Source organism: Impatiens glandulifera, chromosome 1, assembly GCF_907164915.1.
Source record: "Impatiens glandulifera chromosome 1, dImpGla2.1, whole genome shotgun sequence".
NCBI classification, from domain to species: Eukaryota; Viridiplantae; Streptophyta; class Magnoliopsida; order Ericales; family Balsaminaceae; genus Impatiens; species Impatiens glandulifera.
In genome coordinates, this window is record NC_061862.1 from 73,781,478 (window position 1) to 73,853,566 (window position 72,089).

The 72,089-nt window shown below is 34.0% G+C and overlaps 3 protein-coding genes across 3 annotated transcripts in view; all 3 read right to left on the reverse strand.

Moving 5' to 3' along the window:
- The window catches only part of LOC124932447 ((+)-neomenthol dehydrogenase-like), a 4,082-nt gene extending 1,169 nt beyond the window's left edge, over positions 1-2,913 (reverse strand). The window contains exons 1-2 of the mRNA XM_047473079.1: positions 2,712-2,913; positions 1,202-1,254 (exon numbers count right to left, since the gene is read on the reverse strand). Coding sequence (XP_047329035.1) covers positions 1,202-1,254; positions 2,712-2,913 — 255 coding nt within the window. The remainder of the gene's footprint in view (positions 1-1,201; positions 1,255-2,711) is intronic.
- Positions 2,914-19,352: 16,439 nt separating this feature from the next.
- On the reverse strand, positions 19,353-21,115 carry LOC124932458 ((+)-neomenthol dehydrogenase-like). The gene is made up of 5 exons (XM_047473091.1): positions 21,096-21,115; positions 20,757-21,009; positions 20,135-20,200; positions 19,918-20,067; positions 19,353-19,748 (listed from the first exon to the last, which is right to left on the reverse strand). The coding sequence occupies exons 1-5, from the start codon at positions 21,113-21,115 to the stop codon at positions 19,353-19,355; spliced, it is 885 nt and encodes a 294-aa protein (XP_047329047.1).
- Positions 21,116-34,297: 13,182 nt separating this feature from the next.
- Positions 34,298-40,069, reverse strand: LOC124932467 ((+)-neomenthol dehydrogenase-like). The gene is made up of 5 exons (XM_047473103.1): positions 39,976-40,069; positions 39,649-39,901; positions 39,522-39,551; positions 34,923-35,093; positions 34,298-34,827 (listed from the first exon to the last, which is right to left on the reverse strand). The coding sequence occupies exons 1-5, from the start codon at positions 39,993-39,995 to the stop codon at positions 34,474-34,476; spliced, it is 828 nt and encodes a 275-aa protein (XP_047329059.1). The 5' UTR covers positions 39,996-40,069; the 3' UTR covers positions 34,298-34,473.
- Positions 40,070-72,089: the final 32,020 nt, after the last annotated feature.

Below are 72,089 nucleotides of genomic sequence, written 5' to 3' on the forward strand. Positions count from 1 at the left end.
GGTCCCTTGTTCATCTTGTACTCATTAATAATGATGCCTTAGGAAGGATTTTTTTTATCTATTATTATTATAGATTGAAGTGATGTTTTAATGGGGGCACACATGATGCAAATGGATAGAGTTTCTTCATGTTTAGCTTAGAGGGACAAAATGGTAATTTATATTTATTTTTTATTTTTTAAACATGATCATTTTGGCCCTTCCAGGTAGGGAACATAGGAACTCCTAACAGGATCCCTTCTGCACATGATGAGGCACAGGGAGAGGAAACAACTTATTCTCCCTCATTTTGTAATGCCTACTTTTTTTTTCCTTAAATTCTAACTAAACCTATATGTTTTTACTTAAACTTTCTCTATAGTTATTCAACCATCTCAAAATGTGTTTTCAGCAATTTTTCTTCAAAATAGAACATCATTTTCAAACCCAAAATGAGTTTTGGACCATTTTCTCTCTCTTACAAATATAAATATGCGTTTGCACGGTTCACAATTGCAATTTTTTTTAATTCAACCCCTAAACTTAGTTTAAGTATATTTTATACATTAAACTTATTTATTTAGTTTATTTATATAATTTATTATTTTATTTTATTTATATAATTTATTTATATAACATAAATTTATAATAATGTTCCAAATTTATAATAATATTAATATATATATATATATATATATATATATAATAATGTTTAAAAAAAATTATAATAAACTTAAAAAAAATATAATAATGTTAAAAATTTATAATAATGAAGAATATTTAATGATATTTTTTAATAATGTTTGTTTTATCAAACAATATATTTTGTACAATATTTTTTTATAATATTTATTTTTGTGTACTATTGAATTTTTATAATTAATTTACAATTAAATTTAAAATAAGAGGTAATATTAAAATATTATAGTATAATTTATAATATTAAAAAAATATATGGGTGATATTAAAAAGTTATAAAAGTTGATATAAGAAAGAATATTATAAGAATATTTTTTTTTGCTTTGAATATGAATTTTTTGGTTGAAAAAGAATTACTATTTGATGTGATATTTACACCAAAATGAGTTTGAAAATGGTTTTTTCGGTTGGAGATGGTCATCTAATTACCATTCTCACCCGATCCAGGTCAATATTATTCGAATTTCCCCAATTCATTTCGATCTCAGTTTAAATGGTAATAAATTCTGAATAACCTCTTTACCTTAACTCCTTCTGTAGACCACGGCGGAGCGACGTGGCGGGCTGCGGCGGGCTCTAGCCCATGGTAGAATTTTAAAACAAAACAGATGTATATGTACATGAATAACAAATATGATGGGTAGACTATTTGGCATTGGATTGAAACTATAATTTTAAATTTTTGTTCACAATTAGTGAAAATATCAATTAGTTTATCGTAATTTCACTCTTGATGATGGTCAAACCAACTAACTATTCAATTTTTATATTTTAAAATTATTATTTGATTAGTTAACTATTTCAATAAAAAAAATATTAATATTTTTAACTTAAAATATTAATATATCAACTAACAAAAATAAAAATCAATACTTTTAAAACTCATTCATAATTTCAATCTCATTCAATTATTTTTTCACATACTAATAAAAAATTTTCATTAATTTTTTTTCCACAATTGAAAACTTATTAATTACTTATTTAAAATTCTCCAATATACTATTTTAAAATTCTATTCATAAGATTTTATATTTAATATTATTTATAACTTTATTAAAAAATCACTAATAAACTCTATGTTCAAATATTTCATTATATTCTAAATAAATTCATCATAAAAAATGAATGAGTTATATGAAGTCATACACTTTTATATAAAACTAGCATTTATCCTGTGCATTTTGTCACGGGCTCAGTCTATCCACTGACGATCCGTGCGGCACTAGTTATGATCTTCGCAAGAACGAGTAACTAGTCGCCTTTCTCGACGCAACACTCGACGTTTAATATGATTGACACAAGAATTTTAGAGAGAGAGTAAACTCTTACAAAGAATATTAATATTATCTCACTTGAATACTTGGTACTTTACAAAGGAATACTTCAAAGGTATTTATAGGGTTATCCCCACCTACTGCATTAATTACATAACATTCAACTACCCCATTAATTGTGTACTGTCCAACTACTACATTGATGACTTACTACCCAACTACCACCTTAATAGTTTACCAACCAACCACTACATTAAATGACCCATTAATGAAGAGCATGACATTCTTTCTTACAAGGCTTCTAGAAGGTTCCTTGTGTTGGGCCTTCATGAAAGATTAAGCCTCTTGGGTTAGGAAGACAAGTGGGCCGTGACATTCTCCCCCACTCATTCTGGCGACGTCCTCGTCGCATCCTCTTTGTAGGTCTAAATGATGTCTCCAAATGTGACAAAAGTTTTGAGCGATATGTTAGCTTTCTAACCTGTTTCTTCTTTAAGAAAGGGCCTTCGTATCGCCTCACAGACCCCTTGTGAACTTTGGAAAATCGTCTCTCTTGATGGAGGAGAAGTTTTACTACCACTCGGTTTCCTCCGAACTCCAAGTGTCTTCTCTTCTTGTCCTCCCATTTCTTCATTCTCTTGGCGGTCTTGTCAATTTCGCACTTCCTTTTCTTGAAGAGCAACTCCTCCGGTTGTCTCTTCAATCCCTCCAATTTGGGAGATTCAATGCGATAAAAGATTGTCGCCGATAGTTTAGTACCATTGACTAACTCTTCTCCATGGTCCACCTCTCTCTCATGGTGGAGTTTCTTTGGAAATTCGGCGGGCATTACATCCTGAACTTTCTCTAGGACAGTTGTAACTTCCGACGGTGTCTTCTCTTGGACCACAGTTTTCTCATCTTCTTTCAAAGTAACAAAAGATGATGAATAGTCCTCCTTTACACCTTTTGAGAGTTGCATGGCAGAGAGGTGCCTAGTTTCTCTCTTGCCTTCTCGTGTTAAATGTATTGTGCAAGTATTGCCTTGCTCTAGAATGTACATAGCATTAGCAGAAGGGAGTATAAATGCATTTACCTTGTCTAGGAACTCTATTCCAAGAACCATTTTGTAGTCGTCCATGTCAATAATGGAGAAATCTAGAAGGCCAGTCCACTCCCCCAAGTTGACTTTTACATTACGAGCAACTCCATAAGTTGCACTTGGTGCCGAGTTGACTGCTTTAAGCCACCCCTTTTCTTTGGTGTACCTAATCCCTAGTCTTTCCGCCTCTTTTACCTCTAGAAAGTTGTTGTTGGCTCCCGTATCCAACAAAGCTTTAACCATATGGCTTTTTACTTTTGTTTCCACGAATAATCGTCCTTTCTTCGCGGTCTTTGGCCCTTCAAACTTTGCTTTAACGACACTAAGGAAATTTAACGACCCCAATCGAGCTTCATCGTGAAGGCCTTCTTGCTCCTCCATTAAAGCGGATAGTTTGTTCTTCATAGGGCACTCTCTTGCTTTATGCGGCCCTTCACAAAAGAAACATTTTATCCGGGGTCTCTCTCCACGTTTCTCGTCCCGATCTCCTCTACCATTGGGCTTCGTCCTCTTAGTTGGGTCTTCATTGCTGTAAAAATGGTCTCCACCATTTTCCCCCTCGTCATTCCTCTCATAAGTCGACTTTGGTTTCTCTTGTCTTCTCATTTCGACAAGAGATTCAGCAACAGCGATCGCGGTGTTTAGATCTTGGACACCACGCCGTTCCAACTCAAGCTTTGCCCACATTTGTAGACCATCTGTGAAAGCAAACAAGGCTTCATCGTCTGAGTAGTTAGGGATCTCAAGGAGAGTAGCGATGAACTCCTTGACATACTCCCCCTTTGTGAGAGTCGCCGCAACTTGGCTCTTGCCTCTCGAATAGCATTTTCAGGATAAAACTACCTCTTGAGTTCTTCCTTGAATTCGGTCCAAGTGTTAATAGAACACGTACCTCTTTCTATGTCGCTACTCCTTCGCCTCCACCACAACATTGCGGTGTCTTCTAAGTATGTCGTGGCAGTATCTATCTTCCTCGCCTCTTCTACCAGGCCGAGAGCTTTGAAGTACTAATCTAGACCCCATAAGAAGTTATCAATCTCCTTCGCATTCCTCTCGCCTAAATACGCTTTAGGCCTTGGAACATCTATCCTTGATGGATTTGGGATTCCTACAGGCGCACATCCGCACTCTTGCGCAACCGCCTTCTTGAGTAATGCCACATTCTCTTCAGTGGCTTGTAATTTAGATGACATTACCTCGAGTTTCTCGGTCAAGGTACTGATTTCGCCAAGTAGGGTCTGCTCCATGATCTGAGTTTGCTCTTGACATTTGGACAAGACCTCGTTCAAGGCACCTTGCATTCCTTCTCGGAGCTCGTCTCTCTCTTTCTCGAGCTCGGCAATGCGTTCCTCTAGGTCCCCGACATTATCTTGTCCGTACGCCATAGTGAGTTTTACCTTCTCCAGCCTGGCGATAATGTCAACAATAGCATCCCTTGATCTCTCTCTTTCTTTAGTAGCTTTGGATCCTCCCGTTTGAACTTTGCGGGAGATCCTACCATCTTCTCCGGTCCTGTGGAGAAGATTCTCTACTTCATCCACGACCTTTGAACTTTCATCTGATCTCTTCGTCATTTCAGCTCTGATACCAATTGTCACGGGCTCAGTCTATCCACTGACGATCCGTGCGGCACTAGTTATGATCTTCGCAAGAACGAGTAACTAGTCAGCCTTTCTCGACGCAACACTCGACGTTTAATAGGATTGACACAAGAATTCTAGAGAGAGAGTAAACTCTTACAAAGAATATTAATATTATCTCACTTGAATACTTGGTACTTTACAAAGGAATACCTCAAAGGTATTTATAGGGTTATCCCCACCTACTGCATTAATTACATAACATTCAACTACCCCATTAATTGTGTACTGTCCAACTACTACATTGATGACTTACTACCCAACTACCACCTTAATAGTTTACCAACCAACCACTACATTAAATGACCCATTAATGTAGAGCATGACATTCTTTCTTACAAGTCTTCTAGAAGGTTCCTTGTGTTGGGCCTTCATGAAAGATTAGGCCTCTTGGGTTAGGAAGACAAGTGGGCCGTGACAATTTGCACGAGTAATAATATAAAAATCGTAAAAAAAATTACGGATAACATTTTTAATTTTAATTTTTAATCGTTTTAAGTTTATGGGTGGGTCAACCCACAATCCGACCCAAATATCCATTTACTCAACATCATTATATATATATATATTAGTTAGTTAAAAAATTGAATTTATATTAATGTTAAAACGTCCCGCGTTCGTCAAATTTGATGTTGAATTTAAAATATAAAGTCTTAGTAGCCTAATTGGTAAAAGGTTGTACTTGTTTTTGTTATGTTGAAAGTTCGAAACATACCTCTAGCATTTTTAATTTTATTTTTAACCGTTTTAAATTTAAAGGCGGGTCAACCCACAATCCGACCCAAGTATCCAAATTAACCACAGCTCTCGACCCGGCAATCCGGACACTTTAAAAATTAAGCATTATTATATATATATATATTAGTTAAAAAATTGAACTTATATTAATATTAAAACGTCCCGCGTTTATCAAATTTGGTGTTGAATTTAAAATATAAAGTATTTGTAGCCTAGTTGGATAAAGAATTGTATTTGTTTTGTTATGTTGCATGTTCGAAACATACCTCTAGCATTTTTAATTTTATTTTTAACCGTTTTAAATTTAAAGGGGGGTCAACCTACAATCCGACCCAAGTATCCAAATTAACCACAGCTCTCGACCCGACAATCCGGACACTTTAAAAATTAAGCATAATTATATATATAGATTAGTTAGTTAAAATTTTGAACTTATATTAATATTAAAACGTCCAGCGTTTATCAAATTTGGTGTTGAATTTAAAATATAAAATCTTTGTAGCCTGGTTGGTTAAAGAGTTGTACTTGTTTTGTTAGGTTGCAAGTTTGAAACATATCTCTAGCATTTTTAATTTTATTTTTAACCGTTTTAAATTTAAAGGCGGATCAACTCACAATCCGACCCAAGTATCTAAAATAACCATAGCTCTCGACCCGACAATCCGGACACTTTAAAAATTAAGCATCATTATATATATATATATATATATATATATATATATATATATATATATATATATATATATATATATATATATATATATATATATATATATATATATATATATAGATTAGTTAGTTAAAAAGTTAAACTTATATTAATATTAAAAAGTCTCGCGTTTATCAAATTTGGTGTTGAATTTAAAATATAAAGTTTTTGTTGCCTAGTTGGTTAAAGAGTTGTACTTATTTTGTTAGGTTGCAAATTCGAAACATACTTCTAGCATTTTTAATTTTATTTTTAACCATTTTAAATTTAAAGGCGGGTCAACCTACAATCCGAGCCAAGTATCCAAATTAATCACAGCTCTCGACCCGGCAATCAGAAAACTTTAAAAATTAAGCATTATATATATATATATAGATTTCCTAATATTTTATTTAATTTTTTAAATATTAGATGAAATATACAGACTTTACGAACTTTTCAAATTCTATCGTATTGATAATGGTACGACGAGAGCTTTTTGGTATCCTTAAATTAGAAGATATATATTTCATTTATTTAGATATTAAAGAAGTTCAGTTCTTGTGAAAGCTACAAACATTCTCATAAAATTTTGTTCTTCCATACAACTTATTATACTAAAAATAGGCTTAATTTGTTTTTGGGCTTTTCAAATAATTAAAAAAATCAACCATTAATTCATTTAACATTTTATTCATTAAATTAATTAATTTATTAATTAAATTATTTTCTTTTTAAAATGATTAATTTTCTCAAATTTTTTTATTAAAAAATATTTCTATCTATTCAAAATTATCACAGATAATTATTTTTTTAACTAACCCAACCTGATGTCTTTAATTAAGTTTACGTAGGTTTTGGGATTTTGTTTGAATCTTCCTCATTTCTCTCTATATTTTTATTTTATAATTATTTTACATTATAAAAAGAATTTGATATTTATTAATAAATAAAGAGAATTAAAATTTTGATAAAAAGAAAACATTAATCAGCTCCTCAAGTCCTGGCATTAACCTGTATTTGTGATTAGAGCATCTCTAGCACGCATAACCTGTGCCCGGACAGCGTGGAAAAGGAGGTCATTGCTTTTTTTTCATTTTTTGCATTGAAATTAAAAGCAAAAAGAGGGCAAGTGCTCTCTATGCGGTCATGCCCTCCTCTGACATTTTCATAATTATATAATATAATAATATTTGTTATATATTTAATTATAATATTTTTTATTTTTAAGTAACATTATAATAACATTAAATAAATATATATTCTAAAATTTCACTATAGAATATTAATTATATATTAAATTAAAATAATATTATAATATATTTTAAATTATAAAAATATTTTATATTTTATTATAATATAAAAATATTAATTATATATTATCAAATTTTCCTATAATATAGTCATATTAGTTATATATTCTCAAATTTATTATAATATTTTTTAAATTATAAAAATATTTTATATTTCAATTTATTTAATATTAGTTATATATATTTATATTTAATTAATTAATATATATTTCAAATAAATTAATGTATTTTCTATTAATTATATTAACATGTTTTAAATTTTCCTATAATATATATAATATAGGAATATTACTTATATATTTAATTAATAAATATATATTTTAAATAAATTAATATATTTTTTTTATTAATTATATTAACACGTTTTAAGGTTTAAATTCTTAAATTTTACTATATAAGAATATTAGTTATAATAGTATAAATTAGTTATTTATTTAAAATAGTATAAATAAAATTCATTTTTAAATTATTTAGATAAGAGGGCGGACGGCATTGGAGTGTTTTTCCCAAGTATAATGTGTGCCCGCTTTCTGATGAGTTGGAATATAGATTTGACAAAATAAGAGGGATTTGACAAAATAAGAGGGAAGAGGTCTCGTGCACTGCTGATGCTCTTATTACTTATTCTATATAGCGTCGCTGCATTAAGTCTGACAAACCATGGGACCGGTCTTGTTTATTATTATTTACTTTTCTACTGAATTCATGTTTGATATGAGATTATAATTTATAACTACGGTTGCTGAGACTGGATGAAGAAACGTCCTGTATGATAATTAGTTTTTATTTGGTTATTTTAATAAAATTTTGAGTTTTAGGTTATTTTTATGAAAAGATTTAAGAGTATTAATATTTAATAAAAATTAAAATTTTATATTTATGTATTAAATGACTGTAAAAATTTTATTGATTCAAATTATATATTTTTTAAGTTTTGAAATAGATTTAATATATAAATATTTTTTTTATATATTTTGAATATTAAATATCTTTAATTTTGAATTTTTGAATTTTATGATTTGATAGTATGTCTTAATATTAACTCAGTTAATTTTTTTATTGAGTTTCATAAAATTCAATATTATAGTTTTTAATTATTTCTTTTGTACCTTAAAAGAGCCGAGATCAAACAAGCTTTTAGGCTTGCTGTTGTATACGGACAAGATTTAAATTAAAGCATAGACTGAACGAGATTGATAAGATAGTTTGAAAAATAAGTCATTTCTTCTGTTTTGATGTTTTAACCATCCTCTCTCTCCTTTTAATCTCTTCCTTCCGTCCAATCCCATTTCTCTCTTCTTTCTTTTCCTTCGTTTCTTATTTAATCATTCCGGTACTTAGGCCTTGTTCTCTTTGAGTTAATTAAAAAACCTAAACCAAATCATTTTTTAAATCAATCACTTCTTAACAATCATATCACTTATTTCATTAACTAAAATACTAAAATACTCTCTAATTTAAATTATTATTTTATATTTTATTTATATATATCAATACCCTTTAAGACCATCTCCAACGGACACCCATAATGCGTTTGGGGTGCCCTTTTTTCTCCAACCGTACTGCAAAAAAAAACTCATTTTGAGTTTTTGTACTCTCTCTCCTCCAACCAAACGCATATATGCGTTTGGACTGTTCATACTGCATTTTGGCCATTTTTAAAAAATGGCCCTTAGGTTATATATATATATTTTAAACTTTTAATTTTTTTACATTTAAATTAAACCTTCAACTTATATTTTTTATTTATTTTTAAGATAAAAAGTTAAATTGTTTTCTAAATATATAATTAAATCATTAAATTTATTATATTTGAAATTTAATCTAATTTATTTTATATTTTATAATTTACTTTATATTTTATAATTTTAATTTTATAAATTATCTTATAATATGTTAACAAGGTTTGTTTTAATATAATATGTTTGTTTATTTAAATGTACTAGAATTATTTTGTTGTTTATGAATTATTGATATATAATTAATTTTATTTTAATTTTATTAAATGAAAGAGAAAAGATTGGGGTTAAATATGTAAAGTTGATAAATATATAGATAATATTAATAAGGTTAAAAAGTTAGTGTAAGAAAAAATATTCTAAGAATATTCTTTTGGTTTTGAGAATGAGTTTTTGGGTTGGAGATGAATTACTGTTTGATGGGATGTTTACTGCATTTTGGGTTTGAGAATGAGTTTATGGGTTGGAGATGGTCTAAGTCATTTTACCAAAAATAATCATTATCTCCTCAAAATCATCACCCATCAATCAATTTTTCTCTTAGTTTTTTTAAAATCATCACCCATCAATTAAGTTAAATCATCTTTCTAACTATTTCACATTCGAATTTGAAATTTGACTTTAAAATTCATGAACAGACAGAGACAAGCGGTACTTTTGAAGATCGAATATTAGATTTCGAAAGAATAACTAACAGAAGTATCGCTCTCCAAGTAAGTTTCTTTCGTTTTTCTTTTGTTGATTGTTATTATTCGTCTCATAATTTCTTATCAATTTTATTTATTTAAATCTTGTATCTCTTTTAATATCAATTCATTTACATTAGAATGCCAAGGTACACTAATTTTAATTCGGGAGTTCCCATTACTCCGGTGGATTGAGAATCTAATAAGGAAATGACGGAAATGTTTACTCCGGTGGATTGGGAATCTAATAAGGAAAGGACGGAAATGTTTCTACGGCTATGTGATCTGGAGAAATTAAGAAAAATTTTAATATGTGATCTGGAGAAATTAAAGAAAAATTTTAATGGTAAGAGTCCTACGTCCATTGCTTATAAAAACGTAAGTGAGGGTTTGTGGACTCATTTGCGTGTCTATCACGACGTTAAAATCTTGAGAAATAAGTGACAATCAGAAAAGAATTTGTGGAAAGATGGGATATTTCTGAAAAATAGTAGTAAACTTAGCAGGCATGGGTTGGGATAGTCAAAGAAATACAATCATAGCTCCAAAATTTTGGTGGAAAGAAAAGAACAAGGTAAATACTGTTTTTTTTTTAATTTTCATAATTATAATAATAATAATATTAAACTTTGTTTATTATTTTGCTTTTGTATATGATCACGTTAAACTTAATAAATTTAAGTTGAGTGGTATTGAAAATGAATATATTTATGAAAGATTATTCGGTGAAACCTCAGCTATCGGTTCGACTGTTCGATTGTGTATACTGTTGGAGTTGATACAAATGCTGAAGGTTCGGGTGATTCTGAGAGGAAGCTGATCCACCGACGTGTTCAGGAAAGTCTAGTGGTAGTAAGCGTAATTGTACTCACACTGATAATTTAAGTCCGAAGATCTTACTTCAATTCAAAATCTTGTTGCAAAGATTAAACATATGGGATATCCACCTGGTTCAAATGAATCGTTGCATGCCTTGTTTGCTACGAGTACCCCACAAGTTAGAGAAGTATTGGCGATACACGAGGGCGATACTTTTGTTTAATTAATTCACCTATGTAAATTTATGTTATTTTATTTATGTTTAAATTTTTATTTCAATTTTTTTTATTTGTTTTCAAACTGGTTCATTCTATTTGAAATCACACTCCCTCCGTCCCACTCAAAGCTACTCAACTCACTCCAATTTTAGTCCCGTTTACAAGCTACTCACTCAATCATTACCTTTCACTTTATTCTACTTTTCTTACACATTTTTAACTTTCCAATCATTACTAACTTTACACTTCAAAATTTTAAACTTTAACACAATATTAAGAAAATTAACAAATTAATTAACAAAATTATCAAATTAATTAACAAAATTAACAAATTAATTAAAAAAAAACAACCCAAAACAAACCCAATAAAAACCCAACCCAAAACTAAACCCAAAACACTAACCAAACCCAAACCTAATTAACTAAACCCAACCCAAAACTTTACAAACCCAAAATCCAAACATAAAATAAAACCAAACAAAATGTGAAAAAAATCCCTAACGTTTTAACCTAATCTCGAACATTCCTAAACTATCTTCATTCATCAGCCTCCAAAACAATACTCCGTCTCTCTCTCTCTCTCAAACTCGCCCCCTTTACTGTTTCTCTAAAATGACGACCGATCCGTCATCTCCTCCACCTAAATCATACACCAAAACAACGTCGTTGCTTCCTCCACCACTCGATCTGTGTGTCAGTGGTGAATTGGACGGAAAAAAAGTCCAAATAGGCGACGAAAAACTTATCCAGTCACCACCACTTGACGAAGACGAGGATTACTCCATTACGTTGGGAATCCCAAAATGAGGAGGCTTTCGAGGAACTACGTGAGGAAGCGTAAGCCATTAGTAACTCAGGAAGAGAAAGAACAGTGGTAAGCACGCCTAGAATCTTTCCTCCAACGCAGTTGCCTTCCTAAATCGCCCGATCCACATGTATTACGTCGTGTAAGTAATTTCATGTTGTGTTTTCATTTTTCTATTCCTAGATCCGTGTTTATTATGAACTGTTAAACAAAGATAAACATGAATCCACATCTAAACTCCACTATTAAACATTCCTTAACATCACAGTAGTTTACATTATCAATATACATTCATCTTGTGCCAGTCTTTCAGTTCACATGGTTTGTTTGATTCATAATCATTCAAGACCTAACCAACAAAATAAACCCTAACATATTTTCATTACCCAAACCAAAATAAACCCTAACATATTTTCATTACCCAAACCAAAATAAACCCTAACATGTTCTCATCTATGTGGACAATGTGTTCCATGGATTTAAATCTGAACTTATTGATTGTTGTGTCAACTGCTATAGACTGCAGGCAGAATTGTAGTCTCAATAACTTCTGTGCACTTGTAAGTGAGATTTTAATTGCATTACTGTGTGTTCTGATCTGTTTTGCCTGTTTCCACCTCCAAAATGTTGATTTCCCAACACCTAGGGCTTGTGCAACCCTTCTAATGGTTGATCTTCTTTTCAACATGATTGTTTTGAACAACTCAGGGTCAAACAGTTTGTGTTTTTGCCTTACTAAACCTTGCTTTTGATTAGTGAGATAAACTGGCAACCCCATCTCAATTTGTTCTTTAGCTTGAGTCCAAATTGTGGTGATGATTCTTCTATGAACTCCAAATTGTGTTGCTGCCTTTGTAAGTGTACCCAACTTCAAAGAGCCTTCCTTGTAGTGGCTTAAAATAAACTGAACAATATTGTTCCTTACACAATCACTTAAATTTGGTTTTTTGTTTGTCATATTTGTGCAGGAACTTGGAGTTAATGATGAGAAATTGAATACAAAGAAAGATAGTGAGAGAATTGAATGTTGTAATATGTAATATGAAACTCCAAAATGTGTTTTTGCCTTTTGTAATGAATGCTGAATGTAGGCATCTATTTATATAAATGTAATTTAGGTGGGAGATTTCAATGATCTGTAATTTATGTATTGGAGGGAAATGTTTTGGACATTTGGAGGGAAATGTTTTGGACATTTGGAGGGAAATTTGTAGTTTCAGACTAAAATGTTAATTAAAACTGATGTTAGTTGCTAAATTATGTACTGTAGCGAACTGTTTACTCCACTAGATGCCATCAAATCAATTTAATTCTGTACTGCAGTGTTCATTTATTAGCTTATGTTTAGTTTTCTTAAATCTTGTTCCATTTGGGCACCTGAGTAGCTAAGAAAGGGACAGAGGGAGTATTATTTAAGAATGACAACTCTATCATGACTCTCTTTCTATTTGAAATCATCATATTTGACTTGTAATGTCATAAAATAGAGCCAGTTTGACTGCAATGTCATAAGATAGAGCCAAGTTGATTTTTTCATCACTATTTTTGGTATGCACAATAATCCCACATCTTTTGAATAAAGGACATTTCCAAGGACAGTCAATATATATATACATATATATAGTGGACAACTCGATCTACGAGCGCCTCTCATGTATCAGTCTCTTCAGATCAACCATTTCTTTCTTTGCTGCGCCTAAATTATCTAGGAAGCAATTTCTTTCAAAGGGTTAAGGGTCGAATCTTCTTCAACGCACTGTATAGTGATCCGACAAGTTGCATTTCTAGAAATTAGTTGCCATATTCGATATTCCAGCTTTTGATTTCTTACAGATTGATATTAATTCGATTTGCTTTGATTTGGTGTATACTCTGCAGATCTACATCGAAATTTATGTTGGATTTCAAAAAAAAGTGTATTAATATATATAAGAGTTGCATGTTCATTGTATAGATTGAACCCATAATTAGCTTATGAGATTTAGAACTTTCTATTGGTCTTGAAGTTTCTCTTATAAGCATTTCTTTAGGATAGTTTAATCACTTTGAAGTTACTTTGCTGTTAATTCATTTTGAGAGATCTATTTTCTGTAGGATTAGTTCACTTTTTGGAATTTGTTGATTGGTGCAGTTTGTACTGATAATTCATCTTTTTGATACAGATCGAAAAACTACTATTTAATTGTATCTCATGGAAAGTTTTGTTGATCAAGTAAATAGATGAAATCAGTACTTTCCTTAACTCTATGCTTTTGTTTTCTTTCATTTAATTATGCATTAACATACAACATGCTTATTGTTTGAAGATCATCATGTAGTAAAAAATTCTGAAATTTCTATTATAAACCATGTTTGATGTATGGCCAAATTTCTTTATTCCATCCTTGTATAATATTATTATTAATCGGCTGGAGTAGATTTGATTTGGTTTAGACTCTTGAAGCCTCAATTAGCTTCTGTAGAGAAATTGGCTGACTTACTATATGGCTTTATCTTGGCCTCTCCTCTCATCCGCCTGTGTGGTTTGTCATCCGACCAAAAATCAAAGAGGCCAGCGACTAAAAATATTTGTGTTTCTTTTCTTATTGTCTGGCAAAATCTGTTTTCCCGAATCGACATCATATGCCCCTCTTCCTTCTCCTCCTCCTTCCCCTCTTGAATAATCAAGTGATCTTTATAAATTTCTGAAGTTTCTGAACCAGAACCACCATGTAACATTTTGTTTATTGCATTCTTAATTAGTTGTTTCTTCAAACCATTCATCCTCAGGAACTGAACTATGTGGGTCGATGCCTCTATCCGCAAATGTCAAAGTTGTTTTCCCTTTTTTCTTTTCATTTCCAAAATTATAAATACAATTTATTTTGCAATTTTACTTTATATGAAAGTTGCGAAACAAATTATAAAATTAACATGAATGTTATTAATACAAAATAAGTTTTTTAAAATTAATTGATAATTATTTATTTACATATTAGTGTCTAACTTTGTAACTTATTTTAAAAAACAAAACAAAATTTTATTGTTATCACAATTTTTTAAGGGTACATTGTGTAATAAGTTAAAAGATTTCGTTCAATTCCACGGTTGTAAATTTATTTAAAAATAGTTTCAAAATTAATTAAGAATTAATGTAATTTGACGATAAACTTTTTTTAATTTATAATTGTGAAAAAACTTAAAAAATACAACTTAATATTTCTTCAAACCTAATAAGTTGCTCTATTATCTAGTTAAAATTAAGATTACGAAATATGTTAGAAAATTGTATTCAATTATTTGTAATGTAAAATGAATTACAAAATAATTTTAAAGATAATTTAAAATATATTTATAAGAAGTTTATCTTACTTTTTACTTTAAATGCATTATAAAATTGCAAAAACAATAGAAAGTAACACAGTTTTTTTATTAATGCAAAACATATTGAATTTTTATTTAACATATAATTAATAAACTTTAAAATTAATTAAGAATTAATTAAGAATGAAAGCATTTTAATAAAATAATTAATAAATTAAATTATATTGTCTTATATTTGTAACTTCATTTGGCAACATATATTTATAGTTTTGTTACGAAACAAGTTACATATTAATGTTAATAATATTTACTACAAACTTAGTTGCACAATAAGATAAGATTATAATTTTTCAACTTTTATAGTCACTTATCATTTATCTTTAGTTGGAATGAACATTACAATTATAAAAGTTGATAAAAACGTTAGAATATTTATATATTTATATATATATATATATATATATATATATATGACATTTAAAATATTAATAACATTATTTGTATTATCTCTATATTAATGTTGCTTTAAAAGTTGTAAGAATTATTTTGTTACAAAAAGTTCCACCATTTTAATTAATAAAATATTAATTCTTCTTTAGTGACTTGTATAACAACCATCTATTTGAAGTGTTTAATTTTTTTTTTATCAACAATCAATTAGTGTAAAAAATGTTACAATATTTCCACTATTTAGGATTTATGTTATAATTTAAGTTACATATTCTAAAAAAAAGTATTAATAATATTTCAGTTGCAAAAATAAGTTACTAATGGACCATTTTTTTTAGTGCCGTTTAACATTTCATTAATTTTAAAATCGAAATCCTGGAGTTTTTAAGAAAAAAATATTTGATCGAGACATGACTAAATCACCTGGAATGGTTTCAAAACGTTCCCAACATTAGTTACAAATGATTGAGAAACTTACTAAATTGTCATATTTGAGATAGGATTCAAAACATGAGTTGAATTTTCTAAAAATTTTAAAATTAAATTTGAGTATTTTCGATTTAAGTTATTGATTTAATTTCGTTTGATAAAAAGCTCGCAAAAGACCTTAAAGTCAAAATTTTAATCAAGAAATTATATAAACATGCAATATTGAGGAAGAAATAAACTCTAACCGTGTAAAATTTAATTTAAGCTTCTTATAATATTTTTAAAAAAACAAATATTTTGAAGAAAATTTTTAATGGAGGATTTTGTTAAGGGAAGACTTGGAGCTTTGGTTGAGTTTGACTTCTTCGTCTTAGTTTGTAGTTCCTATTTATAGCGAGGTTGAGTCATGCAAGTGACTGACAAAGGCATTAATGGCTGCAAAGAGAGATCTAGAATTCGAGTTGGGTGGAATTAAAATAAATTTGTGGTGGACTTAAAATTATAACAGAAAAGTATGAATAAAAAAGTCGATAAACGTAAATTTTACTCTATTTTCTATGAATTAGAGAAGAATAGAGTGAATTAAATTGAAAAAATTAAGAAATTTTACAATAATTGTTTTTTTGGATGGGATTCAGCTCACCTGAACCTTAATATAGATCTGCCCCTAACTGCAACTTATTGAGCCGAATTATATCATTTCCGACGAGTAAGACGACCTAGGATCAAAGGAGAAATGATCACACAACTCCTGTGATCATTTCAATTTTGAATTTCATCATTGTACAAGGATTGACGAAGATAAGCTCGACCAAAATTTCAAATAATTCGGTCTTCATGATTATTCTTTTGTTGCGAGGAAGAAGACGAATTCAGATCACTCTGTTGGCAATCCGTCAGCGCGCATAGTCTCCCCGCGTGGCCTAGGCTTTTTTGATTTAGGTCAAATGACGTCCTTTTTGGCCTTCTCTTTTTTTTCTTATATATATTTTTTATTTACTTGTAAATACATAAACTTTAATTAAAAGATATACTTATGCCTATACCATTTATAATCTCTTATTTTATTTATTTTAGAACAAAATGATACTAACAATTTTTAAAATAATTTTTTGATTAATTTTTTCCTAGATTTTTGTTATTGTGTAGAGGATAAATGTATACAATATTTTTTTCAAAAATAACTATTTGTTAAATTTGGTCTTAATTTTAATTATATATTTTGAATTTAATAAATACAATATTTATTCAAAATAATTATTTATTTTATTTTTAGGTTTACGTTTTATTATTTTTGGATAAATGGATTCAATAATCTCCAAAATAATAATTTATTTTTTTTTGCTTTAATTTTAATTATTTTAAATTGTATGAATACAACATTTATCTAAAATAAATATTTATTTATTTATTTATTGAGTCTATATATTTTTTTTTTTAAAACTTTAGACTAATTTAAACATTTCATAAATCGAAAAAATTGGATGTTTACAAGTGTTCTTGAATTTTACTCCAGAACAACAATTTATAATAATCATCCTCTAATGTGTTTTGGGTGTGTTGGAATCAATCTAGGGAGATTATTTTCATCATTCACTAGAGTTCTCAAAGATTTCTGACACTTTTTTAAGTATCTTGACAAGTTTTTAATTCGTCATGTGATTTGAATCACGTCCTCTAGTTGGTTCCTATACGTTTTTAATGTGACAAGGAACGACTAAGTAAAATTTGGTACGACTTGGGAGAGATTATTTCCATCATTCACGAGAGTTCTCAAAGATTTCTCACACTTTTTTAAGTATCTTGACAAGTTTTTAATTCGTTGTGTGATTTGAATCACGTTCTCTAGTTGGTTCCTATACGTTTTTAATGTGACAAGGAACGACTAAGTAAAATTTGGTGCGACTTGAGAGAGATTATTTCCATCATTCACAAGAGTTCTCAAAGATTTCTCACACTTTTTTAAGTATCTTGACAAGTTTTTAATTCGTTGTGTGAATTGAATCACGTCCTCTAGTTGGTTTCTATACTTTTTTAATGTGACAAGGAACGACTAAGTAAAATTTGGTGCGACTTGATTCAGCAGTTCCGAATCTAGGCACTCGACTACAAGTTTGTTGTCTTCTGTTAAGGCAATAAATAAAGAGAAAGAAAGGCTTGTCCAAAAATTTGAACCTAGGACCTCCCAATAGCCTGAAGCCCCTATGTCCAAGCTCCATGTCACTAAACCCGCGAGTCTATTTTCTCAACTCTGGTCGGGCTTAGCATATATATGCATTCACACTTCCTTGAGTAATAAAAAAGTAAAATACTGTCCAAGGAGGTTAATCTATGAACTCCCCGTTCACAAGAGAGCCCTAAACAGTTAGGCTAGAGTCACACTACGGTCTCAATCTGTTCGGCCGCTTGGTTACTGATTTGTTTGACATTTAATATTATTTGCATTTCTAGAAATTTGTCATGCTAATTCTCCTTCTTTTAAAAAAAAATATTTAATCAATTTCTAAAATATCCAAAAATATATAAAATTATTAAAAAAAAGTATTTTCCAACAAAATAAAATAATTTCCTTAAACTTTGTTTGAATTTTATTTTATTTTTAACCATGATTTAATTTATTTTTCAAGTATTATTGAAACCTTGTTTAGCCCATAGGTATTTGTCTCAATTTTATCTATTTTTTTGTACCATTACATAACATAGACGCACTCTAGAGACAGATTAACACGACCATAGAAAATATTTAAGTTTGAATTCATCCTTAGACGCATTTATTATGATTGAAAAAATAAACGAAGTGTAACAGAAATATTTTTTAAAAAATGGAAAAAAAGTGTATAGTAAAGACAGTCATTTGACGGGTAAGTGAAGTATTGAGTTGAAACCTTTTCAATCTTTTAATAAACACCGAACCCAAATCATCTGAATCTCTTTCATATGCGTTAAAAACACCCAAATATTTTTCATTCGTAATTTTTTCGAGGTGTAAATTAGGTGAAAGCTCTACAAAAGCTAAGCCAGTCTAAATTTTGAGAAAAATGTGAGTTATGTGCCGAAAACTATCAAGTCGAAAAATGTTTTTCAATGTCGATTTATTTTTAAACGTTACAATACTATATTGAATTTATTTTCCTAAATACAAAGTTCTTATGGAATATGATAATATATTAATTCTGAAGCTTAGAACTAGAAGTTGGCAACTTTTATTTATATAAAAAAAAGAAGCAGAAACAAATAAGATTCTAAATAAATGTGCTCAATCCTAAGGCAAATGAAAGATAATTAATTATATTCGACCCTAGTTGTTTACATCCAAAAGAAGAGGAAAGTGCATAAGAAATTTACTCTAAACCTTTTCTTTTAAAATAAGAGCAATCTATCTTGAGAAATGTCTAAAGTGTTCCATGTTTTAATGTCTTATATATCTTGAATAATATATATAGTATAGTAAAATCCATAATTAATATTCAAACATGAAAATCAAATTAAATTTAATTCAATTCAATTTCATCATACGACGAGACTTCAGTTCGTTGAAAGAACATTCCAGAAGGACCATCATTAGGTAGCAAAGCGAGCCTAACTAGGCTTTCGGCTCCTTCCTCCGCGGTTAATAATCCGGTGTGGCTGGTGATGTCGGTCTTAACATAACCAGGACATGCACAATTCACAAGAATGTGTGGAAACCTTTTTGCCAAAACTCTAGTGTATGCACCCATAACTGCTTTCGATACAATATAAGCCTTGATAATTTTGGGCCATCCTTTACTTTCCAAGTTTTCTTCTTTGAAATCCTTAAGAAATTCATTTATTACTTCGTCTATTCTTTCTTCTGTGAGGTTGTCTGCATCGTTTAACACTTGTTTGGCCCATTTATTAGGGATATTCTGCAAAAGGAAGTCAAAAATCATTTAAAAAAAATTAAAGAAAGAACTCTAATTTCTATTTATCATTAGCCCTAATTTAAAAACTATAGTAGTTGTAAAAAAAGATGGTTGCGATGAAGGAATGCAAATTTTACAACAGTAACATTCCTGCAGTAGAAGAAACGTTCACAATCCTTGGGGAATCAGAGAGTTGGAGTAGGGGAACAAATGCTTCAACCATTCTTTTTGTGCCGTAATAATTCACTTGTAGACATTCTTCCGCCATTTCATATGTCACGGACGTTTCGTCAGTAGGTTTGGCTTGTGTCATCCATCCGGGCTGTCAAATAAGTCGATAGATTTTAATTTATATGTACCATTCAATATGGGCTAAATATAACACTTACCTTAAGAATAAAATGTTTCAGATAATCCCAATTAACCCTAGCTCCAGCAATAGCAGCATTATTGATCTGTGAGGATGATCATACAATATACAAAGAAAAGAAACATGCAAAATCTCATATTATTTTTCTAAATTCTAGCATATGTTTAACAATAGTCCTCATGTAATACCATCAAAGAGAAAACACTAAAACTTGATAAAGTAGATGACATACAAATTCATGTCGATTTTAATTATTTCAAAAACCTGGACATCATGCAATAACTTCACAATTTTTTGACATAATTGTCTCTTTGAGATCAATTGACTAAAAAAGCTTTTGGTCGACGATTGTTTTCTTTTTCGAATTTTTTTCCTTAGGTTGTCTTTGGAGTTTATTAACCACGTGCTTAAATTTGTATCAACTCATAATATAACTTGGTTTATAACTGATTTTTTTCTTGCAAAATAAAAGACATTTTGTATAAATAAAAAAGTTTTTATTATTCAAGTACTCAACAAACAAGACTTCTCTTATATATCTATTTAACATAGTAAATTGAAAGTCATAAAAAGAAATACTTAATTTAAACAAATTAAATTCAAATTAATCCACATAAAGAGACTAATAGAGTTATACTAACCAAGATATCAAGCTTCCCAAATTTGGCCTTGACAAAATCAACTAGAGGAGTAATGGTAGATGGGTCGGCCACATCAAGCCGATGGAAGATGACATCAATGACTTTGTCATTGGCAGACTCTTTAAGTTTCTCGAGAGCTTCAAGTCCTCTTTTCTCGTCTCTAGCCGTCAGCACAACAGTGATACCAGATGCACCCAATTGCTTGCATATCTCAAATCCTATTCCTTTGTTTGCCCCAGTCACAATTGCGCAACTAAAAAAATCATTTCATTAATCAAGTGATTTGATAATGATTTCTGCATGATGAATAGATTAATGAGAATTGAACAAACACAACACCTCCTAATTTTGGAGTCCATTCTTCTTCTCTTGTTTGTAGAGATGGAGCTATTTATAGATTTTTAATAGTCAATTACGACTACTAGTTGGTAGATGGAGCCATGAAGATGGTGGGATGAAACATGTGAGGCTAATGTTATGTGGTGTCAATGTCCTAAATAAAATATAATTATTGCATGTGGTGTATGTTGTTTGAAAAGGATTGAAATTTATATAGGAATGTTAGGATAAAGTTAACATCTATGTAACGTTTTAGAATATTAGGATAAAGTTAACATACATGTAACGTTTTTAGAATGTTAGGATAAAGTTAATATCCATGTAACGTTTTTAACACGTATTTTTGTGCCTAATAAGATTTTGGGACTAATCTTGGAAGTATTTCAATATTGAATGAATTATACCTAATTTAATTAAAAACATTTAAGAATCTTGTCCTTGGTTAATGTATGTTAGGATTGATAATAAATGATTTTCAATTTATATTCTATTTCATTAGATCATTTGAGTCAAGAGTAATAATAAAAGAACTTTTGATAATAATATTTATCCTTGATACCGATTGATTAAGAACATTATAAAATTCTTAATAAAGTGCTGTCTAGATATTTTATTTATTTTTTTTTTTGGAAAAACGACTTAGCGTCATTTCATTAAAAATTTCCAAAAACGGGAAAAAAACCACGAGTTTAAGAAATCATTCTAGACAGGCCTAGAATGATTTTGAAGTCGTAACATTCTAAATAAAAGCTAAAAAGCTAAAAACGTAAATGAATCATCTCTTTACAATGCTTTCAATTCTAGTGAGTTTAAAAAACGATAAATTCCAGTTCCTGCAGATATTCCAGTTCTGCTCCATGCTTAGAATTCTTCTCCACGTTCCCGCAAGGGCGCTGCAATCCGATACAATATCTTTCCATAACTCGTCAATGCTCCTGCGGGTTCTGTCATATACCCTTGCATTCCATTCTTGTCAAATGTTATACACCACTACTCCAAAGCCGCACTTGAACACGCTTGTTGCAAATCTATTTCCCTTGACTTTGAGTAGTGCTGCTTCTTTGATTTCATTCCATTCGCTCGGGAAACTGATCAACTCCAGACTTTTATAGAATCTGTCCCAAAGTTCCGAAGCAATACAGCAGCTCCCGAATAGGTGATCTATGGTTTCTTCATTTCCTATGCATAGAAGACAGCTCGCGTCCGGGATGCTCATATACTTACTGATACGATCACGAGTGCTGAGTCTTTCCCAGAAGGCGAGCCATAGGATGAACTGATGTCGAGGGATAATCTTCGTTGACCATACAAGAGGATCCCATTCTACTTTCTGCGCTTTTTCCCTGATTATCTCCCATATTTTCTTCAATACCAGCTTTCCATTGTCCTCAACTTTTCATTCATGAATATCCGGTCTGTCGTGTAGTTGTATGTTACTTATATGATCAAGTATCCTATTTCCTTCTGGAATTCTTCTCAAGAGCAAGTTCCAATTCCCGTCTTTGATGTCTCTAATTTTCGCTTTTGTGTAGTCCCTTCTGATACGAGTATTTTGAAACTCCTCCTTGTCGATGATAGGCTAGTTTTCAAACCAAGGGTCGTGCCAGAATAGAGTGAATTTCTCGTCCCCTAGTCGGATGTCATAAAGATCTGAAATATCGCTTCTTAGTTTAAGAATCTTTTTTAGAGACCAGCTCATATATTCGTGAATTTTGTAGGTCCAGATGTTGGTTTCGTGTTTCATAAACCTCGTATGTACCCATTTGATCCATAGTGACTCCTAATAGCGCTCCAAAGCCCACAGATGCTTGAAGGTTAGATCCTTGTTCACTTCGATACAGTTCTTCAAGTCGATGCCTCCTTCGTCCTTTGGTTTGCAGAGAGCGGTCCATTTGACTTTCTTTCCTTCTCTTCCACTACTACCCCAGATAAAGTTTCTCATTAGCGTGTCGAGTTCCTTCATTACCTTCTTCGGAATGACCATTTGCTACACCCAATAGCTAACTATGCCCATAACCACAGTTTTGATAAGTTCGATCCTCCCTGCATAAGAAAGTTTTTTCGCTGTCCAGCCAGATATCGTGTTTTTTACCTTTTCAATCAGCGGCTTACAGTGTGAGATCTCGATCTGCTTGGCAGTTAACGGAATCCTAAGTACCTTATGGGAAAGCTGCCTTCCTTGATGCCCATGATGTTGAAGATGTCATGCTTTGTTTCGTCCTTCACGCCTCCATAAAATGCCACACTTTTGCTTTCATTAATAGTTAAACCTGTTACCTCAGAAAAGAACGTTAGTGCAACCCTAATAGTTTTAATAGAATCAACGTCTGTGTGCGCTAGAATGAACAAATCGTCAGCAAAACATAAATGTGTTACCTCCTCTACCTCACAGAATGGGTGAAAGATGTATGGACGATTCTTTCGGAACATCGCGAAGATGCTCTCAAAGATCGTCATGATATCTACGAAAAGGTAAGAAGAGAGGGGGTCCCCTTGCCTTACCCCGTTTTCACCCTTGAAATAGCCTCTGTGGACTCCATTGACGCTAACAATAAAACAGGATGATGAAACGCATTGTATAATCCAATCGATAAAAATCATAGGAAAAGCAGAAACAACCAGAAAGTCTCGAATGACTTCCCATCTAACAGAGTCGAAAGCTTTCTTGATATCTATTTTGAAAGCCACTCTCGGGGATATTTTCTTTTTCCCTTAGCCTTTTAATAGGCTCTTCATGAGAAGAATATTATGAGAGATTATCCTACCGGGGATGAATGCAGATTGATTAAGATTTATTATTTTTCCTATTATATTTTTAAAACGTTTAGAAATGATTTTTGAAATTATTTAATAAATCACATTGCAGCAGGAAATTGGTCTGAAATCTTGTACTTTCTCAAGTACCGCAGTTTTGGGGATCAAGGTTAGGACCGCTGTATTCCATTGTTTTAACATCTTCCTGTTTTTGAAAAACTCCAAAACCCCATCAGTAACATCTTTACCCACAACCGACCAATTATCTTTGAAGAACTGTGCATTAAACCCATCACGACCCGGGCTTTTATTCCCATCAATACTAAATAGAGCTTCCTTAACCTCAACCTTCGTGACCACCCTTATCAATTCGTGACTATCTTTTACAGAGATTTTTCTATCAATAATTTGATACAAGGTATTCAGGTGACTTTGATGCTGCTTTCTTGTACCCATAAGCTGCTTATAGAAATCGATAGCCAGATCTTGGACACCTTTTGACCCTGAACATATTCACCATCATCATTCTTCAGCCTGTACACATTGTTTCTCATGTTTCTAGCCTTGCATTTTCTGTAGAAGAAAGATGTGTTTTTGTCACCCAACGAGAGCTAGCTCTGTCTAACAAAATTCTCTTCAAGCAGACTCATTTTCCTGAAGTTTTTAAGCGCATATCTTTCTGTTTCATTGAGTTGTTCATCACTATCATCCCTTAATAAATTTTTCTGAACCTCTTCCAATTCTTCTCTAGTAGCCAGAACTTTATTGGAGATATTGCTAAACTTCTTCTTGTGAAAGCTTTGGAGATGATTCTTCAAGAGCTTAAGCTTCTCAGAAACCCTGTACATGTTGGAACCTCTGACATCTGTTGACCATATGTTTTCGAGAATACCCTTGAATTTATCATTATCCATCCAGAAATTGAAAAATTTAAAGGGCTTTTGAACCTTTCTTCCTTTTCCAAGAACAATTTAATCGGGCAGTGATCAGATATACCTGGATTCAAAACATGAAGTTGACTTCTCGGAAATTGGTTAATCCAGTTCTCATTTACCAGACATCTGTCAATTCTACTTTTTCTAATATGCTCATTCCCTCTTGTAGAAGACCAAGTGAAGAAGTTCCCAGAATTGGTAGGCTCGATACAACCCATATCTCTGATGTAGTCATTAAAGTCAATCATATCCCGAGTTATTTCAGATTCTGGGCTACGATCAGATTCTTTTCTGGTTACGTTGTAATCACTGAGGAAAACCCAAGATTTATCAATACCGATCCAATTTCTAAGACAATTCCAGAGGAGTCTTCTATCAGTGCTTGAGTTTCTACCATAGACAATAGCAAGATTAAACACGATTCTTGTGATTCTATCTTTGATCTCCACCAGGATTGCTTAATCATTCGAAAAGAGAGTCATCACCTCAACAACTTTGTTATCCCAAATAACCCAGATTCTGCCCGTTTTGTCATTTGAGTTGTGAATGATTTCCCAACTACTATCAATACACAGTTTGCTAACCTTCTCAACGTTCCGACTTTCGACTTTTGTCTCAAGAATACCCATAATAGTGATCTTCTGATTCTCAATGATCCTCTTGATTTCTTTACATTTTAGAGGGTCATTGAGTCCCCTTATGTTCCATGTCACTATATTCCTGAATGAATATAAGTATTGGGTTCCTGACTTTCCAGACTGTCCTGGACCACTTCACCAGAGAAATCATAAGCATCACTTGCCTCACTATCCTCAATGACTATAGTTTGATTACATGGAATACTATTGCCATTGAGTGAGGGTTGCCTCATGTAGATCTCATCTTCTCCCGTGATAGATTTAGTGGCTTCTGGATTCAGGATCTTTTTGCTTTGTCTTCGATTTTCATCTTGTTCTGCTTTAGTAGGTCTTTTCTGACTTTGAACCTCTTCACTACTGGATTCATGTTTGTTAACGGTTTTAATTCGCCCTACTTCAGAACTAAGGCTCACTACCTTATTCAAGACCAAATTGTTTTCTTTTGCACTTGATTTCACAAAACCCAAGATTTCCCAGTCCATTCTCAAGAACTTCTTTATTACTTATTCCAAGATTCTCCTGTTCATCATCTCAAAAGGTGGCTCTGAGCCCAAGGATCAGGTCATTTCGAATTTTTATGACATTGTTTTTTCGGTTCCTACTTGCATTCCTAGAACTATGAAGAGTAGACTCACGACCTATTGGAGTGCCTTTAGATCCAATTTTGCTTGTTTCATATGGGCCAAGTATTCCCCGTCCCATAGATCTTTGAATTCCAGAAACTTTGGAACCAGGACATTTAGTTACATCAAGACCAGTTCTTTGATCAGTATTGGGATCGGTGGAGTTAGGACCAACAATAGTATCATCCACAATAATAGGACTTGTGCCAGTATCATGACCAATATAGCCGGGATCAGCAATGGTTGCATATTTTTCATCAGGACCTATAGTAGCAAGTCCGGTAGCTTGAGTAGTTTCATGATCAGCAAGTCCAAAACCAGACTTAATATGGTCAATATGGCTAGGAACAATAGCTTTATGAGAAGCTCAATGACCAATGTGTCTATGTCCAGCTTTATCAAGACCGATACTCTAACTAGGACTGACTTTTTGAACAGGACCTATTTTTGAGAAAATAGAATCCTTAGGACCGGTGCCCTGAATATGACCAATATGATCAACGATAGTAGGGCGATCTTGTACCCTTACCCACTTCATTCTTTTTCCTATCTTCTTCCCTACCCTTATCTGTTCTTGCTTTTGGTTGCCCATCTTATCATCCTCAGTGCGTTCATTGCTGTTAAGTTTAGACTTGTTCACATTTCTCTAACCTAATCCTAGTTAGAGTCATTGATATCGCTTACTTGAGTGTTGTTATTGACCTTCGATTTTAGATTATTATTGACTGGACATTTATTCGTAGCGTGTGTGAAAGTTCTACACCATATACATCGATTTGGTTTCCATTCGTATTGTACTCCAATGTCAAATAAATTTCCCAGTCTATCTTTAATTTCAAGCTTAATTGGAAGAGAGCTACTTGGATGGATTTCGACACTAACTCTGGCCACAGATGCACGCTCGTATCCTTCCATTGCTGGGTCAAACATAAGTAGTTTGCCTATAATGCTTGAAATATAGGCCAGGCCCATCGGGTTGCACATGTGTGGTGAAACATTCATGAGATTCACCCAAATTTGTTCAAGTTCAGGCGGTATATGATTAGTATTAAGTTCCTCACTCCACTTGTACAACTTGAATTTTTTTCCCTAATAAAAGTATATTCGCTCTCTATGATCGACTTTATTTCGCTTCCATTCCTGAAGGATAGAAAGTAGAATCCGTGATCATTGATTGTGATCCTCTCTAGACCAGAGGATTCTCACTGACCCATCAACGTTCTTTTAACCTCAGCAAATGGTGCCTTCATGTTGCCCATAAAATGACCAACTATGACAAACTCCCATGCCTTGACGCATTTTTCTTCAATTTCTGGTGGGAGCTCAAACCGGTGCGGATGATCAAGTGTAATTACCTTTGGGAATAAGGTGTCTATTTGGAATTTTCCCTTTTCTGGATCGCTCATGGCATTTCCATTCCACACCTTTCCTTCTTTCCAGGTTTTGTTTGGGTTGCTCATGATTGTGTACACCTTTGTTTTATTACATTTTGAAATTTCCTTCATGCCGTCAACCGTCCACTTGATCACTTCATCATATTGGTCTTTGTTGAAGAGATTCCAATTCTTTAGATAGTGACTGTTGAACTGAGCATTCAACTGATCATTTCTTTCTTGGGGCATTGTAATCTTTTGTTTATTAATTTGGAAAAATAACTTCTTCATCTGGTTTCTCAGTCCTGCCAAATTTGCTATTTCGTTTTTCCTCATTGACCACGTTGGACCAGTAGTAGGATCCTTGTTATCAGCTTGAGTATTTTCTTTGCCAGGAATTGCAGCAGTAGGAGGAGCTGAGGAGATGACTGTTTCAGGGATGCTATCTTTCCTGACTTGTTTGTTCTTTTCGGCCCATCTAACCCTTGTATTTCCCACAAAACCGTTGCCTTCAATTGTTACGATCTTCTTTAGAATACCCCCTTTAGTGCTCTTCTCTTGAGTATCAGTTTTCTTCTTTTGAATGCTATCAATTGGCATTTCAGGATCCAGATTAACGAGTGGAGAAAATGCACCCAGGTTCAATATCTTAGGGTTAGCCTCGGGTGTCATAGTTTCCTTGGGGTTTACTTCAACATTCTTCTTAGAACTTGAGTTATTTGCCTTCATGTTTTTCATTTCTTTGATTTTCGATCCATTTTTAACCGTCTTAGCTGTTTTAGAATTATTTGATCATGTTTCTTGATCGATCTTTTCAATTTCAGCACTTATTTTGGAAGAATTATGCCTCTTTGCTTTTGGTTTGATCTTTGTTGACGATATCTTCTTCATGGACTTATGATATTCGAGGTCGCATATTATTGTTTCATCATAGTCAGTGCTATCGTCTGATTCCAAATCAGCATCTATACTTTGGTTCTTTTGATTCGACCGGTGGCTCATAGCTTTGTTAGTAGATTTATTATCTTGGCGATTAGGACCGGTAGAAGGTGGATATGTGATGTTAGGACCGGCATTTAAAGAGATAAGACCGGCATTAGAAGAGCTAGGACTGACATTAGAAGAGCTAGGACAAACATTTGAAGAGCTATGACCGGTGTTTGAAGAGCTAGGACCGGCATTTGAAGAGCTTGGACCGGTATTTGAAGAGATATGACCAATGCCATGAGTAGTTTTAGTGTGTCCAGGACCGGCGTGTTCAGGATCAATGACTTGAATATTCATGTTATCCACCTTTGTTAGACCCAATTATTTTGCAACCAAATTATCTTTTTCAGACCCAGCCAAGCGAAAACCGTTGGCTAACCCCATATTAGACCCGACCAAGCGAAAATCGTTGGCTAACCCCTCATCAGACCCGACCAAGCGAAGACTGTTGGCTAATTCTTCCAGTTTCATACATTCTTCACCTCTTATACCCTGACTTATATTCTGACCCAACTTATTTGTAGGTTCCATGAGATCCATACCCAGACCCAGGTTCTAGATCTTTAGTTTCTTCACAATTAACATGTACAAGGACTTTGATACCACCCTATTCAATTTTAATTGTAAATGAAATTTTGTCATAGAAAATGGTGAGAGAACTTTCATTAAGAATTAGCGGCTAATCTATATGTCGTGGTGTTAAAATCTAATAGAGATGAAAGTTCAGTGGTGACATCAGGCATTTAATTTAAATGAGTAAAACTAAGAATGATGCTCATTCTATCACTTTTAAAGAGAGAATATTCTGCAAAAGAAGAGAATAAACAGAGAAGAAGAAACAGAGGAAGAAGAAGAGAAAGAGGTAGTAGATCTCTTACATTTTCACCTTCAGGTTCCAATTTCTTGTTGTCTTATATCTAGACTAGCTTGAGTCTAAATGAAATTGGTTTTCTCTGTTTGTATACCTCAACTTTGGGTTTGAAGTTGAGAAGAACATTTGTATTCGTTTCTTGTTTATAGTTAAATTTGTTGGTTGGCCCCGTGGTTTTTTACCCTCCAGGTTGAGAGGGTTTTCCACATAAATCTGGTGTTGTTTGTTCTGTGCTTGATCTTTTGTTTTAGACTTGGATAACCTGTGCATTTACCCATCTCACATTGCTAGATTACATTATAAAATTAATTTTCGTTTCAAAATTCCCAACAAGTGGTATTAGAGCTATTAGGTTTATTTTTTGAAGAGTGCTTTTGTAGGTTGAGATGGAAGGAAATAACACAATGATCAGGTTGACAAATAATAACGGGAAGATTTGGAAATCCAAGATGGAGGATATCCTTTACTGTAAAGACTTGTATGAGTCGGTTGAAGGAGATAGTGCAAAGCCAAAAGATATGTTTGACAGTGATTGGACAAAATTGAACTGGAAAGTAGTCGGCACAATCAGACAGTGGCTTGATGATAGCATGTACCACCATGTAGCAAGTGAGAAGAGTGCACATTAGTTGTGGAAGAAGCTGGAGTCATTGTATGAGCAGAAAACAGTAGGTAACAAAGCGTTTCTGATTCGAAAGTTAGTAAATCTGAAATTCAAAGAAGGTGCAGGTGTTGCTGAGCATTTAAATGAATTCCAGAGCTTGATTAATCAACTTTTAGTGATGGAGATGAACTTAGAAGATGTGATACAAGCCTTATTGCTTTTGGGATCATTGCCCGACAGTTGGGAGACATTGGTTGTGACAGTCAGTAATGCAGCTCCGAATGGTGTTTTTACTATGAGTATAGTTACTAGCAGCATGTTCAATGATGAGACAAGAAAGAAGTCAACTAATACAAATATTGCACAGCCCCTTGTCACAAAGAACATGGGAAGAGCTGAATACCGACAATAATCAAAAGGCCATAGCAAGTCTAGAGGCAGATCAAAATCTTAGGGAAGACATTGTTATCACTGTGGTAAAGAAGGTCACATGAAGAAAAATTGTAGAGCCTGGAAAAGATTACAGAATAAAGACAAAAATTAGAAGAAAGATGATGAGATCAGAAATACCACAGCCACAGTAACTGCAGATGATGTAGTGATTCTTTCTTGTGAAAAAGAACAATATCTACATGTAGAAAGTCACCAAGGAGTTGAGTGGATAGTTGATACAGGTGCTTGCTATCATGCTACACCAAATAGAGAGTTCTTCATGACTTACAAGGCTGGAGATCTTGGTATAGTGAAGATGAGTAATACTAGTCACTCGAGCATTATGGGTATTTGTGATATTTGTTTGCAGACAGAGCTGAGACATCAGTTAACACTGAAAGATGTGCGACATATTCCTAATTTGCGTCTAAACTTGATATCAGTTGATGCATTGGACAAAGTTGGATTCCAACATTACCTTGGTAGTGGAGAATGAAAGTTCGGAAAGGGATCAATTATTGTAGCAAAAGGGAAGTCATGGCACTACTTATACTGAACCCATGTGAAGATACTCAAGAATGGGTTGAATGCAGTACAAGCTAAAAGCTCTTTAAATGTGTGGCATCAACGTCTCAGCCACATGAGTGAGAAAAGGTTACAAATTCTGGTGAGGAAGCATCACATCCTCTCAACCAAAGATGAGGTTTGGATCTATGCGACTACTTCCCTTTTGGTAAAAACACAGAGTCTCTTTTAGTCAAACATCAGAAAAGAAACATAATGTGCTGGACTTGGTTTATTCTGATGTGTGTGGTCCTTTTAAAGAGGAGTCATTAGGTGGAAATCGATACTTTCTAATATTTATTGATGATGCATATAGAAAGGTGTGGGTTTATTTCATGAGAACGAAAGACCAGGTATTTAATTACTTTCAAGAGTTCCATGTCATGGTAGAAAGAGAGGCATGCAATAAGCTGAAATGTCTTCGCTTTGATAACAGGGGAGAATATACCTCCAATGAGTTTAAAGCATATTGTGTAAAATATGGAATTCGACATGAGAAAACAGTGCCTGGAACTCCACAACACAATGGTGTGACTGAGAGAATGAATCGCACCATTGTTGAAAAGGGGAGATGCATGCTGAAGATGAAAAAGTTGCTAAAACAATTTTGGGCAGAAGCAGTTTGCAAAACTTGCTATCTCATAAACAGGTCACCCTATGTTTCTTTGAAATTTGAAATACAAGAAAGAGTATGGTCTAAGAAGAATATTTCATACTCGCATCTAAGGTTGTTTGGATGCAAAGCATATGTGCATATTTCAAAGGAGATAAAATCCAAATTGAATGATAAAGCAATTCCACGTATTTTCTTGGATATGGAAATGAGGAATTTGGATACAGATTGTGGGATCCGGAAATGAAAAGAATTGTTTGGTGTAGAGATGTTGTGGTCTTCGAGGGTCAGAATGGGATAAATATAGAAATCGACGAGAAGTTAGAGAGAGTTGGTGAGTCCATAAAACTCATACCATTCCTTCACATGTATAGTCAACAATAACAGATAAAGATGAACATAATGAAGAAGTCACTGAGGAAATCTCTGACATGAATGATAGTAATGATGATGAGACTGTTTATGATGTTTCTGAGTAGGGGGAGCAACATCATCAAGAGGAGCCAGAAGAGCCCCCATTAAGAAGGTCTGAAAGAGAGTACCAACCTTCTAAAATGTACCCTTCTTCAGAGTATATTTTATTGATAGAAGAAGTAGAACCAAAATGTTTTCAAAGGCACAAGTTCATAAAGACAAAGTTAAGTGGCAGAATGCAATGAAAGATGAGATGAAGTCATTGCAAGAAATGAGCACATATGAGCTAGTGGAACTTTCTAAGGGCCGAAAGGCATTGAGAAACAAATGAGTGTTCAAGCTAAAGAGAGATGAAAATGGAGAAATTATGAAGTACAAAGATCGACTTATGGTAAAGTGTTTTGGACAGAAATAGGGCATCGACTTTGAGGAGATTTTCTCACCAGTGGTAAAGATGACTTTCATTCGTACAATGTTAGGTCTAGTAGCTAACTTAGACCTTGATCATGAGAAACTTGATGTAAGAACTGCATTTATTCATTGTAACTTGGAAGAAGAGATATACATGGTGCAACTAGAGGGATTTGAAGTGAAAGAAAAGGAGAACATGGTTTGCAAATTGAAGAAGAGTCTATCCGGTTTGAAACAAGCTCCAAGATAGTGGTACAATAAATTTGATTCTTTTATGATGAGTCATGGGTACCAGAGAACCAATGCAGATCCGTGTGTTTATTTTAAAAGATTTTCTAATGGAAAGTTTCTAATCCTTTTACTTTATATTGATGATATGTTGATTGTAGGACATAATGCTCAGATAATAGCCATGTTGAAGAAGGAGATGTCCAAGATATTTGACATGAAGGACATGGGCCAACAAGTCAAATATTAGGAATGCAGATTACTAGTGACAGAAATCCTAAGAGACTTTGGTTGTCCTAAGAGAAGTACATTGAAATGGTGCTTGAAAGATTCAACATGCAAGGAGAAAAGGAAGTAAGTTGTCCACTTCCTAGCCATTTTAAATTGAGCAAGAAGATGTGTCCATCAATAAAGAAAGAAAATGATGAAATGTCAAGTGTTCCATACTCCTCAGCTGTGGGGAATTTGATGTATGCAATGGTTTGCACTAGGTTAGATATAACACATGCAGTCGATGTGGTAAGTAGGTTCCTCTCTAATCCAAGAAAACAACATTGGGAAGCAGTGAAATGGATTCTTATATATCTAAGAGGCACTTCCAATTTGTGTTTGAGTTTTGGAAATGGTGAAATTGTGTTAGAAGATTACAAAAATGCTGATATAGCTAGAGATCTAGATCACAGAAAATCCACTTCGGGTTATGTGTTTACTTTTACAGGGTAGTCGTGTTATGGCAATCCAAGTTGCAGAAATGTGTGGCTTTATCAACAACAGAAGCAAAATACATTGCAGCAACTGAAGCTGGTAAGGAGTTATTGTGGATGATTAGATTTCTCCTAGAGCTTGGTATACAATAAGAAGATGCAATTGTTTTCTGTGATAGCGAGAGTGCCATAAATTTGAGCAAGAATGCTACATATCATTCCTGAACTAAGTATATTGATCTGAGGTTTCATTGGTTAAGAGATGTAATAAAAAACCAACAGATGAAGCTGAAGAAAATCCACACGGATAAGAACCCGTCAGACATGTTTACGAAGGTTGTTCCAAAAGACAAGTTTGAGCTCTGTTGTTGGCTTGTCGGTATGAATGCCAAGTGATGACTTGAAGATCAGTGTGCCTCTCTCTGTGGGCTGGAGGGGGAGATTGTTGGGCCTTTGTGTCCAACCCAATCAGGTATTTAATTTAAATGAGCAAAACCTAAGAATGTTGCTCATCCTATCCCTTCTAAAGAGATAACATTCTGTAAAAAAAAGAGAAGAAATTGAGAAGAAGAAACAGATGAAGAAGAAGAGAAAGAGGCAGTAGATTTCTTACATTTTCAACTTCAGGTTCAATTTCTTGTTGTCTTATATCTAGACTAGCTTGAGTCTAAATGAAATTGATTTTCTCGGTTTGTATACTCAACTTTGAGTTTGAAGTTGAGAAGAACATTTGTATCCGTTTCTTGTTTATAATGAAATTTGTTGATTGGCTCCGTGGTTTTTACCCTCCAGGTTGAGAGGGTTTTTCACGTAAATCTGGTGTCGTTTTGTACTGTGCTTGATCTTCTGTTTTAGACTTAGATAACCTTTGCATTTACCAATCTCACATTGCTAGATTACAGTATAAAAATAATTTTCATTTCAAAATCCCAACAGTGACTTTGTTGTACTTTTCTTATTGGTAATTATCTTAATAACTATAATATGTTAATTGAGAAATGAAAAACTTGTACAAATTATTAATTTATTTTGTTTCTTGATTATGATGGTCTAAAGAGAACAACATAATAAAATTATAAAAGTGAAGAAGGAAACATCACACCATATAAGAAAACATAGTAGCATCCCTACTAAAATAGCAACATTAACTTTCACTAAAAACACACTGATATAGTTGAGGGCATCAACGTTTGCTAATATTTATTCAAAAGATGAGACTTCAGCCCTTCAATAGAATGTTCCAGTAGATCCATCATCTGGCAATAAAGCCAATCTAACAATGCTTTCTGCTCCTTCTTCCACAGTCAATGTGCCAGTGTTATCATTGATGTTCGTCTTAACATGTCCCGGGCAAACACAATTCACAAGAATGGTCGGAAACTTCTTGGCTACAACTCTAGTGTAAGCATTCAAAGTTGCTTTCGATAATATATAAGAAGTGAGTGTCGTGGGCCAACCATTGGCCTCCCACGTCCCCTCTTTGAAATCCTTAAGAAACACCTTCAACACCTCATCTATTCTTTCTTCACTGAGATTGGTAGCATCATTTAACTCTCCTTTAGCCCATTCATTGGGTAAGTTCTGAAATAGAAGGAAGATGAAAACACTTAGAATATATTAAGTGAACACGTAAACATGTTTAACATCTTTTCAACTTATTTAAACACGAATTTTACTTGTAATTTTCCCGCGAATGAAGAAACATTCACAATCCTTGGCGAATTAGAGTGCTGGAGGAGGGGAACAAATGCTTCTACCATTCTTTTAATGCCATAATAATTCACTTGGAGACATTCTTCTGCATTCTCATAATTCTCTTCACTTAACTTGAGTTTTGACCATTCAGGCTGTCAAATAATATGTACAATTTATATGAAAATAAAATGGATATTTACGTACGGACACAAGATGTACTATAAGTGAAGGTAAATTCAAATACGGGGAACCTTGTAAACTGTTATTTAAATTGAGTGGGCCATGCCTATTATCATCAAATGTTTAATTTGGGAGGTTGAAAAGGGTTATTGCTTGGATGTTTTGATTTTGGAAGGTGATATCTAATCATTATTGATTACTAGTGTGTTTGCTAAGAGGAATAAGAGAATATTCGAGAATAAGCAAGATGTTAATAAGTTACTTGGGTTATTTATTGGCCTATAGGTGAGACATTCATTAATTAAAGTTATTGCTGCAAGATGTTTTGTCACGTAAAGAAACACAAAAAGTAAATCAATAATAACAAGTTAAAATTATTGCAAAGATGGTTTTCCACAATGATTACTTATAGTTATAGGCAGGTCCATGTCCAATGATCTATAAATAAGTTATTATTAATAATTTTAAGTATTACTGGTACTCATTAATAATGATGCCTTATTTAAATGATTTTTTTTTTTTATTATATTATAGATTGAAGTGATTTTTTTAAAGGGGCACAGGGAAGAAAACAATAAATCCTCCCCACTTTTTAATCAGTTGGGATCTAATATAACCATTTGGTTCATGTGCTCTCTCCCAGTGAGGTTGAAATGCTAAAAAAAAAAAAAAAAAAAAAAAAAATCTTCCACCATTCATTTCAATCCGTTTAAACGGTTAAAAATTTCGATTAATACTTTTACCATCGAGACATTTTTAAATATCCATCCCCAACTAACACTAGCAACATTTTTGGGTGTGCATAAGTAAAACCTAATAAAATTTGGCAATGAAAGGAGATACGAAGAAAAAAGAGTAAATTCAAATAAATTTATAGATAATTTATTATCTAAATGTAATATGCAGACCAAACCCAGAACTTGTTTCCATATGAATACCATGGGACTGTGAGTTTAAGCATTGATTGTCAGAAAATATAAAGTTGTAGGCCTTTATTGTTGTTAGTGTATATAATATAATAATATATTATATTGATATATTATTATATTATACAATATAATATAATATATTATATTATTATATTGTCTTTTATACCATTAGGGTATATTTAATTATTAATGGGCTTGGGCCTATATTATATGTATAAGTAATTTAGGGTTCTATGCTAATTACTCCTATATAAGGATTGTTTGTAAAGGTTGAATATACAACACTCAAGATTTTTCAAGATTTTTTCTTCTTTAGGAAATATCTATTTTCTAGAGTTTCATATCTTCATAGTTGTTCTTAGGAAGATCCAATAGTCAAAGCCAACATTTGGTATCAAAGCTAGATTGAAGAACATGTCGTCGACAAGATCAACCAGAGATGCGACGACAATGAAAATTGGAAGAGAAGGGAACGTGACGCTCTCCTATCCGTTACTCACGAAGAGTAACTACTCGGTGTGGGCATTGAAGATGCGGGTAAACTTACAAGCACAAGGAGTGTGGGAAGCCGTGATGCTCGAAGATGTCGACGAACGGATGGATAGAATGGCTCTCGCCGCCATCTATCAAGCACTCCTTGAGGACGTCCTTCTCATGGTGGCTGAGAAGGATTCCGCCAAGCTAGCGTGGGAGACGCTAAAGACAATGCATGTTGGAGTGGAGAGAGTCAATGAGGCAAAAGTGCAAACCTTGAAGACACAATTTGAGGCGATTCGTATGAAGAATTGGGAATCGGTGGATGATTTCGCCATGAAATTGACATCCATTGTGACTGGTATCCGCTCGTTAGGAGAGAAGGTGGAGGAGATCTCCGTCGTCAAGAAGTTCCTTAGAGCCTTACCACAAACATACATGCAGATCGTTACAGCGATCGAGCAATTTGGTGACCTCAAGAATATGACCGTCGAAGAGATCGTCGGTCGTCTCAAAGTCCACGAGGAGAGACTTTGCAGATACGAAGACCAAGAGGAGGAGCATCTATTGCTCACGCATGATGAATGGATGTCACGAATGAAGAAAAACGAAGAAGCCGATTTTTCTTCTAGATCATCGAGTCGTAGCGGCAACGGTGGAGATAACCGAGGTCGTCGAAAAGGGCAAGGGCAAGGTCAAGGGCGAGGTTGTGTAGAAAGCTCACCTCGACAAGAAGGTACCAAGCCCCGCAAAGACAAGAGCATAGTGAAGTGTTACGCTTGTCAAAAGTATGGGCACTACGCGTCTAAGTGCCCTAACAATAGGTCTGACGGTGAGGCAAACCTCACTAGCTTATATGATGAGGAGCCAACATTAATGTTTGCTGAGGTAGTGACGAAAGCTTTGCCTGAAGAAGATGATGCAAACTTCGCTAGCTTCTATGACGAGGAGCCAGTATTAATGTTTGTTGAGGGAGACGAGAAGACAAACCTTGAAGAGTTCATGCAAGAACCATCCAAGGAGGAACCAGATGTGGTGTTGTTCAGTGAAGAGAAAGTCATGGAGAAACTCCTCGCAAGTGGCGATGAGTGTAATCACACTAATGTGTGGTACCTTGACAATGGAGCAAACAACCATATGAAGGGCCATCAAGAGAAGCTCAATGAGCTCGACGAGAAAATTACTGGAAATGTGAAGTTCGAAGACGGAAGCGAGGCGCACAAGTTTCCTAATTTATCTTACAAGGATATCTATGTGAGCAGATACGCTATATTCGAGGAGGAGAAGAAGTGGGAGTGGTGCAACAACAACAACAAGCTCGTACAAAATCTCGTGGAGTTCGGAATCCTACGAGATGTCTATGTGGAGGCACCACTAGTAGAGATGGATCCTGATGAATTGTTGTTGCTCACCACCGATGAGCCAACAACATATCACGAGGCGGTATTGGAAGAGTTGTGGAATGAATACATGAACAAAGAGCTCGAGTCTATCAGGAAGAATAAGACATGGGAGCTCACCGACTTACCACCCAGTCACAAGACCATCGAGTTAAAGTGGTTTTTCAAGTTGAAAAGAGACTGCGAAGGCAACATGTTCAAGCACAAAGCGAGATTGGTAGCAAAAGGCTATGTGCAGAAGCAATGCAATGATTTTAAGGAGAACTTTGCACCGGTGGCGAAACATTACATAGTAAGGTTAATTCTTGGTATCGAGGTGGACCAGAAGAAAGATAACATTAAGGTAAAGCAGGAAGCTTATGCAAAGAAGATGTTGAAACAGTTTGTAATGGAGGATTGTAACTCGAGCAAGTATCCTATGGAAGCAAAGTTGCAGCTCGGAAAGGATGTGGAAGGAAGCTTAGTGGTACCTAAAGTGTATAGGCGTATCATCGAGTGTCTTAGGTACTTGACGCACACTCGACCCGATATCTCTTATGTAATTGACATAGCGAGTCAATACATGGACAAGCCTACCACTCTACACCAAAAGACAGTAAAACACATTTTTCGTTACGTAAAGGGAACGACGAATTATGGGATTCAGTTAAGAAGAGGACGAGAAGTTGAAGAACTCGTTGGTTTTACTGACAGCGACCTAGCTGGTGACACAGACGACAGAAAAAGTACTGGAGGGATGGTGTTTTATCTCAACGGGAATCTGATCACGTGGCAATCTCAGAAGCAACTAACTGTTGTTTTATCTTCATGTGAGGCGGAGTTTATGGCAGCTACTGCAGCGTCATGCCAAGGACTTTGGCTAAGAAACTTGTTGAGCGAGGTGCTCGGATGCGAGTTGAGGCCGGTAACCCTCTATGTTGACAACAAGTCTGCAATAAAATTAATGAAGAACCCGGTGTTTCATGGACGTAGAAAACACATCGACATTCAGTTCCACTTCATCCGTGAATGCGTCAAGAATCAACAGATCGTTGTAGAGTTTGTAGGCACTAGAGAGCAGCGTGCAGACATTCTCACTAAGGCACTAGCAAGAGTCAAATTTGCAGAGATGCGAGAGATGCTCGGCGTGAAGTATCTCGAACCAAATCAAGCTTATAGGGGAGATTGTGAGTTTAAGCATTTATTGTCAGAAAATATAAAGTTGTAGGCCTTTATTGTTGTTAGTGTATATAATATAATAATATATTATATTGATATATTATTATATTATACAATACAATATAAATATTATATTATTATATTGTCTTTTATACCATTAGGGTATATTTAATTATTAATGGGCTTGGGTCTATATTATATGTATAAGTAATTTAGGGTTTTAGGCTAATTACTTCTATATAAGGATTGTTTGTAAATGTTGAATATACAACACTCAAGATTTTTCAAGACTTTTTCTTCTTTAGCAAATATATATTTTCGAGAATTTCATATCTTCATAGTTGTTCTTAGAAAGATCCAATAGTCAAAGCCCGACAGGGACCACATAGATTTGTTGACTTACCTTCAATTTGTAATCTTTCAAGGACTCTCAATCAACCTTAGATGTTACAACACCAGCATTATTGACCTGTGAGGATTATAACATATATCGATCAAGTGTTTTATAGCCAACAAAAAATTTAATAATTCCAGAAACAATGATATATATATAATGAGAGAATTACCAAGATATCAAGCTTGCCAAACTTAGACTTTACAAAATCAGCAAGAGGAGGAATGGTAGATGGGTCGGCCACATCAAGACGATGGAAGATGACATTAATGTTATCATTACCGGAAGATTCTTTAATGTTTTCAAGAGCTTCAAGTCCTTTTTGTTCGTCTCTAGCAGTCAAAACCACAGTAATACCGGTGATAGCCAGTTGCCTGCATATCTCTAACCCTATTCCTCTATTTGCTCCGGTAACAATTGCGCACCTGATTTTATATATGTGTATGGTGTTATATGAAACAACTTAATAAATTAAAAAAAAAAAAATCAAACTCAGTACCTCGTCGTTTTGGACTCCATTAACCTCCCTCTCTTTTTTCTCTCTCTCACATGAGTTACTCTCAATCACTAATATATAGAAATGGAGCTACTGCAGATACATTTGAATGAACATATATATTTGTATGTATTTAAATAGTTAAAATAGACAGTACTTTCTATTTTGTCTTAGTTCAATTATCATTATATGTACTTTTGTTTTGGAATTTTTTTCTTATATTAAGTTGAAATTCCCTAATTTTTTTCTTTATATTATGTTTAACTCTTTAACTCTAATTTCTCGTTATGTCTATGCTTTTAAACTATTTATCTTTATAGATTAGTTTTGAGCTTTTGTGTTCTTATATAGAGTTCTTAATTATGTTTTTGTTATTTAGGACATAAATTTAAGAAAATCAGATGTGAATTTAGAGATCAGTTTGATCTGGTTTTACTCAAAAAAAAAAAAAAAACAATTTGTTGATTAAAAATAAAATAAATTATTTTTGATTTATTTAAGATAAATTATTCTTATTTTTATTTAGTAAAGTATTTTAATTTTTTAATTAATAATAAAATTATTTGATTATTAAATGATAATTAAATGATTTAAATTTTTTTTAGATCTTTTACTTAAAAAAATATTTAATAATTCATTTAGTTATTTAAATAATTCAACATCATTTCACTCTATTTTTATAAATAATTTAATTTATCAACTAAAACAATTTTATTATTATTAAATATTAATATAGTTTAATTTTTTTTAACAATATCATGTAATTTTTTATAAAATGATCATACTAAACAAGATTATTTAAATAACTAAAAAAAATAATTAGTTAACTCAAATCCTGTACAATTAACTTAGAATTAGGTTCTCTCTAAATAAAAATAAATCTCTAAAAAAAATAAAAATAAATCATTTTATTGTTTGACCCTTCCGAATACTTTTATATATTAAGGAGTTGCTTATTTTGTTTTTCTGCAATTCAGCATTAAGGTCATCTCTAACCCAAATACCTATTCTCAAACTAAAATTGAGTTAAATATCTTATCAAATAATAATTCATCTCCAACCTAAAAACCCAAACCCAAACTCAAAAGAATATTCTCAGAATGTTCGTTTTTATAATAATTTTTAATTTTTTCAATATTATCTATATATTTATCTAAAATTACAAATTGAACCCATAATTTTACAACAACTTATTAATTATTTTTAAATTCTCATTCAATTAAAGAAAATTTTGATAAAATTAATTATAAATCAATTATTTATACAACCACATAAAACAAATTAAACATTATTAAATAAACACAAATTACATTTCACAAACAAAATAAAATACAACAAAACAAACCTTATTGAAACATACTTTCCACACATAAAATAGACGATTTATCATGAATTAAACATATAAATAAATTAAAATATAAATAAATTAAAATATAAATAAATAAAATATGTAAACAAATTAAAATATAAATAAGTTATATAAATTAATTAAAAACAAACTAAAAGGAATAAACAAAATAGGGTAAACAAATTAAAATATAAATAAGTTATATAAATTAATTAAAAAAAAACTAAAATGACTGAAATGAAAGTTTTGAAAACTTTTTAAGTATGTGAACAGTGTCCTTGCATATTTGGGTGTAGAGGAGAGAGATTTTGCAGGAAAACTCAAAATACATATGAGTTTGCAGGTGGATTAGAGTGCTAAAACCTATAATGGGGTTGAGTTTGCAGGTGGGTTAGAGATGATCTAAGTTGTTGACGTGTTTTTGTTACATACGACATTTTGTTTAGGCACAGCGGATTCTTTTTCTTGAATTTTTATAATCCATATAATATTCTCAATTATTATTGATGGATTGTTTCTCTTTATCTTGATTATCATTTCTTGAGTATATATCCGTCACATTTTTAGCAACAAAATAGATTCTTAAGTTAACGAATTTAGTGTTGGTTTTTATTTTTTTCAATAAAGAGCCTCTAAATTGATTATTTTATTTTTTTAGGTATTTTTTAATTATTTCTATAAGTTTCTTAATTGTCTACCTTATATGTAGATAATTAATTATTATTTGACAAACATTTTTTGACATGGATTATTATGTTTCCGTCAAGGAAAATTTCCATTGACGCTCAAAAGATTTGGTAGATATTATTCCGACACTATTTAATTGATTTGGTCGGCTTATTATATTTTATCATTAATCGTTATATATATTTAGAATTAACCTAAATAAATTATAAGATTGTTAAATCTTTTTCATTAAAATTTTAATTAATGTAAATTTGTCATATTATTTAAATTTTCATTTAACTATTTTTATTTTATTAAATTTATTTTTTATATAATATTAATTGAATGAATGATAATAAATTCATTTTCAAATAAAAGAAAATCAGAAATACAAATAATGTCATTAAATTCATAAGTAAATATAAAATATCTTGTCAAATCATAAAAGTTAAATTAAATTTAGTAATATTTATATAAAAGCCCTAGAAATGGAAAGAAAAGTTTTGGAGATTTTTAAGTAGCGCGATCAGCACAAGCGTTACGGCACGATAGGCACGGACGACACAACACGATCGGCAGAGACGGTACGACACGATCGACACGAACGAAATGATTTTATCTTGCGCCGGAATTCATCAAATTGACGCCAAAATCACCATTAATCAAAGGAAGCACGGTCGACATAGAAGACACGACACGATAGGCATAGGCGACACGACCCGATCGACATGGGTGGCACGATATTGTCTTACGTCGTAAGTGATCCATTAAGTTTCTCTAGTCTAGGGTTTCTTGTGCATTTGTAAGCACAGTTGGAATTCGCTCTCGAGTGTGGTTTATCTGTGATCATCTCTTAGGTTTTCTGCAATTACTTTGTTCTATTATTATATTTCTACCATAGGAAAGAGAAAAACACAACTAATAAATCTAAAGAAGTTAGAGAGTTTGTACTGTAAGGAATTAATAAAGCAACAATCAAAGAAATTGAAAGAATTAATGAATAAGTCAGCAAAAACAACATGATAACAACAAAAGTAGGCAATCCGCTCCAACTATTGTTGGAAAATTTTCTGTAGAAAATAATGCAGAAAAACAGGGGGATAACGAAGGAGTTTGAAAGATACATTATAATGAAAGAGCTAATCTGTTTGGGCTAAAAAATCAGATTACAAAGCACCTTATGCATGCCAAAAGGGGAGAAATTGTCATTAATAAGGAGAAAGTACAACAGATTACAATTCAACTCAATATTCATTATCTTCAAGATTGGAATATGCTGAAAAAATAAGAATATGAAAAAATTGTTCAATGGTCAGTTGCTACAATGAAGGAGTTGATGAAGACTCCAAAATCTAAATTATACTACCAGGAGCAACTCGACATGGAAAACTAATAAAGTCTGGAAGAACAACATTGCAAAAAAGGTAGAAGATCGTGCCTATAAAGGGAAAATATATTTGGGTAATATATAGACAAAGTAGAGGTACTGAATTCTCCATTTGAATTTAAACTGTCTTTTGAAGTAGAGGAAAACTGTATAAAAGAATGGGAAAATGTAGTTGTGGGAAACTACATAGGAAAAATAAAGTATCCTTCCCAAATAAAGATACACTATTGAAGTAATGAGAAGGAACATGACTGGAGAAGATTTTAGCAAATGTTCATGATATATATTTCCTTAAATTTAATAAGGAATCTAATCTAAAGGAAATTTTGGAAATGAGCATACATATATAGGATCTAACTTTATGAAGTTAGAAAAATGGTCTAAAGACTTAAACCTATTGAGTAAGCAAAAATAAACTGTACAAATATAGTTCAAGCTCTAGAATATACCTGCACATATGTATAATTCTAAAGTTCTTAGTCATTTTACAGGTTTATTGGGTAGACCATTATACATAGACTCAATTACTGAAGGAGGAGAACACCTATCATTTGCTAGAATTAGCATTGAGGTGTATTCTAGAAGTACACTACTGAATAATATGACAGTAGTAGACAAAAAGGAAAACATACTGTCATGGAAATCAATTATGAGTGGTGGCCATACAGATGCTCTTTCTGCAATATCTTTCAACATGCAAGACCAAATTGTGATTTGGCTAAAGAAAAAAATTAGAAAATGCATAAAGGCTAGAAAGTAAAGATATAAGATAATGAAATAGAGGTGCCTATAATCAAAGTGCAAAATATGGTTAAAGAATAGGAAACTGAATATATAAAGAAAATTATGTAAAGAATAAAACAATACGAATAAGGAGGTGGAATCTTAACCTAATCATGTTGAAGATATAGTTGATGAATCACAATCAAATCAAGTTGAAGTGATTGCTGATGAAAATAAAGTATAAAAATACTCAGGTTAATCAAGAGGAAAAAGAGAGTTCCAAGGTAGATACAGAAGAATTCAAAGTTGCTGAGAATTCCAAAGCTGAAGTTAAAGGAAATAAAGACAATGATCTCGAAATTTAAGTTGAGAACAATAAAGTAAAAAGACCAAAAATTTTGAAGAATAATTATTTCTATCAAATCAGAACAAGTTCATATAAAGAAAGAAATCAAAATAAGAATTGCCAGTATTCATCAACTTTTTCAGTTCATCCTCCATTCATTGCAAGAGGAAGGGGAAGGGGAAGGGGAAGGGGAAGGTGAAGGACAAGGGGAAGAGGAAGACAACATGTTGAAATGATTGGTATGAAAATAAAAATACTGATTTAAATAATTAGAATTTGATAAAATTTGTAATTTTTGTTTCTAATCTCTGTTTTTGTATGTTTGATTGATACTAATTAAGTTGACCCTCCCACTATTGAGATTTTAATAAAATAGTTTTAACCGTTTTCATATATATATATATATATATATATATATATATATATATATATATATATATATATATATATATATATATATATAATAAATTAATTATATGTATAATAAATTTTAAATAATTAGTCTATAAATTTTAAATAAGGCAGAAACTTTTTACCATACAAAATAATAAAAATAATAATAATGTAATTATAATAAATTAAACGTTAATATGACCGTGTAACACTAATTTACCAAAATGCCATTAATTAAAATTAAGGATGTAAGCATTTAAGGTTGATCGAATTATTTATCGAAATGTACATTCAAACCGTTGACGTCGTTTAATTCAATCCGTCGGTTTTCGCTTTGATCGATTCAATTTGAACGGTTAAAAGATCGATTTAATCGGTTTGGTCGGTTTAATCGGTTTATCATTGACATTTGTCAAAATTTATTTATATATATATATAATAGTAAAAAAATCATTAACAATAACCAAAAATAGTAACGGTTTGTTCCGTAGTTGATATTAAGGGGTAATACCAACAGTTTTTAAACATGTTGATATAAAGAGGTCAATATCAACCACTCTTAAAACGGTTGATGTTAACTCATATATTCAGAATTTTAAAATAATTAATATGATATTGACCACATCTATATTAACCACTTTAAAAACCTTTGATATAAAGTGAAAATATCAATGGTTTTAAAACCGGTTGATATAGAAAGGGTCAATATCAACGGTTTTTAAAACGGTTGATATACATTGAATTAATATTAACAGTTTTTAAAGTAGTTGATATAGAGCGGATCAATTTTAAAACGGTTGATATAAATTATGTCAATATGAACAATTTTAAAAACCATTGATATTGAAGGGATATAGAGGGAGTCAATATCAACCGTTTTTAAAATGGTTGATATTTAATATTTATATATATATATATATTTTAAATTATAAATTGAATTAATAATTTATTAATTCTATATTTATACGAAAAAAGAATTATTAATTTAAATTATATTAATATTCATTTTGATATATTAATATATTTATTAATAATTAATTATAATATATATATATGATCATATTTATTAAATAATAATCAATAAGAAAATTAAAATATATGATAATACATTTTAAATTTAAAAACATTATATAAACTAGCATGTATTCCGTGCATTTGCACGAGTAATAATAATATACAAAATCGTGAAAAAAATATTACGGTAAAATTTTTATGGACTGGTAAACTCACCGACCCAAGTATTCATTTGCTCTCATATATATCCAAATTAACCACAGCTCTTGACCCGGACATTTTAAAAAATTAAGTATCATTATATATATATTTATATATTATTTAATTAAATAATATATTTAATTAAATTTGAAACTTAATTAAGAATAAAAATTATATTATATATACATCTAATTAATTAGGTAAAGCAATTCTCAAACAACAAATATTCGGGAATTTAAAATTTTATATTTTTTATTCTATTTCTTTTCTCCTTTCTTTGACTTAATAAAAAAAATATTTTAATTTTTATCATATAAAAATATATTATTTTAAATTATTAATATTTACAAATAATAATATTATTAAATTTTTATATGAATATATGTATTTATATATAATTATATTTGAAATATAATTTAAGGTTTAAAGTATAATGTTTAGGGATAAGAGTTTAGGATTTAAGTATGTTTAAGTTTAGGATTTTTTTTTATAAGAAGGTATATATTTATATAATTAGTTTAGGATTTAGAATGTAGGATTTATGATATCTTTAATTATAAATATTAGTAAATAATAATATTATTAGTTTATTATATTTTTTATATAAATATATATTTATATAATTAGATTTAGGATTTAGGGTATAACGCTAATTTTTTTTTATAAGAATATATATTTAAATAATTAGTTTAGAGTTTAGGATTTATTATTTATGATTTAGGATTTAAGACTTATTCAGATATATTTTTTTTTTTATTTTTTTTTTATATTTATTATTGAAACTTTTTTTTATAGATTTTGTTATTACATCAGTTTGAGTAAATTTTAATCTTTTACCATAATAACAATTATTCAATAATTTTATTAAAAATTGTTATAATAATTTATTTGTAATTTTTAATTATTTATAGGAATAAAAGAGATAAGATAAAAAAACGTAATATAGACGAATAATGAATATTGTTTTGTAATTATAGGGAAAATAAAAATAAAAATATTAATAAGATTTAGTGTTTATAAAAAATATAAAATATTAATAAATTTTAAAATTTAATAAGAATAAAAAAATACTATTAATATGGAGAAATTAAAATTTAACCATTAAAGAAAAAAATTAATAAGTGGAAAGAGATTAAATTTATATATTAATATAATAGTTTATATAATTTATAAATGATGTTTATTAAATTTAAAATAAAATTAATATATATATATATATATATATATATATATATATATATATATATATATATATATATATATATATATATGACTTTATTAATAATTAATTATATATATAAATATAATTATTAAATAATAATAAGTAAAAAAATATTTAACAATATATTTTAAATTTAAAAATATTATATATCTTCATATATTATGTAATTAAATAAATAAATATATATAATTAAATCTAAAAATATTCATATTTATTTTTTAAATAAAATATATCTATAATATATTTTAAATTTAAAATTTTTATATAAATTAATTTGATTAGTTATTTAATATATATATATATATATATATATATATATATATATATATATATATATATATATATATATATATATATATATATATATATATATAATATTACCATTTTAAAAATGTTTGATATTAAATATTTTTTAACTTAATAATTTATATTTATATATAATATTCAATAGCTAATAAATATATATTTTATGTAATTAATTTTTTTTAAAATAATATATATATATATATATAATTAAAATAAATAAATAAAAGATCAGATGAATTGTTATACAAAAATAATTAATTAATTAATCATTCCTAAATTTGATAATTTTTTTAAACCTCATAATTTCTTCTCTCCTAACCCTTCTCTTCCCACCATCTTTACTCTCTTTGCGCTCAACCTATGTTTTCAAATCCCACTGGCAATAACTTCTCCTCTCCACAACCTATCAGTCTTCCTTCAACTTATACTCTTAATTCATTTCTCATTTTCCTCTTATAAGTAAAATTATCATTGTATAATCATGTCTATGAATTTTAAAATTTGTTAATTAAATTAAATAGATTCCAACAATATTTATATTATTAATTTTAATTTTTCATTATTTATGTTGTAAATGTCCTTATATATAGATATACAAAATTTAGACGAAGTTAATTAAGAAGAAATGAGAAAAATAGAAAATAGAAGAAAAATAGAAGACAGAAGATGAATATCAAATTATTATTTTTATTTTTTTTATTATTAATTTATTTGAAGTATAGTAATTGTATGTGTTGGAGTTAAATTGTTTTAATGTTAATTTTGGAATTATATTTAAAAATTATTTTGTCATTTGAAATTTTGTATAAAATAATTAAAGTGATTTTTAATTAAAATAATTGAGATGATTTTTTTATAAATTCGGGAATAAGAAATGTCAACAACCATTATAATTGAGTAATTACAACAACTTTTATATCGGTTGATATTGATTAATAACAATAAACTTTTTGATAATGATTAATATAAAAAACTTTTAGGGGTTGATATTGAGTAATGATATTTCTTAATAACAATCGCCTACAAAATGGTTGTTATTGATTAATAACAAAAGGCTTTATGTCTGTTAATATTGAGTAATAACTCAAAACGAACAATCATTGTTTATGTTTTGGTTTCATTCAACCATATAAAGTATAAGGAATCAATTTACAAACTTCTTATAGTTCATTAAAGTTTAAAAACTAAAAAACTGTTTTTTTTGTCACAAAACTATTTGATTTAAAAGGAACCAATTTCCGATCAAATTACACATCAGGATGATGTTCAAAATGATCCTAGGAACTTTGTGAACCTCCCATACCCTAAAAATAAAGGATCCGGGCCTCAAATGAAATCACCAAACCTGTTGTTTAGTGTTCTTAAGGGCTGAGAAACCTAGCCCAGGTTTAGCCTCGACCGAGGAAGTCCGACTGAGGACTCTAGCACCCCGACTGAGGACCCTAACACCCATACCAAGCATCTATGAACTTTGACTGAGGGGGTCCGACCGAGGACTCTAGCACCCTGACCGAGAATCTCCGAACTTCGAACGAGGGGGTCCAACTAAGGATTCATGCACATGACCGAGGATTCCCGCATCTGACTTAGGAACTTAAGCACCTCGACCGAGGACTTCAACATCTAAACCGAGAATCTCCAAACCTTGCCCAAGGGGCCCGACCTAGAACCGAGGGTTTTTTTAGTACCAACTAATGAAAATCATACCTAGAACCGAGAGAACTGGTCCTAAGGCCTGTTTGATTTCATTTTTAAAATTTCATAATTTTTTTTAAAATTTTAGAATCCTAAACTATTTTTTAAAAATACAGAAAAATTAGAAAATGATTTCAAATTATTTTGGGAATATTTTCACAAAAATGTTTTGATAAGGGCTTGTTTGGGATTTATTTTTAAATCGTAATGCCCTTAAAATGACCATCTATTGGAATTGGCTCTGTATCAATGGAATCGTATTCTTCAAGGACATCCCTCCTCAAATGTAATTATCTATAGGTACCATCATTTAAATATCGTGGTTATAATTTTTAAATACACGAAAATTTGTGTATGTCTAGGACTAGAAGAATAATTGTCAAATAAAACGTCGTATAACTAATTTTCTAAAATCCAAGATTTTATAAACTAGATCATTTTTAACGGGTACGGAGGATATAACACGAAATCTCTTTGCTGAGTTTCACCATCTACGAACTAAAAAGAATGTATAGTTAAACTACGTTTGTATACGTATACTTTTTATTGATTTTAAACTGAAAATGAATTGGCGGCTTTTTATCAAATGTATAATCTTTTAAATTAATTATTTTTTTAATTAATTTAAAAATACTTAATTATATATAAAAATAATAATAAAATTCTTAAAAAAACTTTTATGAAAGCAATGAAATTGAACGAAAGATGTTAAGGAGGTTTCTATTGAAAAGGAGAATAAAGGAACGATGAAATAGATAATGAAGAAGATGAAAGAAGTTGATTCTCAAACAAGTGAAGTTGTAATACAGGAAATAAGAGAGGTGGATACTCAGAATAATCAAAATGAAGTAGAGGTTACCAAGTCTGTTGCAGAAGATACCATAGATGCAGCTGAAGAAAGCAAAGAAAAGAATCCTAAAATTGAAGATGAGAACAACAAAGATAAGAATCCTAAAATCCTAAAAAATAATATTTTCTATCAGATTAGCACGATTTTGTTCAAATAAAGAATACAAAGTGAGAATAAGAAAGCTTCATCATCTTCTTCAATTCAACATTTCATCGCAAGGAAAAGAGGAAGGGGAAGAAGGACACAAGACGCAATAGACTTATATGGAAATAAACACCCTGATTGAGATCATTAGGAACTGCTATTGATTGTAATATTTTAGTTTGTAACATTTGTTGTAAGTTTGTGTGAATACTACTAATTAAATACTTTAGGGTTTGTTGATTGTCATCCTTTAATCATAGTTAAGGTCTGTCTAGTTATGATTCTTGATTCTCCCATTTTTGTAATTTTTAATGAAATGGTATTATTGGTTTTCCCAAAAAAAACTATTGATTTTAGTAGTTTATAACTAAATAACGCTTTTATTTAAACTCTCAATTTAATTATGTTCGAAGCTTCCATGACATGACTTTTGTAACGATGCCTTCCCTTCCTTGGTACAATCATGGGACAAAGATTGTTCTCCTCCTTTAGTATAGGAAGCTATCATCATATGTTTCTGAATAATCATCATGGAGACCTACAGGAATCCTATTTTGGCCTGTTATTTGTATTCAACTTTTGCCTTGCTATTGGCCGTCCCTTTTCAACCCACGAAAAATATTGAATCTAGGTTCAACTCTTATAAAAAATACATAAGAAAACATTTTTTATTTACATGCATATAAATGATTATATGTTTATGTTTGGTTTAAATTGGCTATACAAAAAAGAGAATGAATAGAATAATTCTTTAAGGCTAAGTTGGGTTTTAATGTTGTTTGAAGTGCCCCCATGCGCTCTCCTAGTTCTTGGGCTTGCTGGATTTAGCTCATGTCCAACTATGTTAAAAAACAAGGCAATAACAACTAAACTTAACAATCTGATGAAATAATATAGGTATAAAAAAATTAAGAAAAGGAGATAGAAAGATAGATATTAATTAATATGAAGGTTTTGGTCTGGAATAAGTGTTTCAATTAAGAACATATAATGTTAATATAACATATGAATACATAACTAATTTCATTCAAAAGAAGAAACATTTCCATGGTGAAAGAATGTTCAAGAATGCCCATCATCATGCAACATAACCACTCGAACAATGCTTTTAACTGCTTCTTCAACATAATATAAACCAGTGTTGTCATTGATGTATGTGCTGTCTGTCAAAACATAACCTGGACAACTACAGTTCACAATAATGTCCGAAAATTACTTCTTCGATAAAACTCGAGTATAAATATTCAAAGCTACTCTTGATACTATAAAAGAAGGCGCCAGTACAATATTGGGCCAACCTTTGGTTTCCAATGTTCCATCTTTAAAATCTTTGAGGAACTCTTCCACCACCCCCATCTATTCTTTCTTCTGTCATATTGTTAACATCATTTAGCACTCTCTTTGACCACTCATTCGGCATCTTCTGAAAAAAAAAGAATGCAGGGTGATATATATACGAGTTAGTTATATAACGGATCCAGAAATTTGAGTTAGGTGGGTTTGAAATTTTTTTTAGAGTGAACATAATAAAATAAAGGAAAATTATTGGATAAAACGATTTAGTTAAATGTTAGAAATATCAAATTTTTATTATAAAAAATATATTTAATGAGTATGGTATTTATGATGAGATGTACAATTATTTTGAATTTATGTGAGTATGGTTGTTCATTTATTTTATTATTTATTAAATTAACACTTCTGTTTTTTTGTCAACAACTTAAGTTCATTTTATTTAATACAGTTTTAATGCGTATCCATAACTTTTATTAAGAATTATATCTGAAAATGTTAAAATTGCTAATAGTATTATTAGAATAAAGATATAATAAAGAACACACCATAATATATGATAGGATCGACTTTATCGATAAAGACGGGGGTCTGGCTAAGGATGAAGGCTTATGAAAAACGGTTTGAAAGAAATCCTGTTAGGGATTTAATTCGCTTTCTATTCTACGTAAACACTTGAAACAGATTCAAGGCGGAATTGTTTACTTGGGTTTGAAGCACAAGATGAAATATGAAGAGATGACATAAAAGAAAGAACACAGCAGTTTGTTTATGAATGTTCGGAGAAGCTCTCCTACGTCACCCCTACTTCCAACCACCGGAAGGATTCACTATAATATGATTCGAATCAAATAAAGTTTACACACACTTAGCTCACTATTGAACATAACACTTTCTGTTCAATTACAAGATTAAGAATATCACTCAGCTAAAGGTGTTTTGATTCTCTCTCTCTCTTAATTCACACACAGTACAATCAGAAAGCAGCTTCACAGTATGAGTTCAGTAAGCAAGATGATTGAGTAGTTTATCTCTCTGCAAAATCAGATTGCTTGTTCGTTCTCTAAGACAAATTCGTAAGGTTGAGTGTACGTTGTTCTTTAGATTTGTTATACACTTAGCAGGAGCTAACGGTCGAATCTTTTAGAATGATACGTGGCACTCTTCCATTGGAAAACCTCCATTGTACACAGCAGGTTCTGAGCACAAGGATCGTGGCCGTACATCACTAGTAGTGCGCCGAATATTCAATCAGGGATGTACCTACAAAACAAGTAATGTGAGGAAAATTCCTTTACGTGGCATTCCTTGGTTGGTTGCATATAGCTGTTATACTAATCTTCACTAGAAAGTGGAGCAAGAGTAGGGTACAACTATAGCACGTGGGTAGGAGAAATGTTAGCTTCAAGCAAACTACTTAAGCTGAGCATTAGACATATTTCAGTTAGACAACTTGTAAAATCAGTCTAATGAAATCACACATCTCCTTTTAATAATAACGTCTATTAGACCGCCTGGTCTAATAGAATTAGACTTACGTCTAATTGCAATAACCATTAGACGATACGTCTAACTCCACTAAGTTAGACTACACGTCTAATTCCGGTTCTACCTCAGACTTGTCTGAAAGAGTTAGACGCACGTCTAACTTTCATTAATTATACCACACGTCTAATTATCCAATAACCATTAGACGGTACATCTAACTCCACTGAGTTAGACTACACGTCTAATTCTAGTTCTACCTCGGACTTGTCTGAAGGAGTTAGACGCACGTCTAACTTTCACTAATTAGACCACACGTCTAATTATCCAATAACCATTGGACGGTACGTCTAACTCCACTGAGTTAGACTACACGTCTAATTCCGATTCTATCTCAGACTAGTCTGAAGGATTAGACGCACATCTAACTTTCACTAATTATACCACACGTCTAATTATCCAATAACCACTAGACGGTACGTCTAACTTCACCGAGTTAGAATACACGTCTAATTCCAGTTCTACCTCAGACTTGTTTGAAGGAGTTAGACGTCCGTCTAACTTTCATTAATTATACCACACGTCTAATTATCCAATAACCACTAGACGATATGTCTAACTCCACTAAGTTAGACTACACGTCTAATTCCAGTTCTACCTCAGACTTGTCTGAAGGAGTTAGACGCACGTCTGACTTTCACTAATTAGACCACACGTCTAATTATCCAATAACCACTAGACGGTATGTCTAACTCCACTGAGTTAGACTATACGTCTAATTCCGGTTCTACTTCAGACTTGTCTGAAGGAGTTAGACACACGTCTAACTTTCACTAATTAGACCATCCGTCTAATTCTGTGTATTCATTGGACTTACGTCTAATTCTTTACGTTCATTAGACTACACGTCTAACTCCGATGAGTTAGACTATACATCTAATTCTATGCATTAGACTTACGTCTAATTCGAAACATATCTATTAGACCATCCGTCTAATTCTGTGTATTCATTAGACTTACGTCTAATTCTTTACATTCATTAGACTACACGTCTAACTCCGATGAGTTAGACTGTACGTCTAATTCTGAATACATTAGACTTACGTCTAATTCCGTGTTTCTATTAGACCATCCGTCTAATTACACGTCTATTAGACTACACATCTAACTCCGGTGAGTTAGACTGTACGTCTAATTCTATGCATTCATTAGACTACACGTCTAACTCAGATGAGTTAGACTGTACGTCTAATTCTATGCATTGAATGCCAAAATCGGTCTAATGACCCTCATTAGAGCTAAGTCTTATGAAATATTGTTTAAATACACCTGTATCAAAACTGATAGAAAAATTAAGAAAGTTAATTTTCAAAACGTCCATACATTACAAGTTTTGAATATTTATTCTAAATAATCAAAAAGGGAGAAATTGATTGAAAAATTAAGTAAAGTTAATTTTTGGAACCGGCCAGAAAACTAAACAACTATTAACTTCTATGTGCAGGAAACAGATTGAATTGCATAAACCGGCTGGAGTCTCACAAGCCGGCTGAAGAACACTTCAAAGAAATTCAGTTCCAAGTGATCAAGTCAAGATCCAGAGGAACCAGTTTCAACATTCTCAAGGGACCGGCTAGCAAAGAAAAGTCCACATCCCAGCCGGACCATACTATGTAAGAGTCAACCGGAAACTAAAAGCTATAGAGATGACGTAATATGACGAAATAGACGTGTCTCGGAGAAATAAAAGAAGATAAGATCCGATCAGAAGCATGCGAGAAAAACAATGATGATTTACTGATCCGACTTCGACAGTCGGAGGGTGCATGCCTGACATGTGTTCGAATCTACAAACCGGCTATGTCATCTTTACCTGAGGAGCATTTGCATGCTTGCCAAGTGTTAGGAAGGTGAAACGTGCAAGTAACCTCTCTACACCGGCGTGACTCTGAATTAACCAATCCCACGGTGAGAGAAGAAATTGACCATTGGGATCATCTTAACTATAAAAGGAAGACGAAGCGACCTCATTAATGACAAATTATGAAAATCTTAGAGAGACAAAGAAATCTCACGCGCGATCCAAAACCGTTGTGTCATTTACCGAAAGCTATTGTTGCGTTGTGTTATTGCATTACATCAAGAGTGAGTTGGTGTAACCGGCGAGTAGCGAGTTAGGCTCGACCGACAGTGTAATTGTTGCAACTTTGAAAGTTAGTGGAGATCCTTCTCATAATCTGAGAAGAAGGGTGACGTAGGAGGGTTTGCTCCGAACATCCATAAAAAATCTTGTCTCGTGTCATTTTTTTTATTTCCGGCTTACTCACTCTAAAGACCGAACTATTACCAACCTAAACATAATCCTTAGACAAAACGGTCCATATATTCCATCTAACTGATTCCTTGTTAATCTCATCAAAACTAAGTCGCATATGTTGCTTCAGACTGAAACAAACATTTCCGTCCTTGAACCCGGTTCAAGAGTCTGTGACAGTTTGCGAAGTGCTGAGAAAGGTCATAGTCTTTAACCGGACTATCACCAAAGTGTTGTGTGTTGTTGTAAGCGGCCACCCTTCCCAAAACCGGAACACCCCGTTCCTCTAAGGGCGTCCCTGATCCTAACAAGTGGTATCAGAGCGAGGTTCTTAGCACTCAAGCAACCGAACAAGATGGGAAGCATGACCCACAACGACAAGCCACCAAAGTTAAACAGTGAAGCGTTTAGCAGTTGGAAGAAACAAATGTATCTACATCTGATCACGCTAGATGATGAGATGAGCCGAGTTCTGAAAGAAGGGCCAATCAAGATCAACAAGGAGTTAAACGAATGGACAACTGAAGATCGAAGACGGAGTAACTTGGACAACCATTGCATGAGGCACATCTATAAGGTTATAGACGATAATACCTTAAACAAGATATCAGCATGTGATAATGCAAATGAAGCCTGTGAAACAATTATTCAGATTCATGAAGGAAACGAAAGAACAAAGGAGAACAAAATCTTGGTGGCCACACAAAAAAATATGAAAACATCAGGATGAAAACGGGGGAAAATAGGAAGGAATTCAGTAACCGGTTGACTAGTGTGGTCAACGAGCTTCAGACACTCGGAAAGAAATACGACAACCGAGAAGTAATCATTAAAGCCTTAAGATCACTGCCGAGCACATGGGATATCAAAACCATGGTGATGAGGGAATCAAGCAACCTCGGGCAGATGAAGTTGCATGACGTGTTTGAGGATCTAAATGCCTACGAGTTCGAGATTAAGTCTCAGATCGAAGATGAAGCACCCACGTCAACCCCAACCAGAGCTTTGGTTACATCGGTGGAACCGGCGGTCCAAGTATCAACCGTTCCGGCTCCAGTCAAAAATGCTGATCAGATCAGTGAAGATGTGATGGCAATGCTAGCTCAGAAATTTGGGAGATTCATGAAGAAGAACCAGCCACCATCTAACAACAACTTTATCTATAATTATGTAGATAAATCCAATAAAAGATGCTATAACTGTGATGGTTTTTGACATTTCAGGTCAGAATGTAGGAAACCAAGAAGAGACGACAGAAAACCGGAAGGCAACTATCAGGGCAACAACTACCAAGGTAACCGGTACCAGGGTAACAACTATCAAGGGAACAACTATCGGAGAAATGACAACCAACGGAACGACTACCGGAGAAACGATGACCAGCAAGCCGACGAAGGGAAGGAAATACAGAAAGCACTCATTGCATCCGACGGTGGAAGCGAATGGACGTACTCTGACAACGAAAATGATGAAGAAAGAGTAACATGCTTCATGGCAAACGACGAAGAGGTATTTGATTTCCCTTCTGATGAGTTCTCTAAGTAAGATTTGATTTCTGCACTCAACGAAATGGTCGCTGAGTTTAGAAACATATCTGCATACATACGGACTCCGGTAGAACACAAAACCGTAGAGTCAAGTGGTATCGCTGACAAGTCATGCGAAACTGCAATGTATGAACCGGATGAACTATCCTTAGAAAATGAGGAGACAGTTCAACCGGTAACTGATATCGATGAACGAGCACTGTATGTTACGACTGCGTGGGAGAGATCTCGTCTAGCCGTAAAATAAATGTGTAATTATAAAAGACACCCTAAGTGTAGATTTGGTATTGGTTATGAACAAAACAAACAAAACGAATCAAATCAACCTAACGGGATGAAACTCACAAAAAACAATCTTCTATTCATAAGATTTGTCAAGAGTTCATCAATCGAAAATAAGGAAGAACGTGATCTAAAACCGGAAAAAGAACTTAAATATGTAAGCCCGACTGAATCAGAAAACTGGCTTCATCCTGAGAGAAGGAAAGCCAACCGGAAAGAAAATAAACAACATAACACAAGTAAATCTAGGTCTCAAAGACACTCATCACCAAAACATAAGGCATTTGTGAGCAAGGATCAAGAAGTTAAGTCAAACATTATAAGAACAGATACCGGGAAAGGGATCCGACTTATTCAAGTTTGGATCCCAAAGGGACTAATCAACCATGGACCCAACTGAATGCGGGTACCAAAAAGGTGTAAATATTTTTATCTTACAGGTTAGGAGAAGCAACCGGCTAAAGAACTCGGAATGGTACCTAGACAGCGGATGCTCAAGACACATGACCGGCAACGATGAACTACTAACCGACATCAAGTATGAAACTGGAGCAGTCATAACATTCGGTGACAACTCGAAAGGTAAAACCGTGGACAAAGGTAAGATTGTCCATGGTAACCTATCCATAAATAATGTATTACTGGTAGAACACTTGCATTTTAACCTATTAAGTATAAGTCAGATGTGCGATGTAGGTTATAAAGTTGAATTTCATAAGAATGCATGTTTAGTTAAGAATCATCAAAATGATATCCTTTTAACCGGTAACCGAATGGGAAATATCTACAAAATTGATTGGAAAACTGACTTTGAAAAACCTGTATGCATGATAGCTGGAAATGATCCAAACTGACTTTGGCATAAACGGCTAAACCATTTGAATTTCAAAACAATTAACTTTATATGCTCTAAGGAATTAGTTCACGGTTTTCCAAATGTTAAATTCTCAAAAGATAAAGTATGTGCTGCATGTCAAATGGGTAAACAAATAAAGTCATCTTTCAAAAGTAAAGGAAATTATCAATCGGAACGGTGTTTAGAACTTTTGCATATTGATCTGTTTGGTCCGGTTAAAGTAACTAGTCTAGGAGGCATGCATTACACTATGGTAGTTATTGATGACTATTCTAAGTTTTCTTGGGTAACATTTCTAACCTCTAAAAATCAAGCAAATCCAAACTTGATCAAATTGATTTTGAGGATACAAAATGAGAAATCTATTCGGGTAAATAAAATCAGAAGTGATAGAGGAACTGAGTTTATAAATAGCAGATTAACTACTTTTCTTGATGATTCCGGTATTAGACACGAGTTGTCTAGTGCCAGAACTCCTCAACAAAATGGCCTGGATGAGAGAAGAAACCGAAATCTCAAGGAAGCCGCGAGGTCAATGATAGCTGATTCGGGTATTGCCCAAAAGTTTTGGGCTGAGGCTATCAATACCGCATGCTACACACAAAACCGATATTTAGTAACTAAACGTTTTTTCAAAACTCCTTTTGAAATATACTATGATCGAATACCAAACATACGGTATTTTCGAATTTTTTGTAGTAAATGTTTTGTTCACAACATCGGCAAAAATTATTTGACCGCTTTTGATGCTAAATCCGATGAGGGAATAATGTTGGGATATTCAACTATAAGTAAAGCTTATAGGATATATAATACTAGGACTTTAACAGTTGAAGAAACAGCCCACGTTGTTTTTGATTAATCGGTTGAACGAAACACTACTTTACCCTTCGACCTTCACAACAGAATGGAAAACTTCAATATCTATTCTGATAATGAAGGTGAGGTTCCGGTTTTTAGATGATTTGTCAATGACCAAGCGGTTGATGCTGAACCTTAGCCTACTGAAGCTGCCTTACCGCAGAAAGTTGACTCTTCAGTTTCAACTGAAGAAATTGGTCGGTCTGACTCTGTTCAGCCTACCGATCAGTCTAACCTTGATCAGCCAACCGAAAGCTTGATAGACACGTCTCGGATAAATCTCAGAAGGAACAAAAATCATCCTCTTGAACTAGTAATAGGTAACATATCCTCACCCGTCCGAACTAGGCAAAAAAATTTGGAACACTATGAAAACTCCGCTTTCATATCACAAATTGAGCCGAAAAAGGTGGATGAAGCATTGTCAGATCCCGATTGGATCCTAGCAATGCAAGAGGAATTAAACGAGTTTGAGAGAAATAAAGTCTGGTACCTAGTCCCTAGACCGAAAAACAAACCGGTTATAAGAACACGATGGGTATTCAGAAATAAACTCAATGAAGACGGTTTAGTTACGAGGAACAAAACCCGGTTAGTGGCTCAAGACTACAAACAGGAAGAAGGCGTTGATTTTGAAGAATCATTTGCCCCTGTAGCTAGACTTGAGGCAATTAGAATATTTTTAGCATATGCAGCTTTCAAAAATTTCAAAGTTTTTCAAATGGATGTTAAAAACGCTTTTTTAAACGGTAAGGTAAATGAGGAGATATATGTTAATCAACCTCCAGGTTTCAAAAATCCAGAACACGAAAATCATGTTTACCGGCTGAACAAAGCCCTTTACGGTTTGAAACAGGCTCCAAGAGCCTAGTACGATACGTTAACACAATTCTTGTTTGATCACAAATTTACAATATGCTCAGTTGACAAAACACTCTTTAAATTTGAGAAAAATGAACACATATTACTTGTTCAAATATATGTTGATGATATTATTTTCGGATCAACCGATCCAAAACTATGTGATAAATTCTCAAAAATGATGACTGACAAATTTCAAATGAGTATGATGGGAGAACTGAGTTTCTTCCTAGAACTTCAGGTTAAGCAGATTGAAGCCGGAACGTTCATAAGCCAACCAAAGTACACAGCCGAACTACTGAAAAAGTTTGGAAAGGATACATGCGCTGAGGTGGCTACACTAATGAGTCCTTCCGTAAAGTTAGACAAAATGAGGATGGTCAAGATGTTGACATCACAGCTTATCGGGCAATGATTGGTTCCCTACTTTACCTAACAGCCAGCCGGCCGGACATCCTATTTGCGGTTGGAGTATGCGGGAGATTCCAAGCCAATCCAAAGCAATCACATTATACTGCGGCTAAAAGAATATTGAAATATCTGAAGGGAACTCAAGACGTAGGACTTTGGTATCCAAAAGACTCAAATTTCAATCTCATAAGCTACTCAGACACAGATTACACAGGATGCAAGATCGATAGAAATAGTACAAGTGGAACTTGCCAATTCCTGGGTGACCGGCTCGTTACTTGGAGAGCAAGAAACAGACCTCAGTTGCAACGTCAACCGCAGAGGCAAAGTACATAGCAACCGGAAGCTGCTGTGCACAACTCCTCTGAATCCAACAACAACTAAGGGACTTTGGCGTAGTAGCTGAGGAATCACCAATATTTTGTGACAACACCAGCGCGATAGCGATCACATACAATCCGGTGTTGCACTCAAGAACGAAGCATATTGATATAAGACACCATTTTATTCGGCAGCATGTTCAGAAGAAACACATCCGGTTGGAATATGTCTCAACTGAGCAACAAGTAGCAAACATCTTCACCAAACGTTACAAGAAGCTAAGTTTTCTCATTTCAGAAATATTCTAGGAATTACTGATGTTAAGCAACTTATACCATGATCATACATACTGCCTACATACATAATTATGAAAAACCGGGATATGTGTTCAAGGAGAAGCTCTCGCTTCTCAAACCATATTCAAATAGGCCATTGAAAATTCAAGGATGCTAACTGGGAGGAAGTCTCCGGTTATGCCTGATCACTTCATGACGTCAAATCACGTGTATACTTACTACACAGTTGAAATGACTTGGTAAAAGTGGATATACTTAATCCAAAGCTAAACAAATGGTGATATGATTCAACATTTCTTCACATCGGAATAAAATATCCAACTAAAACCGGTCATGAAAAACCAATTAGTATAAATACACTCTGGTTTTGATAGATTGAACTTTTCCGGTTAACTTGAGATAGCTAACCAAGTTTTCATACATACCTTGAGAAATGAAGCCTGTAATAAATAAAATAGTTTACCTCAATTGAGATGACGACATGTGTCCATCATCAAGAGAGGGAGACTAACATCTTGTCAATAGATTTTTGTCATCATGAATATCTTAGTAATAATTAGCTTTGCATTGGAAATAAACATTATATACTTCAACAAGTTAAAGCCTATTAACTAATTGATGACATCACTAAGCATGCTTAACCTATTGATCTAGCCGAACCCCTGGCTATATAAACCACCCTCAAATCCTCACAACTCTTCACAAAAATCTACTGTTCACAAAACTATCTTAAGCTTAAACTACCTCAAGATCATGAACTCCGACCCACTAGCAAAGAAAATTCTCTTGGCTGATTTCAACTCGATTTATCAATACGAAGATCACGATGTCAAAGAAATGTTCTTAGCCGTTGAAAGAAGCGGACTAAGAGGATTTCTGGAAAACAGATTCATCCTCTACTACCTAGTAGTCGATGAATTCTTCCAGACTGCAAAGGAAGTGCACCGAGACATAATCGGTGCACGAGTTTACGGTCAGTCATTTCTATTCAGCGAGACTGATTTCGCCGAATACTGCGGTTTGCCCACTGAAGGGGTAACCGATCTAACCTACTCTCCGGTGACCATTGAAGAAATGTGTCATCGGTTCTCCAACTCTGACATCCCAGTTAGACCCTAGGGTGCTAAAAACTAACTCTCTAACAAATACCAACTTCTTTGTGAGATTCTGGGAAAGTCTGTTCTGGGCAGAGAGAAGAGCTACTACTACACCCAGAGGCTCTTCGAGATGATGATTGCCGTTACGGTTGGGACACCGGTAAACTAGTCCTGGATCATCTTCAGCAACCTGGAAAAGATGATTCTTTCAAACAAAACCGGCTATGCTCCACAACTAAGCGATTTTTGTGCCAGTCTGGATATCCACTCCGGACCCTTCTTCACTCTCCATCCGAAGCATGTACTCACGAAGGAGAGAATCCAAGAGTTGATCGACTGGTGGGAAGCAGCTAAGGCCAAGAGGAATCAAGCGGTCGGATCATCAAATGTTTAACTCTTCTTCATCTCCTTTATCATTTCCTAAACCGGTAATTTTGTTGTACTACCGATTTTAGTACTTTGCATTAATGAAGACATTTTCTTTCTTCCTCAATCAAAAATAAAGAAATCTTAAAGTAAATAACCAACATTAAATGCGCCATATCAAACCAAATCAAATCACTCTTGGAAACAGAAATATTCGTTTTCAAGAAGCATGCCTGATCCGATTAGACTAGACATACCCATATCCTCTTGAAAATTGACAAGGCATTTATGACCAAACATAAACGGTCTGATTTTTCAAAATATTCTCATTTAATGCACCCAACCTCTCACGCTATATAAGGGGACCTAATCCTTCCTCTTCAAACACGCTTCCAATACTCTTCTCTCTCTAAGCTTGAAAGTTCAAAGAACCCTGTTCGATTCTCAATCTCATTCTTATCCAAAATGAATGCTGAACTACGAAACTCAATCATAGTTAACTTCCAAGAAATAAGGAATGGCCGGTTTCACGAAAGCATTTTCCAACCGATCGTAGAATCGGGGCTACAAGAATTTCTTGAAAGAGCAGACACCATCCTTGAAGATGAGGTGTACGAGTCCTACAACAACGGGCATATTCTTAATGATGGCAGCATTCGGACCATCATTGACGAGAAATTTCTTCGGCTTACCAAAGAACACTTTACTCTATTCTTTGACCTTCCAACCGAAGGATTCTCAGACTTCCCAACGCCGTTCTTCCCGGCTAAGGAAGACTACGCCTATATCTTCTCCTCCTCCATTGAACCGGTCGCCGACCACGGGAAGAAGGACAAACTCGCTCCTCAATACCATGTCTTTCATGACTTGGTTCAGCGGTCTATCATGGGCCGAATGCCCAACCAAAACTATAACCGGGAGGCTTTCGACATCATGATAGCCATCATCCGAAAATCGCCATCAACTGGGCCTCCTATCTCTTCAACAATTTGAAGCAGCTCATCACCGCTCCAAGGGGAAGGATCACTTTCGCTCCACAAATTACTCGATTCTTGGAGGATCATCGCCGCAACCTCGGGCCCGGTGTTCCTGTTGGACCGGCCAACACCCTGACTCTATCCATGCTAGATAGATGGATATCGAGGATTGAGGAACGGACAACCGACAACACCGTGAACAAATGACTTGTCAGAATGATCGAGGGGGATTGGATCGATATAGTTTAATCTATCTGTATTTTCCGGTTTTTTGGTCATTTTGTTGTACGACCGGAAAACCACTTCATTACTCTATGTTTTGGATTTATTTATAAAATCTTCCCATTTTTAAAGTCTCCAGTTCTTCACATTACATTCCTTTTCGGTTCTGACTTGAATAAACAAAGGACTCCATGTTAAACGAAACTTTCGGTTAACAAACTTCCGGTAAATAAAAATCACAAACAAAGTTTGAAAAATTTACCGCCCACGGTTTTACCGCGCACAAAAATTACCGCACATTGTATTCTCCGCATTTACCGCCGAAAATTACTGCAGTAACTTTTGGAGGGAAAGTTGGCGCCAAAATCATAACCAAGTGACGGTTCATCTTCCAACCGTTGAAAACCGCCTCCTATATAAGTTCAAAACAGTTCATTATTTGCACAAGCTTTCTCTCTCTAAACATCTTAAAATCTCTCTGACTTCCGATCATCGTTTTTCGTCATCTTCTTCATTCACAAAATAATCATGGCTCTAGTTAAAGCACCCTTTCAATACATGTTGCAGGTCGATTTCAGCGACATCGACGAACACGCTGCGGAAGAGAACAAGGCAGTGCTGCAATCGCTAAGGGATTCGGGATTGGAAACGTATCTGTCTGGTCCGTTCATCGTACACCCGAAGGCGGCTATGGAGTTTCTGGCGACGGCGACTCTAACGAAGAGGATGGTCTCCGCCACCGTGAACGGCAAAGCGGTTAACATCACGGAGGAGCTCTTTTCTGAAGCACTCGGTTTGCCAAATACCGGGATGGACTTCAAAACAAGCCTGATAGACGCAGAATCCAACGTGGTCCGGTTGGTCATATCGGCTGACGACAAGGATCTGGTAACTCACTCAAGTTGGAAGAACAAACTCAAGCCGGAGTTTAGATGGCTGCTGAACATAGTTTCAAGATCACTTCAGGGTAGAGGAGGAAACTTCGATAACCTGACCAAGCTGAAGTTAAAGATGATCATGGCGATTGTCCGCGGTGAAAAGATAGACTGGGGAATCGTTCTGTTCGAACAGTTCTGCGAAATGGTGGTAAAGAAGGATGGCCGGGTTCAGGCCTTTGCAATGCAAATAATGAAGATTCTTAAGTTCCTTAATGTGGAACTCGGTGAAGGTGAACCGCTTCCATCCGCCAATGTTCTTAACTCTGAGCAAATGAGCAAGAAGACTGCCAAAGCGGCTAGGCCAAAGTCCTCCAGAACAAAGTCATCAAAAGGAACCAGCTCATCCGCACCAGCTGGAGAAAGTTCGAAACAAGAAGATCCCAAGGGGAAGGCGGTTCAAGCCGAGGCCTCTCAGAAGAAAAAGGGAAGGAGGAAGACGTCAGCGAAGAAAAGCTCCAACAAACTGGAAGACTCCGAGAAAACTCTCTCCTCGGATCATTCTTCAAAAAGAACCGTAGACATCTTTCAGCCCACTCCCATCAACACAGTCCATCCCATTCCAGTCGACTCTCCATCATCAAGACAAACCGAACCCTCGGGGAGCCAAGAAACTGAGTCAGCATCGAAGGAGGCAGAAGAGGTTAGTACTTATTCTGAAAACTCCAAGTCCCCGAACAAGAAACTCGATGAAATAATGGTTGAAGTAGGTTTAAGAACCTCATAGGTTATAGTGGACGCGGTCCAAAACACTGTTAATGAAACCGAAGACGACGTGACAAGTCTTCTTAAGCCAACTGATCAGGTTGAGATACCCGGTTAGAGTGAAACCCATCCGGTCGAAGAAACGACCAACACTAAGAACATCACCCCTCCGCTCAGGAGGGAAATATTAAAGAAAAAGAATCATCGGCTCGTCGGGGAACAAATCCGTTCCAAACAAATCAACGCTCCAATCGGCTCAAGATGGGCCAACCGATTCAACAATCACACCTAAAGGTCCAATTCAGGTTAACAAAGGAAAAAAAGTTCTACTTGAGGATTCTGCGGTAAAGGGAAAAAGTGCTTTGCAAACCGGTCCACAACCTGAGATTGTAACCGAAGCCGAGGTCCCCATTTCAGAAGAAGAAGAGGAGGAGATGTTTCAGTAGTTCCTCCTGGATATGAACAAAGATGCTGAAGAGTAGGTCTCATCGTACCACCTGTGGGACAAGCTTGGTTGCGAAACAAAGTTATCAGACATGCTTCCCGACATCAGCGGTAACAAGCACTGGGAGAAACTTCTGGAATTAGAAGAAGAGGCTCTGAAGCTAGCAGGTACCAACGTCATTCAAGCTGCATTCAACAAGACGTTGGCGATACACGAATACGCCCGATTACATGTAGTAGAAGATGCATTGAGGGAGGCAGAAGGGGCAACATTAACTCTAATAGAATCAAGAATGTTTGAGCGGTTTCACTATGTGCGTGATAAACTCATTCAAAGTACTGACAGGCTCGAAGCAGAATGGAGGAACGAGTGCAAACATGTTTTAACTCATGCCGATCTCTATCAAAACAAACCTTTTTTTGTTACCGGAGAGTCCTCCATGACAACAGAAAACCGGAGCAGTGCTCCTCCTCAGACTGATAAGACTCCGGAACATGAGCACGTAAAGGAAGTAGTGGTTGATACAATCATCTCTTGTCTTCACAAATACAACATTGCTACCGATGAAAAGATTGCAACCGTTGAAACCAATTTGACAGACACTATCCGGGCATCCATTCAATCCGAAATTGTCAACACCACCCAAACATCGATCAAGTCGATGATAGATGAAACCGTGCAAACATCAATTAAGTCAATGATCGCCGAATCCGTTCAAGTCGCAACCGCTCCTTTGATAGACATGATGCGGGCTATGGCCACTCAGATTGAGGAACTGTCCAAACTTCAAGTCAACAAAACTCAAGTGCAGATCAGTTCTGATGCCGAAACTGCAAAGAAATTTCAAGACGAAGAAAAGGAGAGGGAACGGTTGAGGAAGGAAATTGAAGACAAAGATCTTGAGTTCGCCAAGCAATGCAATGAGGAGGAAAAAGCCGCTCTACAAGAATCCATACCGGCTCAACCCTCGCATTCTATGAAAACAAGGAATAAGAACAAATAGAAAGCGGTTGCAGCTGTAATGAAGCTGGCGGAACAAAGCGGTCTAGGAGAGATTCAACCAGTCGGACTAAACGAAGAACCTCTTGACGACGAAGAAGAAAAGGATATCAAACAACTCAACCGGCGAAAGAAGAAAGTAGTCGAAATTCCAAGTACCAGACCGATTGTTGCTCAACCTTCTCTCCCACCAAGACCAGTAAGTGGCGATTTTGGATTTGGAAAACGAACTCCCGGCATCTCAAGTGTATGGACCGGATGGCAATTCGACGCTGAACGAAGAGAGAGGGAATGGAAGGCGAAGGAAGAAGAAGAAAGGAAGCAGAAGGAGAAAGAAAATGAAAAGGGGGATCATCCAATCCTTTTATCTGTGTTTGGTTTTATTTCAGAACTCAGTCACCTTTTACCATACTTTAAAGTACTTATTTCACTAAACAAAACATGTTTTGAAATTTTTCTAAAACAGAATAACATCAAATAGGGAGAAATTGTTAAAACAGATTTTTCAAACCGGCCATACATTACAAGTTTTGAATATTTATTTTAAATAATCAAAAAGGGAGAAATTGATAGAAAATTAAGAAAGTTAATTTTCAAACCGGCCATACATTACAAGTTTTGAATATTTATTCTAAATAATTAAAAATGGAGAAATTGATAGAAAAATTAAGTAAAGTTAATTTTTGGAACCGGCCAGAAAAACTAAACAACTATTAAATTCTATGTGCAGGAAACATATTGAATTGCATAAAACGGCTGGAGCCTCACAAGCCGGCTGAAGAACACTTCAAAGAAATTCAGTTCCAAGTGATCAAGTCAAGATTCAGAGGAACCGGTTTCAACATTCTCAAGGGACCGGCTAGCAAAGAAAAGTCCACATCCCAGCCGGACCATACTATGTAAGAGTCAACCGGAAACTAAAAGCTACAGAGATGACGTAATATGACGAAATAGACGTGTCTCGGAGAAATAAAAGAAGATAAGATCCGATCAGAAGCATGCGAGAAAATCAATGATGATTTACTGATCCGACTTCGACAGCCGGAGGGTGCATGCCTGACACGTGTTCGAATCTGCAAACTGGCTACGTCATCTTTACCTGAGGAGCATTTGCATGCTTGCCAAGTGTTAGGAAGGTGAAATGTGCAATCAACCTCTCTGCACCGGCGTGACTCTAAATTAACCAATCCCACGGTGAGAGAAGATATTGACCGTTGGGATCATCTTCACTATAAAAGGTTAGGCGCGACCTCATTAATGACAAGTTACGAAAATCTTAGAGAGATAAAGAAATCTCACGCGCGATCCAAAACCGTTGTGTCATTTACCGAAAGCTATTGTTGCGTTATGTTATTGCATTACATCAAGAGTGAGTTGGTGTAACCGGCGAGTAGCGAGTTAGGCTCGACCGGCAGTGTAATTGTTGTAACTTTCAAAGTTAGTGGAGATCCTTCTCATAATCTGAGAAGAAGGGGTGACGTAGGAGGGTTTGCTCCGAACATCCATAAAAAATCTTGTCACGTGTCATTTCTTTTATTTCCGGCTTACTCACTCTAAAGACCGAACTATTACCAACCTAAACATTATCCTTAGACAAACCGGTCCATATATTCCATCTAACCGATTTCTTGTTAATCTCATCAAAACTAAGTCGCATACGTTGCTTCAGACTGAAACAGACATTTCTGCCCTTGAACCCGGTTCAAGAGTCTGTGACAGTTTGCGAAGTGCTGAGAAAGGTCATAGTCTCTAACCGGACTATCACCAAAGTGTTGTGTGTTGTTGTAAGCGGCCACCCTTCCCAAAACCGGAACACCCCGGTCCTCCAAGGGCGTCCCCGATCCTAACAAAAACTCATAAGTTGTTTCATCATCAAAATCTCAGTGGTTAATTTATTTCAACACTTAGTCAAAATAATTTGACCCAACAATTTCCCCCTTTTTGATGAAGAAATTGGAAACCTACATACATATACCAAAATATGCATTCATCATATAAATAAACAATACCCTTGTTCACTTACATCATACATCCAAAACCAGTGTTCAAAGAAACATTGTTTGAAAAGCTTAAATAGAGTATAAAAAGAGATTAATGTTCTTCCCTTTTAACTGAGGATCGGTTGGACTCATTTCTTGACCGGGAAGCATGTTGAGATAAGGAGGATAGCCGCGACCACCACGACCACCTGCACTTGATCTTCCACCGCGTTCACTACCACTGACACGTCCGCCTTGATCAACATTTGATAGCCTACTCCGGCCACCACCACTTCGACCTCCACGCTCACCACCGCTTCGACCTCCACCTCTCTTGGTTGGCCTAGGATTGTCATCGGTGCTTGGAGCTTGCCTGGATCTTGTGCCGGTTGACACACCATCGTTTCTTCTACTTGACTCACCTTGAGCTGGTCGAGATTGAGCACTTTCAGCATTGGCCAATGCATTCTCCTTTGCTTGAAACTTCCTTGCAATGGAGTCAGCAAACTCTTGTCATTCATTTTCATTTCTACTCAAGAAACCTTGAATTTCTACCATCTGATTCTTCACCAGACTGAATTCTTCTAAGGTTTCCTTGTGGCGTTCATCATTGATTTGCCTTTCAATGTCCAATAATTCAGTTTGACGATTGATAAGTTGCTTTTCAAACTTTGAGTAGTTTATATTTGAGACATGAGTCTCATACGTGTTCTTCTTCAAGGTATTGTCCAACTCTTTGAGAACTTTGAGAATTTCAGCAAAGTCCTTTCATTCTTCTTCCTGATTATTCAAGGACTTTATCATGCTCTTCTGAAGAGATGAGAGAACCGAAGACATAGATCTTAACATCTTGTTGCCACCAGCATAGGTTCCTTCATTTGATGAATTCCCTTCAGACTCTGCTGCCATACTCTGAATTGGCTCAAAGTTTGTGTGAATCTACAAGGATTGCTCCGGTTGGTTCATTTTGGCTTTCCTAGCAGCTTCATCTCGCTTTTCTTCTTCAATTTCTTCTTCAGCTCTCTGAAATATCTCATACACATTTCCAGAGTAGTGAATAGGAATGTTGATATTTTCGTGAACATTTCCCACAATGGTGTCGGGAAATAGACAGGGCTTGACAAAAGTTTCTTGTTGATCCTGTTCCTCCTCAGATGATGAACTTTCTTGTTCAACATTCTTCTCTTTAGAGAGTTCCCCCTCAGATCTGACAGTTTCTGGCTGAGTAAACTCAGCCACTTTCTCTTGAACTCCTTCTGTTATCACAACAGGGGTTATCGCAACATCTTCTTCAATAGGAGCTTGAAAAGCCTCCTCAATCACTCTTCCAAAAGAACTTCTTCTTCATTTATCTCAAGATCTTGTTCAGGCTCTTGGACGATCACTACTTCTACTTCATTCGGAATCTCCTGAACAGGTTGATTTAGAATGCGTCTCTCTTCGGCAGAAAGATTCCCGAATTCGATCAAGAGAGCAGCATCTAGCTCATCAGCATCATTCTCATCATCTGGAATATCCATAGCTTCATCATCATTGAGAGGTTCTGCGCCAGAGCAATCGACGCCATGAATGGGTTGAGAAACTACAGAGACGTAACTGTCCAGGATATCGTTTAGCTTTTTCAAAACCTTCATTTCCACTTCAGATCCTTTCTCAGCAGGATTGAAGTTAGCCTTCCTGGCTTCGAAGATTGGGAAAAGAGCTTTTCCATACAGACAAGCTTCCACTAAATCTTTTCTCTTCAGAGCCTCAACAACCTCTGAAGTTCTTGCCCATTTTAGAACATTCTTTTCGTTCGCCACCCTATTCTTCCATTCTTTAGTTATAACAGAGTTTGACAAAGCATCGTTGTACTTGGAAGACAGTCTCTCAATGGACCAAGATTCATAAATCTCCATTTTCTCAATTGTAACAACTTTAACTTGCTCTAAGATGAGGTCAACAATCCCTGTTGCCTCCGATACTTATTCAGGAGCTTGAATTGCAATTTTCTTGCATTTTCCAATAACCTCTACGGGTTTTGGAGTAGGTCTCGGTTCACCGATCACGATTCTACCTGTCTGTCTTCTGGAACGCATCAGTTCAAACACATATTGAGGTTTCTTACAAAGCTCAGCAGGAAGCTCCATACGAACAACTTTCCCAGCTACCAATGAATCTTTAGGAACTGGAACGAAAACTTATCGTTCAGCAGATTGACCAGCAACAAGGGTAAGAACAGCACCTTGTTCTGGTTGAGATGACTCTGTAGCACCGGCGGCTACAAGATCAGTTTTAACAACAGGAGATTCAATCCTGTCAACAATTTCATCATTTGGACCAGCTGACTCAATAGCAGGCCCTTCAGCAGATTCTGTCAAAGGAGAAAATACAGATTGAGCTTGTTCCACTACGGGAACATCAAATTTAGGCACAACGGCCAAAGATTGGGAAGACTTTACCTTTACATATTTAGACGCGTGGGGCGCCTTTGTCTTCTTCTCCTTTGAGGTACAGGACCTCTAAGGTTTCCTCAAAAAGATTGAGGGAGTGGATAATGAGGACATTGGAGTTGTAGCAAGTACGCCTGGACCTTTCTTCAACCTTGAATCGACAGATTCAGAGTCCTTGTTTGGACTTTTCAGACTGGAGGAACTAGCCTCCGATTCACTCACCGTTTTCGTTCTCTTTGCCCCTGTTGACAAAACAGAAGTAGAAGGCTTGGATCGTGTAGAAGGCTTTCCATCGGTTTGTTAACTCGAAGCACTAAATGCAGATTCAAGGATGCTCTTCAACCTCATAAGTGTGTTAACCACTATAAGAGCAGTAAATACTCTTAGAAAGTTGATCTGCACCGGTTCACCAACAGGAACCCCCAAATGCTTCAATAGATGACTTAGTTGAGCCGCATACGTTATGTTTTTCTTGTTCGTCTGACATATAGAAAAACACAAGTTCTGGAAAAGGGTATGAACCCAGTTTACCTGGATTCCCTTTGAGATAGCACACATATAGTCAAAACAGTCTTGACTATAAAGATGGAAAGATCCAGATTTCCATTGTAGCGCCTTTGCCACCACGTCGTTCAGTAGAATGAAATGCGGTTTGAAGGCCTTCTTGAGTCCATTCACATGGATCATTGAACCGTCGGCAGAAAAAGTTTTCTTCATCTCCTCCATGATTTCTGAAGAGAGGATCAAGTCGAATAAGTGTCCCTCCATAGGAAGTTCAAAGAACTCCGGATAAACTGCTTCATCGAAAGAGAACTCCATTCCGTTCACGGTTGCTACGATGGATTCACCCACCATAGTTGTCGTTTTGAAGAACTCGCAAACTTCGTTCCGTAGAAAATAAACGGTCCGCCTAGATACTTCTTTAACCCAGAATATTCTAGGGTTTGGAACATCTTCACCACCTCCAGTTGATCGAACGTGTACACTGATGGAAAATCCACTTGCAAAGTACAATGACCGAGAGTGATTTTCTTCACCATTTTCGAAAGAATATGAACCGACACAGGATTTCAGAGAGATTTAGTGAGAGAAATGCAAAGAGAACGAGGGTTCTTAAGAATTTTGAAGGATTGAAAGC

What these genes read in the sequence shown, in the direction of transcription:
- LOC124932458 (XM_047473091.1), bottom strand. Translation starts at nt 21,115, where the DNA reads ATGGACTCCAAAATTAGGAG. An exon ending in ATGGACTCCAAAATTAGGAG is followed by an intron (nt 21,010 to 21,095) that starts GTGTTGTGTTTG and finishes TGATTTTTTTAG; the next exon opens with TTGCGCAATTGTGACTGGGG. An exon ending in TGAAACATTTTATTCTTAAG is followed by an intron (nt 20,068 to 20,134) that starts GTAAGTGTTATA and finishes CTTATTTGACAG; the next exon opens with CCCGGATGGATGACACAAGC.
- LOC124932467 (XM_047473103.1), bottom strand. Translation starts at nt 39,995, where the DNA reads ATGGAGTCCAAAACGACGAG. An exon ending in TTGGCAAGCTTGATATCTTG is followed by an intron (nt 39,552 to 39,648) that starts GTAATTCTCTCA and finishes TAATCCTCACAG; the next exon opens with GTCAATAATGCTGGTGTTGT. An exon ending in CTGGTGTTGTAACATCTAAG is followed by an intron (nt 35,094 to 39,521) that starts GTTGATTGAGAG and finishes ATTATTTGACAG; the next exon opens with CCTGAATGGTCAAAACTCAA.